The 72,089-nt window shown below is 35.2% G+C and overlaps 3 protein-coding genes, 1 long non-coding RNA gene and 3 pseudogenes across 6 annotated transcripts; 4 read left to right on the top strand and 3 right to left on the bottom strand.

Moving 5' to 3' along the window:
- Positions 1-15,569: 15,569 nt before the first annotated feature.
- Positions 15,570-18,741, top strand: LOC104737079 (uncharacterized). 2 transcript variants are annotated; one of them, XM_087480045.1, is made up of 8 exons: positions 15,570-15,762; positions 16,335-16,569; positions 16,666-16,737; positions 16,905-16,973; positions 17,529-17,597; positions 17,889-17,954; positions 18,063-18,203; positions 18,373-18,741. In XM_087480045.1, exons 1-8 carry the CDS (start codon positions 15,658-15,660, stop codon positions 18,465-18,467), a joined length of 852 nt encoding a protein of 283 aa, XP_087336171.1. In that variant the 5' UTR covers positions 15,570-15,657; the 3' UTR covers positions 18,468-18,741. The 2 variants fall into 2 exon arrangements, with proteins under 2 accessions (XP_087336171.1, XP_010455481.1); XM_010457179.3 differs by having other exon boundaries at positions 15,571-15,762; positions 18,370-18,741.
- An 834-nt stretch (positions 18,742-19,575) lies between these two features.
- Positions 19,576-21,891, top strand: LOC104737077 (putative F-box protein At1g49610; annotated as a pseudogene). Its single transcript, XR_015577343.1, has 3 exons — positions 19,576-20,661; positions 21,104-21,280; positions 21,400-21,891. The product of XR_015577343.1 is annotated as a putative F-box protein At1g49610 (transcript).
- A 72-nt stretch (positions 21,892-21,963) lies between these two features.
- On the bottom strand, positions 21,964-35,987 carry LOC147929819 (disease resistance-like protein CSA1; annotated as a pseudogene).
- A 1,249-nt stretch (positions 35,988-37,236) lies between these two features.
- LOC147929818 (uncharacterized) lies at positions 37,237-38,385 on the top strand. Its single transcript, XR_015577550.1, has 2 exons — positions 37,237-37,351; positions 37,950-38,385. It is a non-coding gene; the product is annotated as an uncharacterized LOC147929818 (long non-coding RNA).
- A 19,235-nt stretch (positions 38,386-57,620) lies between these two features.
- Positions 57,621-59,688, bottom strand: LOC104737076 (bidirectional sugar transporter SWEET7). The gene is made up of 5 exons (XM_010457174.2): positions 59,279-59,688; positions 59,150-59,186; positions 58,475-58,856; positions 58,122-58,241; positions 57,621-57,910 (listed from the first exon to the last, which is right to left on the bottom strand). The coding sequence occupies exons 1-5, from the start codon at positions 59,325-59,327 to the stop codon at positions 57,722-57,724; spliced, it is 777 nt and encodes a 258-aa protein (XP_010455476.1). The 5' UTR covers positions 59,328-59,688; the 3' UTR covers positions 57,621-57,721.
- Positions 59,689-63,153: 3,465 nt separating this feature from the next.
- LOC104737075 (protein KINESIN LIGHT CHAIN-RELATED 1) lies at positions 63,154-66,203 on the bottom strand. The gene is made up of 4 exons (XM_087482058.1): positions 65,276-66,203; positions 64,572-65,185; positions 63,948-64,239; positions 63,154-63,647 (listed from the first exon to the last, which is right to left on the bottom strand). The coding sequence occupies exons 1-4, from the start codon at positions 65,962-65,964 to the stop codon at positions 63,410-63,412; spliced, it is 1,833 nt and encodes a 610-aa protein (XP_087338184.1). The 5' UTR covers positions 65,965-66,203; the 3' UTR covers positions 63,154-63,409.
- A 1,529-nt stretch (positions 66,204-67,732) lies between these two features.
- On the top strand, positions 67,733-69,033 carry LOC104738365 (F-box protein At5g25290 pseudogene; annotated as a pseudogene).
- Positions 69,034-72,089: the final 3,056 nt, after the last annotated feature.

The raw sequence follows: 72,089 nt of genomic DNA, 5'->3' as shown, positions 1-72,089 counted from the left end.
TAGAAATAACAATGAAAGTAATGTACTTTTATAATATTCAAACATTTAGTTTCGCTTCTTAATATATATAAACTCATATTCAAATTCATATTATTTTGTAAGTGACAAACTATATTTGTTTAATTATAAAATGATATGAACTTCAATCTAAAGATTGTTCAAAAAACAAACTTCATTTTACTTTTTAATTTCACTCATCAATTTAAATTCTATTGCTAGATTTCATGATTTAATTAAATTATTTTTGTGTTAATAACATTTTTTTCTATATTTCATTCTATTAATGCAACATATTCTTTCATTTTGTTTCAATCTCAAAGACAACTTTTTGAATTAAGTTCTTTTTGTTTCCAAAAAATACTTAAACCTCAAATATTAAATTAAAATAGATATCATAACAGTATTTAACTATCTATATTGGATCACAAAATGTAACAATACATATATCAAAAATAAAGTTTGAAATCATTATTTCAGATAAGAGAGATGTAAGAAAAATATATCTGATAAAAGGGATATTAAAATAAATATTGCATAATTGAAAATAATACTTGAATATGTTCGAAAATAATCAAACATCCTAAGTAAATAATGTTGATGGATCTTTTGAATTTTATTCACTTGTTGTGTGGTAATTGGAATTGATATTTTTTTAATCACAAACAAACTTGAAAGTTTTATTATAGCCATCAAAACTTTTATTTTTGTATGTGAATTTAAATAAAAATACGAAAACAAAAGAAAAAAGTACAATCTAGTAAGATGTTAGAAATAAAATAAAATTGACAACAAGGTTAGTTAAATGATTATCATACTTAATAAAATAAATTTATTATATAACTCTTACAATGATGTTAGTGTTGATTTTCAACCCATATGACAACATAAGATTTTTTTATTAATGTTATAGATACTTATAAGATGATTATCATATAGTGGAAGAGGATGAGAGAATGATTCTATAGTGTGTTTGAATAAACTGAGTGGAGAAATATTGTTAATGCATAGTTTATATGATTTCAGTTATACTGTACATATTAAAGCGTGAGTTAAATGTATATAATTTGATGTGTTTTATTTGTGGTTTAATAGTAATATTTAAAAAAAAAAAAAATAAGTTGCAATGTCAAATAGACCAATAAAAAGAGAGTGAAACATTATATATATATATATATATATATATATATATATGATTACTTGATTTGTTTGAGAGACTGGTGAGTGGTGAGTAAGAGGAAAATGAAACAACAGAGCGTCAGAAGGATCGAGCTCGAAGCAACTGAATTTGTGAAGATGCTGAAGTTGCTATCAGGTTCAACAAACTCAAAATAACTTTAGGGGGGGAGGGTGGGGGGGGGGGGACGTACATAGAAAGTCATCTGATAGTTAGAGAATTTATGGACATGGCTGCAACACAACTCGAACATGAGCCTGACATTTCCATGAACAATCAAAGCGGGAGTAAGAGATGGTAGCTTAACACAGAGGACCTACTTGTTGACGTTGGTTCAATGGGTGGAAAGAAGATTGATGTAGATGTAAATGTAAATGTAAATGAGAGGATCATGTAGAGCAAACCGGTAGCACTGTATTAGAGGAAGGTACAAACTTTCGAGCTATATTCTGAACTGTCCGAAACCGTAGCTCTCGGTTGTATGGTTTCATGTGTATGTATATAAAAAGGGACTTTGTACTGTTAGCTCTTGTAAAACGTGTAGCACTTATTCCCGTACGTTAACACTTAATTACGTTTTGAATAATGGTTGATGATTTTCTAGTGTGTATATATATAATAACATTGGGTTTATATTAGATAGCCCTCTAGTTTCTTTGTTCCAATCAGTCATAATGGATATTGTGACATGGTATGGCTGGCTATTTTAAGTCTAGGCATCATCAACAAATACAAAAATTACAAATCACAGTCTAGTCTTTTTGGGTAAAAAAGGAATGTGGTTTATCAAACAGGATTAAGGGCCTGTCACCTCACAAATCAGTTCGATTAATACAATAGAACTAATCCTGTACAAGTCAAGTCCTGACCATTGCTCGTTTTGCTCTGTTCTCAATGAGGGATAATCTTGATTCTTGATTCTATGATCTTGAAAACATTTTCATCAACATTTAACAAAGAATATTATTCTCTTAACATATCCACCTAACCTAAGGAATCAAAGCGATTCCTAATCAACACAAAGAGATACTGGTTTCGAACTTCTAGGTTTATGAGGTTTATTGCACCTTTTCCAAGATGATCAATATATATATGACGTGTAACAAAAAAAAAAAAATATATATATATATATATATATGACGTGTAACAAAAAACAAACAAGCCCATATGTGTGAAAATTCCTAACATGGTGGGTGCAAATTTACAATGAACAATTAGAATCGCAGAAGATAATTATTGGGCTGTGTATAGTGGGCCTCGATAATGTATTGTATAAACCGACTTGTGTAATTACTTAGTGGGCACTCCACGTTTAGGGTTCATCGAGTCATCGAGTCATCGAGTCTTGTATATAAACGCCCCAAGGCACACGTTAATAATACACAACATTCATTCAATATTTACAATAATGTTAGCCTAACTTTCCTGGTAACAAAATAATAAATTCAAGATAATGCAAGGACAACCAATGGGTTCATATGGAACTATTGGACATCTCTCTCACGGACATGTAATCGAATAGTTTCTGTTCACTATTTAGACATGCCCAAGTAACAGAACAAAAAAAATTTAGGGGATAAAAAAGGAACCAGGCAGACCGCTATATAGGCTCTTCTTCATAAACAGAACAATAGTAACGGTGGAAGGTCTCTCTAGCATTTTTTGCGTCCGTACGCAAAATAGAACAACATGTTTGAACAAAACAAAGACTGGAGACAAAAGTTTGTTTTCTCTTTGTAAACATAATAACGTGTACTCTTGTCTTTTTCTTGCAGGAAAAAGAAAGAAGAAGTTCTATCACATAGAATAAAAGAAATCTTGAGCCAAAAGTTTTAAGCTGTTTATAGGGGGGTACATAGGCGACACTCAAGAGTTCCCGACAGTGAACTGCCATAATGGACTCTCCCCCTAAAAAAATAGAGTCAATATCGAATGGGCCTATGGCGCCATGTATCAGATATCAAATGTATATAAATATATGTTTTGCTGCTTGAAAAGGTGGGACAATGCGCAACGGTTATGAACCAAAACAATAAAAAAAAAATTAGAAAAAAGGAACCCGTTAAACAAACAAGCATGCGAAAACCCCGGAAAGGAAAAGAATTAGAGAATCCAGCCAATTAACGATCCATCAATCGCGCTCTGATCACACTTTTGTGACTCATCCACTAGGTTTCAGGGCCTGTCTCTTTAGAACTGAAGGACATAGAGGTGCGAGCCTCCGATCCTCTCAAACTCTCCACTAAAAAACCAACATTTCTATAAACTATAATCACGCCATAAATTATTACTACCCATAACTATCATACCTACCTCTCCATTTTTAAATATGCCACTGGCTTATTAATTATTATATATGCTTTCATGAGTATCCGTCACACAACTAAGTTGTTTTACTTTTAAGTTTTGGATTCATGAAAACTGTCATTGCTGCTCTCTTTTTCAAATTTTTTTCTTTTTTTTGATTCATCAACCAAGAACTATGATTTGAGAATCTTTTTTGTTAATTTTATTTTTGTTTGTAATATTGCTAGATTTTTTCCACCGTTGATATTCAAAACTATTTGGACATGCAACCACATTAATTTCAAAAGACACATATATGACCCCGTAAACTCTATCTTTTTTTACACGTTTAAAATCCGTAATAAAAATTTTGCAACGAAACTTTTTTGCCCTTCCATTCCATTCTTCCAAACAACCCGACTACATCACTCTAGCTAACTGCCGTCGCTCATACCAAATCTGAGAAAATCGAAAATTTCAACCAACAACTGAACGGTGTTTTGAGTTTTTTTGGCTCTCTTATGTTATTCACCTTCTTATTATCAGACTCTTTTTTTTTTTATTCATGCAAGGCTTTTAATATGAATAAGATGAGAAAATTCATTACTTTGTTGTAAACTTCAAACATTGTAATGTACGTTATTTCCATGTCCGTTATTTTAGGGGATTAATACTCTTACTCATTTTAGAAGTGTTGAGAAGGGGGGGGGGGTTGTAATGTTACAAATTTTAAAAATTAAGCAGGTTCAAATGATAAACAAATCTTATATGCCGGTTTGGTGAAATCCAAGGCCCAATACGCAAACAATTAGGATTTTCTATTTTTTAAAAATAATAAAATACTAAAAGCTGATATTTGTTTTGCTAACTATATGGGGCCGTCAAAATTTTTTATATATTAACTTCTAAAATGTTGGTATTTTTTGCTAATTATGGGACTTTTTTTGCTAAATTTAAAACCTATTTTATTAATTATGGGATATTTTTCAAATTATGGGACCTTGTAACTAATTTTTGAACTTTTTGGAAGCTTATTATTGGACATTTTTCAAAATAGGAGGCCTTTTTACTAATTTTGGAGAGGTTTAAGAACTTATTAGTTTTAAGAAAACCTCCAAAATGGGCTTCGGAATTTTGAGGCCCAATACGAATGTTTCATTAGAATTGGTGAAGGGTCGAGCCTATACGTGAGGGTGTTTAATACTACGAAATACGTACTATCAGTTAGTTTAGAATGGTCGATTCCACCTCCTCAACACTTGTCACTCGGGATATTCATCGGCCTGATTCTCTACACGACTACACAAAGATTCTGAAAAGGAAGAAACAAAACCCAAAATTCTTTTAAGTATATATATTTCAACCTATAAGTAGCAAAAAGAATATTAGCAAGCCATCACTTTCATTATCAAAAAAATATCTTAGGTTGGCTATATTTCCTTTTCAACCAACCTAATTTATTCTAGGAACACAAAAAATATTAAATTCTTGTTTTCTTCTGTAACATCTGCGAATCGAAAGTGCATCGGTCGATGCATGTTCGGTTTTCTCGGTCGAGTTTTAAGTTAAATCCTGCGTTTTGGGTAAAGGGTAAACCCTTAAACTCGAGTTTTGTTTCATTAGGCGTGTTTAGCTGCTTTTGAGAGAAACGTGAGCCAGAGAAGAGTTTTTGGTGTTCTTGAGTGTTCTTGGGAGATTCTTGGAGTTTGAGGCTGTTCTTGTAAAGATCTGTAGCTGGGATCGTTGTAGGAGCTTCCTAGGGGCGTTTTTTTCCTGTGTTTGGGTCGGATTTCTTCTGTGACAAAGATAAGTGCATGACCATGGCTTATCTAAGCTGGAGATTTCTCTGATCTGCTTGTTGTGTGTTGTTAGGCTTGTTAAAACGTTATTTGGGACATTGGAAAGCTTTTTTTGTGGCTCTGGATCGAGTTTTTATGGTTGTAGGAACGAAGATCCGATGAGAAGCTTCGGGAAAAACGATGCTCGACATGTGCATCGGTCGATCCACTTTGTGCGTTGGTCGATGCAAGTGCGAGGACGGCGCGTGAAACCTTAGGGTTTTCGTGCTATGTCGAGCATGCGTCGGTCGATGCAATGGGAGTATCGGTCGATGCAATGGGAGTATCGGTCGATGCAAGTGACCCTTGGTCGATGCATGTCATGCGTTGGTCGACGCAACCCCCAACTGCTGTCGGTCGATGCAGAGTCCTGGTTTGTTATTGTTGATTGTCGATTGTTGGTTGATGGTTAGAGATGTCTCTATTGCTTGTGTGTATAGCCCAGTAGATGGGAGGATTGCCTTACTGAGTGTTTATAAAATACTAATGCATTGCAATTTGTGTTTGTTGTGCAAGTAAAGGCAAAGTGTGATCGTGGAATCAAGGCAATGAAGAGGAGGATGTTCTAGGGACTCGATTGGTTGTTGTCTGGCATTGATAGTTTGCTAGAGTTCGGTCATTAGAAACATTGCTAGGTTGCTGGTTCTATGTCTCCTGTTGGTTGAATATTGGTTATTATTTATGTTATAATATTAGTATATTATTGGATATTGGTATTGGTTATTTACACTGTTGGTTGTGATTGTGGTTAGGTGGCTAGTGGGATATAAGACCAGTTGTAGTTTATTATTATCATTATTTATTATTTATTTAAAAAAAACGGTCAGATCGTTTATCTTCCTTCGAATTTGATCTTCTTAATTTCATTTATCTTGCAATACTTTCCACCGAAGTAATATACTCAATATAATTTCGATTGAAATGGTACGTAATAGATCAATTTGTCTTATATAGATGGGAAAACATATCTACTAATTCTCTTCAATTTAATATTTATGTTGGTTTAATGTTTTCAAGATTCTAATTAACTATTAATTTTAGTTTATTTGGAAATCCAAATAAAATTATATGTCGTTTGATTAACTGATTTTAAAATTACCGTCAAAATGTATGTTGTTTGCTCTATGATTTTTGACTACTAGTTTAAATATTCTGGTTTTATGTTCAAAAAGTGTTAGGTATTAAGTAGGTGGTAAGCCAACGTCTAACACCTAGGATGCCTAACCGAAATCTATGAGATTTTAGGCTGTTTAGCCATTCACAACATAAATTATTATATATGATATTATAGATAAATACTAAACAAAATATGCATAAGAATAATGAAAATATTAAATCATAAAAAAAATCTAGACAAAAAAATAATTCAAATAACATTTTTATTTAAGCTTTGTTTCCATTTTGTAGATTAAGTGGTTATAGAGCTGAAGAGTTTAGATAACTAAAATTTTAAATCAACAAAGCTAAACGCATTCGAAACAACAACAACAATAAGGAAGGCAAAATTGAGTACTGAGGATGGGATCAAATGGTCTATGAGACAGTAGGTATAGACCAACTTGCCACATATATGCGAGCCAAAGAGAAGTAACACATCCACGAGTACCTTGTGAAGTGAAGAGTTAGTCACTGCCAATTGACTTTCTTACGTTTCAAAGGATTCCATAGCTGCGAATCTCGCAAGCACAACACACCACACAACGTAGTAATATGGCTAGGAGACATGATCGATACCTCAGCTTCCAAGCTTGAGACAAAACAAGGTAGCTAGAGTGATGGGAAGGTTTTCTTCAAAGAGGAAGATGAGATAGTAAGTGATCTCTCCATAAAAGAGGAATGCTGCATCAAACAAATCTACATAAAGGAGGAAGTGCATACATAAAACCTCAAGGTCAAGAGTGTACCGATTTGGGGATCTATAAGATAATCGGAGACATTTCGTTGAAGCTCAATTCTTTTCCATTAAATTGACCATACCAGAATATGCCCAACTCTCAATAATGGTTGTTGGATTGGGACAAGTTAGACATGTTTAAGAAAGTAAATATTGAAGATTTGCACGGTACATAAGATTCAAACACATTGGTACGATGTTTATACCATTTGACGCAGTGAAAGTGTTTATCTAGGCTTTGCTAGAGCGCACCTAGCACCTAAGCGGGGGTGAATGTCTAGAACATTTTTTAGAACACTGGTTTGAACATTTTTTAGAACATTTTTTGGTGATTATTTACGTCATGAGTAAATTTGAATAGATTTTGAAAGACTTCAAGTTAAAAATAGAAAAACAAAATGTTTGTTATTGGTTTATGCTTTTATCGCTCTTAATGATTTAGAAATCTATGTAGGATTCGAAATAATAAATATATACCTTCAGATTTGAGCATTTGTAAAAAAAAAAAAAAAAAAACTTAGTGAGGGTTTAAATTTATTGATTTGGAAATCCAAGTTAATTGGAACATTAATTTAAAAATTTTCTGATCAATATGATATGGTATTATTTTCAGAATTTGTAAATATGAGTCAAAATTATGATTTATGTAAGGATTAATATAATTGGAATAGATTTTTTTTTTTTTGACCGCAATTGGAATAGATTTAAATATATTTTGAAAGACTTTCAAATTTTGAATAAAAATGCTTAAATTCGAGGAAGAATCATGTTATTTTGAACGGATTCACCAAAATAGTTGAAATCCACATATTAAAATGTTTAGATAAGTATATTAAATATTTTCAATCATATACAATTTTTAATGAACTAAAGTACACAAAAGAGTAACGCCCTCTTATATCTTATATAACTTATATAATAAGAGAAGGTTTTTTCTAACTTTGTCTAACAATATGACATTTGACACTCTACTTTTGTGACACATGCTGTAACATCCCAGTTTTATATTGGAATTTGGGCCAGTTTGTTTCTTTTAAGCCCATTAAGAACCAATTATGTGAAACGACAAAGGTCATGTCGTTAGTATATGTGCATCACGTATTTCTTCATTTGCCGTTGTAGAAACTGAGTTTCACACAATGAATTTGTTTGATGGGGAAAACAAATTCAATAAAGCTATCTCTCTAAGAAATCAAATCAAAGCTAACAAGAAAAAAAGGAATTGAAATCTCTTGGAAAACAAGCTAGGGTTTTGCTAAAAAACAATAAAGAATTATGATTTTTGTATTAATTGTTCGATGATTTACAAAGAAGAAGTCTTCCTCTATTTATACTTTGTCTTAGATTACAAAATATATCCACTTTTCTAATCTGATCGACCGTGATTAGGAAAGTATCTACGATATGTTAAAGTCCATTGTGAAAACAAATCCTTAATAAACCCAATGAGAGATCACTAAACACTAACACCGAATTTCTAAATTTTCAACTTCTATATCTAAAATACATGATTTTGACCTGGAATTTTCAATCTAATCCAATAGTAAGTGAGTTTTTCAAATTTTCGAATTTATTAAAATTCAATAATCAATAACTCTCTAAAATATTGAGGGTAAACCTTATTATTCTGAACAATCGTAGGTTTAAAGCAGTAAATTTGTAGATGAGATCCACAAATTACATTTTTAAATCTTATATGGTTGTCAAATCAATAAAAAAATACACAAACAAATAACCCTAATTGTTGATTTGGTTAGAAAAAGTTACATTAATGGTCATTATCATGTACTCACCATGCACTCTTAACATTTCATGTTTGGGTGAAATCTCTTTCTAACCTCGACTTATGAGAGCTTTGAGCAATGTAATCGATTTGCCATCCTCTCATGTCTTTTTGTATAAAGCAAAAAAAAGACTCCAATGCATTAAAATTCCATTGAAATGTTCTCCAAATGCATGTCTTTAAAAACAAGATTTCCTAAGAATATAATTATTATTGTAACTTTGATAACTATTAGAGGTTGTGCGTCATACATCAATTCTACAATAGACTATGTCTTTGAAATAAACAATTAATATATATTTATCATTAAAGTGTTACCTGTGCTAAAATTACTATTATGAATAGATAAAACCAAATGTTCAACAATTTTAAATAAATGAACAGAACTCTTAGGTTGCTTTCATCCATTTGCTCAAACATAGTTTTGCAAGAACTTTCAAAGACAGGTATAACCAAATCCTCAAAACACCACTTGAGACACTCTTTTATTGCTTCTTGCCCTTACCATTCGGTGCAAATGAATCACGAATCTCCCTCGCAACAATGTGATCAAGCTCAGGACGGAAGACTGATATAGATGTTGATGTAGAGGCTAATGTAGAGGCTGATGGAGCACTCACAACTGCTCTTGGTAGTAATTCATAATCAGTCTAAACTCGTCTTAAATCTGGAAGTGTACACTTTTTGACTGACTCTTTATACGAACAATATATCTTCACCAAGGGGTCTTCAGGGGAATCAACTCTCCCAACAAAGCTTAAGACAAGCTCTAGGACGCTAAACTTAGACACATAATCCATCCTTGTCTCATTTGGAGAAGAACCATAATCCAAATGCACAACATAAAAATCCATACTTCTTGCATTTGCCAATATAAGCAGATTCTGATCAAAGAGTGGCATGAACTGGTTGAAGAAAGCATTTTTAACTGATTCCTCAGCGAAACTTGTCAAGACGAGCTTTTGCTTGCAGATCCACGGTTTTTGACTTATGAGCCACCCATATCCATAATCTTGGCCCCATATTCTTATTTCATGGTTCATAAGTACCTATGAGAAAGACATGACAAACACTTTCAAAGATTTCTAAGCAAGAAAAATAAGAAAATCTAAGTTAAAGACCTAAAAGGCTTACCCCTGTGACAATGGTGTTGTATTCAGGTCGCTCTTGATATTTGGCAAAACTCAAGCTATACTCAGTGACTCTAAAGTTAGAGAAATAATTCATCCTTGTATGATTTTGAGAAAAGCAATAGCTCAAATGCACGACATATAAATCCTTACTTCTTGCATTTGTTAGTAATAGCTGGTTTTAAAAAACCTATTGTGGCTCAACCTAGTCGTTCTTGAAACTTTACAAACTTGACAACTCATATTTCACCATCACGAATCTTCCACGATGTGATGGGTTCTTTCCTATTCTCTTGCCATATATTCACCACGCCGCCAAGTGAAGAAGAAGCCAGGTAGGTCATCTACTTATTAGACAATAGGCACACTAACAAATCCATGAATTCTTCTTTTTGCGTAGTCAGAATCTGAACACCATCAATTTTTCATCAAGGCAGCATGAGTGTGATGCCTCAAGTAAAATATATGATTTTAAATAGCTAAGGAATATGTTTCAGATTGAGTGAAAGGAAATTATGAGAATTAAAATACATGAGTTTTGATTCGAATGCATTTGCGGCCGCCAAATTATTAGAGCACACATTGAAGGCCCAATTAGTGTCAGAAGAAGCAGCCCATTAACCCATGTGTTTAGGGCTTCCATCAAGATAGAATCATATATAAACTTGTGTAATGTGGAGAAGAGAGGTATCTTTGAAAGTTGCCTCTTGTGGTAACTCTCCTCTTTAATCATTGTATGAAGTTCAATCAAATCCTAATCTCTTGGTGACAATCTAGTTTATTCATATTCTCTTTTCTTTATGCACTTGAATAAAGCTCTATGAGCTATCTCTTTTTCAGTTTTAGATTTCTCTATCAATAAGCTCTTTAAGAGCATAATCTATCTTGTTTGAGATTGATTTCACAAATGACCACGTCTACCACCTCCTATTGAAGTGTAACCATGATGCATGTTTTCAAGGTTAGGATGCACTCGTGAAGATCTGGATGGATTGTAAGAGATTCATTTGGAAAATTTGCAACTTCATTTAACTTACCCAAGAGTTCTTATGCATTTGAACCAAAAGTTTTCAACATACTTCACGCCTTTTAATCTTTCCAAATCAACGTTTAAAATCCAAAGCAAAAAACCGTGATGGACAAATTGTAGTAGAATCTCGCCCCAAACTATGTTTCTGGCCAAACCAAACAAATCCAAGTGCAAAGAACAATACAAAATACAATGTGAACCATATACATAATTGATGTTGTGAATAGGTGAAGGAACTGTCTTTACCTTCTGCTCTAGAATAAAGTTGTACAAATGACTCTACAACCAGGTAAAAGAATTTTATTATCCATTTCACAAAGCAACTAGTACAAGCAAATGTATGAGAATTATCTGCGGAAAACAAAGGTTTTTTGATGATAGTTAATACTATCAGATTTTTAAAAATGAATAACTAAGACTTAACCTGCTGGATATCACAATTTTTTTTTTTTAATTAACACAATCTTAATTAAATAAATTTGATTTAGCATGTCTTATATAAGTGTTGTTAAAAAATAATAAAATGATTATTTAACATTTATTAAAGTATCGTATTAATAATATTTTAATATTTTATTCAAACCCGTCTACCATACAACCCATTCTGCAAAATTTTTTGTCCCTGCTATTTTAAACTTTCTCCTGGTTCAAATAAAAAAAATAAACCATATACAAACTTTAAATATGGATGCTTATTAGTGAAAATTTTATGCTTATTCAGAGTTGGATTCATTTTGATCTTATTTATTATATGAATCGAAATTATTCTCTAAACATGTTGGTTGATGTGAGATGTTAAACACATACTTTTATATTAATTGAACTATTTATGTCTATTTTAAAAATTTGAATTACAATATATGCAGAAAACTGTTTTTTAGTTCTTTAATTATTAACTTTATGAATCATATGATGATTCAAAAAAATTAAAATATAAAAACAAAAAAAGATGATAGGAGAATCATAATTTTAAATCTTGACAAAAATTTTAGATATCTATGTTATTCATATATAATTTATTAATTATGAACAATATATTGATATTTATAAAACAAGTTAGGACCCTTATATGGATATTTCTAATTTTATAGTTAATGTTTTGAAACTTTTTTTTTTATATAAACGGTAGAGTAATTAATTGTAAAATTGTTTGGTATAGATATATATAATGACATAGATTATAATTCTTTTGAAAATCAAAATTAAGAATTTGTTTTAAAAATGTACTTCAAAAAATATAGTAGTATAGATGACATAGATTATAAGTCTTTTAAAAATAAAAGTTAAGATTTATTTCAAAAATGTACTTCAAAAATAATAATATATATATCTATACTATTAAAAGGGAAACATTTTTAATAAGTAGACATAGAGTTATAGATTATTACAATGAAATGCCACTCAAATAGGAATAAGAATATGTATAATCCTTGAAGCCAAACAGATATCAATTAATAAGGAATTGTGGAGCCAAACAGATATTAGCCATAAAATCGAAAATAAACGCGTATCCAAACAGATACAAAATAAGAAGTTTCCTAATAATGCATCATAAAGAAATCATATCAGTTTGAATAATTAAGGTAATTGACATTTTAATTACTCAATATTTTAAAAAGTTGTTTAAAGTTGCTTCCATAACAATCAAAACTTAAATTCAAAATCATATATATGTAAACTTAATTGATTTGGTTTTATACTGTGAGAAATTACGGAAACAACAAATCAATTTAATACAATTAAATAAAAACAAAATCAAAACAGTCAACAATATGTTTCCTTTATATATAAACACTCATATTGACAGTCTACCAAATATAACAAACATTTTTTTTTTATCGAATTGCATTGATAAAAGCTCTAAATGTATTTTTTAAAATTAGTAATTGTTATCTTATTTACCTAAACTACAAACCAAATCTTTCGGAGTAATTATAAAAACATTTATTCTAATTATCATATATAGTCTCGCAATAATTTAATATTTAAAAACTAGCATATTCCTCCTATAAATTTGGAGTTTAGATTCATTGGTATCTCATTAATCGAATATCATAAATTTTTGAAATTATTAATTCAAAATATATACTAATTCAAAATTTCATAAGTTAAAAATTAAAATATTTATTGTTAAGGATAATTTTAATGGATAAATAGTAACTATTAAGATTCTAATAATTTTATATTGTTATTAATTAATGTTCATAAATTTCAAATGTGCAGGTAAAATTTTCAGTTTTTGGTAAAATTAGGTAAAATGTATAAACCTAATTTTGTATACAATATATATATATATATATATATATATATTTGTCATCGATAAAATGTCCGATTTATAGTCAATCCCTACTATGCGGGATAACGCGACTTATCGAAGTCAAACTTCGGTGAAATCGGTCGCAGAGATGGTGTTGTAACCACTTGGTTAAAAGTACTTCCCACAATATATTTCTTATATGTAAATACTATGCATATGTTTTTGTGGATTATCAATTTTAACATAATATTTGCTGATTACTAACTCTGATCACATTCGATCCGAGTTAGGTATCATGTCGATCTAAATGATAACAACTTGATGAAAGCAAACCAATATAAGTTTATGTTATAAATGCTATATCAAATAAATATATCTACTAATAAAACTCCGTACATACATGCATGTTTGAATCTCTTACATATTTTTTATTCGTTGGTCTAAAATATACAATATCAAATAGTTAAATAAAATCTTAACATATAAGGGACGTGATTATCTTACTGTCCCAAAATAACATACCACATTTCTCTTATTATTTTTTTAATGTGATTATCTTTGTTGATAACAGAAACAAATCTGATCATTCTTTTGTTTAAACCGAATTAAAAACAAATCAAATATAAAATTGGTAGAATACATTTACAAACATAACTTCATATATTATAAATCAAACTTAGTTTTTGAAATCAACCTCGCACATACGTGCGGGTCCGAATATAATATTGGTTTAAACTTCGTACATTAACATATCTACCAAAAAAAGCTTTAAACTTCGTACATTCGTAATGTAATCATATTGTATGTTGATTTTTTACTTTTTTTCCAACTATGGGATAATTTTATTTTTAATACTATACGTATTTCTTCGGTATTTGGGTTTGTAAGGATGAGAATATCAGAAACGATATCACATGACCTTTATTAAGGGGGTGTTATTCAAATAAGGTTTTTAATGGATTTAAAGTATTAGTAGATTTCAGAGTCCAATGGTTTTGTAAATGCATTGAAAGTGGATTTGGATGTCATTAGTGGATTTAAAAAGCATTACTCATGGTTTTGAAAGTCATTACTAGATTTCAAATGAAGCAAACAATTTTTAGAAAAAAAGAAAATAATACAAAAAAAAAACTATGGTTCGTTTGCAGTTATGAACTTATGATATTAATTAGTAGTATCTCTAGTACGTAATTTGTAATTACTAGCTAGTATCATATCGCCTAGGTTTTAATTTTAATGGATTGAGATCTTTTTTTTAGAGATCATCGCCAACCTTGCTATTCTATTTCGAAGAGGCTTTTATCTTTACCAATCTTAGAACTCTGCATCTGCAACAGCGTCAATAGAATCGCCAACCTTGATTCTATTGACTTTGGTCCTTATGCTTCTGCAACAGCGTGTTCCGTTACCCTCAATAGACTAATGGTGAACAGTACCTCCCATCCATGTATAATCCCATACCGTCAATGAACTGAGGATGGTTCTCTTATCCTCAATAGACTAATGGTGAACGGTACCTCCCATCCATGTATAATCCCATACCGTCGATGAACTGAGGATGGCAAGTTCAACTGACGATGACGACGGTGATGATGATGATGACGACGATGACGACAGGGATGACGACGACGATGACTGACGATGATGAGACGAAGACGAAGACGATGACGATGATGACGACAATGACGAAATCACCAGATGTTATCGATGTAAAAGTTATAAATCATATGTTATTCAATCATGAATTTTAAATAGTCTCATGAAATCCACTGTTATTCAACTGATGATTTAAAAATCTACTTTGAAATCCATTATGGAGGATTTTGGAGGATTTGTTTATTTAAAAATACATAAATACAAATCTCATGGTTTTAGGTGGGATTTGAAAGAATTTTACCATAAATCATATCAACTCCCCTAAAATCTATCAAAATTCCAAATTTTCTAAATCCGAACCGGTGACATCTCAATCTGCAGTCGAATGCTCTACCACTGAGCTGTAGGCCCTTTTATTTTTTAATAATAAACAATTATTTATGTTTTTTCAACATCAACTTCGTTTTCTAATATCGTTGTTCTGGATTTCAGGGGAGCAATAGACCCATTTCAAAGTTTTGGGGTGTAATGTTACAATTTTTAAAATTAAGCGATTTTTAAATAATGATAAAATTAAGCAATCGTCGTCGTCACTTTAACTCACACTGCCGGAGTCAAAATTTTTTTTTGAAATTCAAAACAGCGAAAAACGCGATTCTGATATCGGAGATGGCGGAGAAGAAGAGATGGATAGCGATGTATACGAAACACATCAAGGAGAAGCGTAAGGTCTATCACGACGGCTTCCTTGATTTGCATTTCACCAGACGCAAGGTTTTTTTTCTTCTACTCTTTAGTCTTCGTTTGCGATTATTCGTTGGATTTGGTGGAATGAGACTTGCTTGATTTCGCGGAAGTATTCCTCTGAGCTATCTCGAAAATTTTCTCGTTTTCCGAGATTGTTTATGTCGATTTGGCTGTTGAATTGTGATTATTGATTTAGTGAAGAAGATGATACCAAGATTCACTTAAACGCAAATGATGCTTTGATTTGGTTTCCTTGTTTGATTCATTTATTCGAATATGATAGAGCTAATTACTTCTGGATTTTGGATTCTGGAAAGAACAAATTCGGAAATTTTGAGTTGAGTGGTTTTAGCAGATCTGAAGCTTAACTGCTTTTTTGAATAGGATCAGTAACATTTAACACATTTTTATTTGGATTACTTCGTTTCACAAAGGAACTCCTAAACAATATTTGGTAGATTTGTTAAGTGAATATATTGCGCTTTCCAGTTTCATCATAGTTAGATTTGGCATTCATTAAAGGAGAATGTATATTTCTTTTATGCTCATCTGTTTAGTAAAAATGTCAGAGTTAACCTTAGTGTTTTTTTGAAAAACAGGTGATGCTTTATGATGAGGCGGATAATCTACTTGAAAGCAGGATGCTAAAGGCAGGGGAAGTTGTGGACACAGGTGAAACACTCACGTTTCAAGCATACCTTGTGGATATAGGCGATCGTAAGGATGGAAGTAAGGCTTCAATTGATATAAAGGTTGAACCAAGTGATCAAGGCTCTGCGCGCAAATCATTTGCAGTGCTCAGGCCAAATTTCAAGAAAAGTTCCCTTCATGGTGGTATGATGTTTTGTTTTCCCAACTCTTACGATTTTTGTAGGGAAGTTTTGCCTCTTGAAAAGACTGTTCAACTTATCTCTCCTTTTATTCTGGCAGATGAGAAAAAACCTAACCTTGTGAATAAATTTTCTTCGAAAAGTCTCAGCCCATCTCACAATATGATTAGAGGTGAGAATTTACTTGCGTTAGTACTTAGTACCTTTGTATTACTGGAGAACTGTAAATCCCTCTTCTACTCCTACCAAGAACTTTTAATGCCTATTAATCTAATTTCCGTGGAGAATGAAACTTGAACACTGCAGGCTAGTAATAATGTTTTCCTTCTACAATTTCAGTATTCAAAAAGAGAGAACTGCATAAGTATGGGGCACTGACTGCAGACACTATGAAGTCAACAACAAAAGGTCTGATGCTTTCTTTTCCTTTCTTTGAAATGTTTCTGCATTTATCTATTGGAGAACATAATGTGGAACCTTTTCATACCTAAACTTTGGCATTTGCTTCAACCATCTAGGCATCTAGCTGAACTGTATCCATTTAGTCTGGCACACTGTATGATTGTTAGCATATTGAAGTTTGGTGGTAAATATCACACCGATGGATGATACAGCGAAATTCATGCTACGTTTCACTCCTGAATCAGTATACTTAAATCGTTTTAATTGATGTACCTTCTTGTCAGTAAACTTAAATCGTTTGAATTTATGTACCTTCTTGTTGAACAAGATTGACGCTTTTTTTCTGGAGTTCGTAGACACCTTGTATCTGATATCTCCAACAAGATGGAGAAATATGTGCTTTGTCAAAGTTCATGTTAGAGATATAATACTCTTTTCATGTGTGTGTTTTTTTTTTGCCTCTTTCTAGTATTGATAAGTAAACTTTTTGATAGAAACACATTCGTATGTATATACTTGTTGATTTTGTGCACGCTATGACTGACAGCAACAAGTATGCAGGCACTGTACCTCTTCGCTCAGCTGATAAAGAAAACAGTAGCCACCCCTTGATCAACTCTCCTTGTGATGGTAAGATATTGGAAATTTACTTACCACATCTTTTTTTCTTACATAATTGTGGTAATTGAAGCGTTTTCTCAGCTAGTTTACAATATTTGCCGCATGTCTTTCTTTTCTTGTCTAAGATGTTGAGTTTTTTTTTTTTTTTTTTTTTAATTCCAACAACTGATCAGTAGATTAGATTTGAATCGTAGAACTCATGTCTGTAAAACCACATTCCTCCAATCATTCTACTGTTTGATATTGCAATAGGTTAATCTGACATCCTGTCCTTAAAAATGGCACTGTGTGAATGTGCAGGAAGGTCCGCTGTAGATTCAAGGTTGGAGAATGATAAGTTAAGCAAAGACAAGCCTTTACGTGATGGTGGGTCAAAAATGTACATTTAAATGATTGGGTTTTTCTTCAAGTGGTTTCTTTATAATACCAATTCATGAGAACATACGTTAACCAAACGTTTTCTTTTCTGTGTAGTTAATCAGATTCTCTCCATTCTTCAGAGACGGAATGTTACAGAGACATGTTCGGATAATAACCCGCAAACATCAGTGCTTTTAACACCTCCAGAATCTGATACCCGCCAAAGCCACAAGATGGAGTCTGTTTCAACGAAAGGTAACTCTGGAGTTCAAAATTTTTAGACTTGTAGAGCTTAACTGAATCCAAATATAAATAGGTAGCCATTCAGTATACAAAACTGTAGTTACAGTTATTATGGTTATATCTAATTTTATTGTTGAAAGCTAAAAGATTTTGTTTCTTTTGCTTATCTGAGTTGCAGCAGCATCTAGGGAAGAAGTAATGGTGCAAGAAACCTCATCGGCCAGCACAAGAGGTTGCTTACTGAGTGATCCTCCGAGTTTTGACTTCGGAATATAAACAGACCCCTCAAGATATCATTTTACATAAATAGGTAACTCGTTTTTTGTTTCATTTTACCTCAAAATATAGTTTTATAATCTAAGCTGGGTGAAAATCAAAACTGGTAACTAGTAAGTATGTACCGTGTGTATCAAGAAAGATTGAAAATTTGTTGGTGTACGCTTATTAGGGTAAAATTATAATAGTGAAGTCTTCTGTAATTCACCATTGTAATTAGACCTGGATGGTTTATGTTCCAATTTGCGTCCAAGTTAACTACAAAAATAACAAAGGACAAGTAATTCATACATTACAAATTAATCAGTTTCCATGAATTTCTCTTAATTAATGTACGGTGGCGTGAAAGTTGTCCTAAAATAAATTTGGGAATTTCCAAATTTCTTAAGACAGTGACATATTTTATTGTGAAGCTAAATATAGATAGAGCACATGAGCGAGTCTTTAGAATATCCTACGAGTGCGGTTGACCATAATAACCCACATTTTCTCTTCTACAAATATATTCCAAACAACACAAACGTAGTAGAGAAGAAGTTAACTTGCGAGAGGGATAGACACTACTTTTATAGAAAGGCACCAGAATTAACATAGACAAAGAAGGGAAATGGCGGGGCCAGAACAAGCGGCGAGGCAGTCGAGTGAAGTGTTGGGCCAGCGGAAGTCGTTAGGGATATGTCCGGTAAGAGCGGCAGCGGTTGGAGTGGTAATAATCGGTGGACTTGGCTACATGGTTTTATACAGCAAGAAGAAGCCTGAAGCTTCAGCAGGTGATGTCGCTAGAGTTATGTCAGGCGTCGGTGGGAATACTGAGAGCACTCGTCCTCGTAACTGAGCTTCTAAATTAACTTAAAAGTTTTATATATACTTTACTTTCAAACCAAGGGATTTGTTATCTTTGTGATTGATCTATTTAGTTGAATTCTCTAAACATTTATATTGAAATCATTAGGTGACTTAATCTTACTCTAGACTTCGATCGAACATCGTAGGGGAGTTAGTGGTTCCCCATCCTGAATTGGTGGCCAATTGTTTTTAAGAGTTACCAACCCAGCTTTAAAAAACGAGAATTATGGTTTAGATTATATAATTAAACAAGAGTATGTGTTGATTTGGATTTATTAAAGGTAAATTAATACTTTTTCAATTTTAAAAAAATATTTATTTAATTTCATATGACACTAAATTATTTGATTGGCTTAAATAAGATATTAGGCCGAAACAACAAGCCCTAAGAAAATTGCTAGGGAATGGCGGACGACGAGGGAGACGGAGATAGCGCTACGCACGCAGTAAGAAACCCTAGACTCCGAGATGATTCAAGCGAGGGTGTAGATTCAATCAGCGCGCTGCCTGATGAGATCCTCCAAACTATACTCTCCTGTCTTCCGACAAAATTCGCCATCCGTACTTCCATCTTGTCAAAACGATGGAGGCATGTATGGTGCGATACACCATGTCTCAACTTCGAATGGTGTGGGGAAAGGTACCTGTTGGCCGAACATATCAACGAAACCTTAGCTCGCTACAAGGCTCGCAAGATGGTGAGTTTCCACCTCTGTCTCAACGGGTATAAGAATTCTCCTTACATTGAAAGTTGGATCGAATTCGCCAAGTCCCGAAACGTAGAGAATATGACGCTGGATTTAGGTTCACGTGCTCTTGCTGAGTATACTATGCCTGATTCCTCTACATCAATCCCTCTGTCAAGCAACTCACCCTTCGTTTAGCGTTTCGAGATAAGATGATTCCCCGTAGCTCAGTATGTTGGACATCCCTCAAGGAGCTCGTCTTGCGTAACTGCATCCTCTATGACGGATCTACTATGCATAAGATTCTATCTGGTTGTCCCGTGCTCGAAAGCTTAACGCTGCGTCTGTGCCGTTTCTATAAGCTCGAGGTTCTTGATCTCAGCAAATCGCTGTGTTTGACAACATTAGAAATCTATAGCAACGTTTGGGTCTCGGAGCAAGTACATATTGTAGCACCACATATCCATAGTCTCAGTTTGAGCGTCCCTCCCTACTGGCCATGTAATTTAGTCGATGTCTCGTCTCTAACGGAAGCTAGACTAGACATTGTCTATGACTCAGATGAAGCATTTGATGCTGATTTTGATAAACACTTTGCTCAAAACATGATAGAGAAGTTGCAGAATGTCGAGAAGCTTACCTTTGGGGAAAACTTTATCAAGGTAATTTTGTTTGGATACACCAGTATGATATGGTCAAGCTTACAAGTTGCTTAATCATTTACTCTACTTATGTGTAGAATCATTCGGTTGCAAATTCTATGTAGTTTCATTTTCATTAGGCTTTCGTTTTGATTGGTATGTCTAGCTGAGTCCCGAATTGACTACGATTGGTAACACAAAGCTGTACTTTTTTTTGTTTTTTTTAGCCGTAAGCTGTTATGTAAAACTTTGAAGTAAAGAGTGGTACATGAATGTTGAATAAAAGAATGATTTTGTAATTGTTTTATAACGCTTTTGTGATTGGTGCGGTGCGTTTTTAGAGATTTTATCAATGATTCTTGTCTTGCTTGTGTGCTAGTTAGGTCTGTGTTTTGGTGTTTCTTTACATATGTTTATGTTTATGTTTGTGTTTGTTTAATTATTTATTTTTATTTTTTGCTAGATTTTATCTGTTGTCCAGCTTCGTCGTGTTTCTCTTCCGTTGTTCAGATGCAAAGTTTTGACATTCGAGACAATGATTTCTCAATATGCAATTCCTGGTATAGTAAAGTTGCTACAAGTCTCACGTGAGCTAAAGAAGCTAACCGTGCACGTAAAGGATGAGGTCCCCATCTTACCGGTATATTTACCATAATCCTCTATTATTTTCCTTGACAGTTCTAACCATATTCGAGTTTCAGTAATCCAAGATATTGACACTTTGTTTGCATAAATGAAAAAAACTTTTATGCCGTACAGGACGGTTTTTTTGACTACTACTTGCAATGTCATGGCTCGAAAACTGATAAAACTTGGAGTTCGGAAGCGAGGGCCTTTATGAACATTATCCGCAAGAATGTTGAGTCGACGCACATGGCTTCTTTCATGGAACTTGTGCTTAAAAGCACAAAGATTTTAGAGAATATGGTTGTAAGGTTTGGAAGTTGTCTTGACGAACGAAGATTTGAAGAGTTGATTGAGATGGTTCCAGTGCTGCTTTCGCACTATAACAATAACGTCTCCATTGTGCTTGGCTCAACCACCAAGTCGGATCAAAGGTTTTTTCTTTGAATGAAAGTTTAGATCAAAATAAAGGTTGAATTGTTGTAATTTTATTTATATTGGATTGGTGTTTGTGTTTTTTTTTTTTTTGTGATTATGAACATTACTGTATCTTCTTAGTAGTTTGGATTTGTTTGTAATAAGGATTTGGTTTGGGACGAAAAATTCCATTATGCGTTGCTTTGACCATATGAAAGTGGCAACCAGGTTCTTTTTGAAACATTAATTAGCATCTCCACTGGAAGACACATCTCTTGTAGCTCAAAACATATAGAAGCCCAAGATAATGTTGCGGACAAAAAGAAACCTGATAAAGCTCTGAATAAATGGAAAGCATGTTGCATCTCCTTCACCATTGATCCCTTGGTTTCTCTCGTCTCTAAATTTCACTGGAGGCATCACAGGATGTCTTCGAGTTGCTTCAAGCTTTGATTCACTATTGAATCTTTCATCTGCAGCAGGGTCACATTGAGTCTGTATCTCTGTAGAAACTGCTACGAGGGGAAAACGTTGCGTTACTTCATCATCGATATTATGATCCGAATCACTCTTTGTTTCAAGATAAACATTTTCATTGTCTTTAAAAGGTAAGCAAGAGATTTCTTCTTCTTGTTGGCTACCGCCATCGTCATCAGAACTTGGTTCTATGAAGAGTTATTGAATTGAATACAACTTATATACACAGCCAAGGAGTAATTACATAGAATATTGAGGCAATAATGAAGATATCAATTACAGGGATATGACGTGTGAGATGATGCTTCTTTCCTTAGCACTCTACATGTACATCTATGGAAATTTCATCTGGTTCTTGAGTCACTGATGTCCTGAGTTATTCAACATGGTCAGTTCCATCATGTTGATCATCAGAATTCACCTCACAAGAGCCATTATCATGATCAGTTTCATCCGGTTCATACACCATGCGAGCACCTGCTCGCATCTCACAAACTCACATGCACCACCATCTATCACTTCAAATTTGAGGGAAATCTTGTTGTAACTACACACCCTATCCTCTGCTTCGCTCTGTTTCTTAATCTCCAACACGCTTATGTAGCTAACAAAGACATGATCGGAATCAATCTTGTGTGGCTCAATCCCTGGTCTTGCAGAACCTCCTACTATTGAGCTAAAACGCTTAATGAAAGACCCGTTTGCATTCTTGAATTCGCAGGTGCATTTCACTAAGAAGCCACTGGTTTTATCTCGGTAGTCTTGAAACAAGACAACTGCACATATTGTTACCCCAATGATCCTGTTTTCACTCCAATGGTTAGCCAAGTCTATCTCTATCTCTGATCCAAAGGCTCGGTGACTGAACCATTCAGGCACCTCACATCCAGGAAAACAAGCTCCAATATAAGGTTCCATTACAGAACCCTGCAAAAAAAAAGGACATAAGAAACTTACAAAAAGGCTGTAGGTTAAGATTTCTTGAAAAGATGGGAATACCAAATTGTAGCGGTCAAGGGTACTGGACATCAACTGGCTCTTTTTCTGAATGTAGGATATGATACAACTCTTTGCAGATTCATACAAATTGTTGCAGTTGGAGAAAATGAATGTAGAATGGATCTGATCTGTCAGGTTAACAAAGGCTAGTGGACTGGGTACTGTCATCAGCGAGTCACAACCATGTGCATCTAAGCACTCAAGGTTTGGTGGAAGTGTCGCAATAGATGTGAGATTCTTGCAATCCTTCAAGTCAAGAAACTTGAGATGATAAAATTGGCCAATGTGGGCTTCGAGAGTTTGAATCATTGTATTTCCGCTGAAGCAAAGCCGTTGTAATAAGGACAAGCCATTCATACCAGAGGGAGATACTTGCGGAACCTGGCTTATTGCAGTCCCATCAAGCAACAGAATCCGCAGCATTTTCAGTTTCTTTATGGCATCAGGAAAAGTTTGGAGCTTTGAACAACCAGAAAGTATCACTTCTTGAAGAGCTTGCAGCATTCCAAGAGAATCAAGAAGAGTTTGTAGCATTTTGCAGCCCCTCGGGTTCAATAGGACTAATTTCTTGAGAATTTTGGTGGTTTCAGGAAGTTCTTTTAACGCAGTACCATCCAAATGTAGAGCTTCTAGATTTTCTGAAACTTTCTGAAAACTCCCAAGATTGGAGCAATCACTGTGTATAAGTGTTTTCAAAGACTTGATATTAATCTCTGGGAGATATACGAGACCTGTGCAGCTTCTCAAGTTTAAGTAACCGAGGCTTATCAAATTTTTCATTATCTCCTCCAGTAATATAGTCAGCTTTGTGCAGCCTTCAAGGTTCAGTCTTGGAAGATTTTGAGCTCCTAACAGACCTGACAAGTCTTCAAGGTTTACTGAATGACTGAGATCGACCCACTTAAGGTTTGTCGTATCCTGTAGCCAAAAAAAGATATCAGAGGTAACAAAATAAAGACATTTTGACTTTTAAGTTTGTAGTAATCATCACAAACGCACCTTAGGACCGGCCCAAAGACGTTGTATCTGACTGTAAGGAAGCTCGAGGTCAATAAGATTCTTGGGTTCAAAGTCTCTTGGAAGTTCCTTTAAAGGAAATTTCAGCCAGTGGAAATATCGAACCTCTTGTAATGAAAATTTAAGTCAGTTTCGGGTGGTTAATTTGCTGTCTGATTCAAGAACACCGTTACAATAATATCTTGCCCAATTGTCATAAATACCACTAAAATAGTTTTTATTTTAAAAATATCACAATTTAGTTTTTTTTTTTCCAAAAATATCACTAAAATGTAATTTTTTCCCAAAAATACCACATAATTGAACTAAAGTTCTAATTAATACTAAAAACTAATTCTTAAATCCTAAATACTAAACCCTACTCCTAAAAACTATACCCTAAAACTAACTGTGTCAACCTAAACCTAAAACAAAAAAATTCTACATCCTTAAAAATCAATTTTTGTTGTTGTAGTAATTTTGGAAAAAAAACTTTTGTGGTATTTTTGAAAAAAAAACTAAAATGTGATATTTTTGGAAAAAACTTTTTTAGTGGTATTTAATAGAATTTCTCTAATATCTTTAGGTACCGAAGTTTTTTCATGTCAACAAATGCTTCACTTCTCAAAGGTCTCTTCTCGGTTACTCCAGATATGTCCAGGAAGATACCTCTAACACTTTCTACCGAAACCTTGAGTTATATATATACAAGCAGGAAAAAAAAAATGTTAGAAAGAACCTCAAATAAAATTCTAAAACAGTTCATTTGTTACGGATTGTTTTGATTTAGAAGTATTTTATAATCTAAGTTTGGTCTCTCACCAGTTTCTTCTCCAATGCATTGATAACTTCTTGTTGGTTGCAAAGCCTCCAGTACTGGTCTTGTGAAGCCAGGTTCTTCCCTAGCCTATACAACAAACCATACATTTCTACTCGACCGCCTGAGATTTCAATCAAGAACTTGTCAGCAAGAACTTCAATGATGCTTCCATCATCACCAGTGGCGCATGAAGACTCCACCATTGCTTTTACAAACTTGTGATCCTGTGATCTGAAGAAACATGTGTAAAGGTATAGAGACACACAATATACTGATATACACTTGGAACGCGCCAAGCCAATGTTTTTCTCTTCAATATTATTAACAAAATTTATCTCTTACAATGATACAATTTTGTCTCGGCCCTTACTCAACCTATTCTACCCAATAGGATTGATCCCGACTAAGAATGAATCTGAAACTTTCTCTTTTCTATCTAACACAACACCCTGTGTAGATCTAAGAGAAGAAAAACAACCCTCTCTCTTTTTATCTATAAGAGACGAAAACCAATCCTCTCTCTTTTCTATCTAAACTCTCACCAGTATAGATCTAAGAGAAAGAAAAACAATTCTCTGCGCACTTAATCACCTCCATGATTAACGTCACAGAGAACTGGGAACACACCTTTTAAGTCTTATTTTTCTGGCTTCGAAGTTTACAACTGTATCAATATTCTAGAGTGCTCGAATTGGCTCGTGGCCTACTCCTAGAATATATATACACGACTTGAGAAACCCTAGAAGACGAATCTCCAAGTATCAAAGGATAAAGATACTGTTTGCTCTCATCCTTATCTTTTCCTTATTTGTTGTAGAGAATATTCTTCATATCTCCAAGGATAATGAAACTGATTGCTGGTCAAGTTTATCCTTTCCTTAATTTGCTGTGGAAAATATTCTTCATATCTCCAAGAACAATCTCGTCTCTATCTTCAATGCCAAGTCATCAAATTTCCTCGACACATCATCACATCCACTCACAATCTGCCACGTCAGCTCACACATCCACGTCAGCTCACACATCCACGTCAGCAACTCGGGCGTCTTTGATCTGAGGCAGCTTCCTGATTGGCACAACACTTTGTTCGACACAACAACTTGTTCCTCTCAGCGAGTTGTTCCAGAATCTGCATTTACAGTCTCCCCCTTTTTGACTTAGTTTGATACTCAAGCATCTCTCTGGTTCAACCTGAAAAGACACTCCAACAAACACAAGCCAAAAACAGAACAAGCAACAACTAGACAAAACAAAAGTCATTATCTAGCAAAATCAATCAACAGCTTGTTCAAGCAGAACTATGATTAAGAACCTAATAATCATAAACCCCAGCGGGCTGCAGCGGAAACCATGTTCTTAATAGCTCTCTAATCAGACTTAATCAATTGGTAACCTAAGATCAACCAATTAATCAATTAAGTCTCCCCCATAAACAATGATTCTCCCCCTAAACCAAGTAGCTTCAAGGATTCTCCCCCATAAATAAAGAACTCCTTAACATTAGGCGTTGATTAGAATTATATCAAAAAGCAGAACCAGAATCATTCTCCCCCAGCTTGAGTGATTAAATAAGTCAAAAACAGACATATGTATCACAACAGTATATTGAGTTATGAGAATCACTTACCTGCTAACAATGTTTCACATTCTTAAGCACTTTGATTATCAGTCTTTTTGCCTATTGAAACAGCTTCATGTGTGTAGGCATTTTGACTCTTCTTGCAACAACAACTAGATGTTGGGCAATAGGACATTGATAGTTGAGAATTCGAACAACAAGTAGCTCTTTGATCGAATCACAGAGTGGATGTGACCATACAGAAGCTTTGCAGGAAAAAACAGCACTTTGTGTATCATGTTCTACACTTTCAAACCTCTGCTTCACTGTAGATATCCTTCCCTCTTGCATCTAAACCAGTTTCTTTTAACGATTCTACACAGAGTCTTGTTGCCCTTACCTAATCGGATGAGCTAAGCACATATCACTTCTCCAATTTGTCATCTGTAGGGAACTCAAACATATGATCATTTGTTAACTCAACTATCATCAGTCTCACATGTCTAATACCAGCCTAGCCATTTACTCCACCACACTCAAGCAAAGTGTTGATCGTACATGTGAGACTCCAAATGCATAGTTCTTCACGTGAATATTCACTGTCTTTATCAAACCCCTGACAGTTGACAGATTAGCCCACAAAAACTCATACACCTTTGGTTATGTAAGGCTTAATCTCAGACACAGTTTTCAGAAGCCCAGCAGCTTCAAACATCCTCATCCATCATTATTGGAACCAAACACAAGCGATCGTTCTTCAATGGATGTAAGCGACCTAAAACAGAGTATCACACACCTCTGTTTTCAGTGCAGATAACATGTCTCCTCACAATCATATGCACATGTGAATCATCAAGGGTGAGACGATCACCTGTCCCTCTTTTGTTGACTCCACAACACTGAAGTTTCAATACACTTCTGCAGATGCTCTCTTAACTAAAAAAAATGTCTCCTCGGTGATATAGACGATAATGCACATGTCAGCTTGTGGGACTTAGACACTTGCTTCGTAGCAAAATCCATCTTCTGGTAACAGTCCCTTGCATCAAATACGTTGATCAAAGATGGAACTCTAATGAATAACCACCTGTTGTACAAACATCAACTAACAACTTGCAAGCACAATCTTCTGTCTAGGAGCACTCATCAGCCTCCAGTACATGTAACTCCATTCCTTCGTATCATGGAATTGACACTATACTCATTTATCGATACAAAATGAGTATCAGTCTTTCGAATCGTCCTCAGACGCATGATGACTCAACAACAATCCTCAGAAGCCCTTTCACCACTAGTGCCAAGTTGTGAGTTTCAGTAATAGCTACTTCAAATCCTTCAATACTCCTGGTACACCCAAATATTTAGATGAACACGCAGCTCTTTGATTCTACTTGCATGATCCATCCGTTGTTCAAAAAGTCAGACCCTTGATCAATTGCTGCTCTATGGATTTTACCACTTAAAGAATCATGATCATTTTTGTGAGCTGAAACAAATGAGCTTAAACCTGAAAAACTTAACACACACATCAGTGCACACTTGTTGAAAACATACAAACATTTCTCATCAACAATATTTACAATCAGCCTCGTGTTTCAGCAATCAATCATATGAATTTAACTACAAAAAACATAAATTTTACAACACATTTTTTCTTTTCAGCCTTTTATACACAACCTCAGACATTCAAACATCGTTAATCACAGGAAGTGAGGGAACCAGAAAAGCAATAGACCATCAAGAGCACTTTTCTATTAACTTTTACTTCTTAACGTAAGAAGCTTTCATACCTTGAGATCTGTTATGTGATGTGTGCCAACCACTTGTTTAGGACTTCATCAGAAACTACCACAACCTTTTGTGAATCTTCAAAGAACAACTCTATGATCAGTGGCTAGTCTTTCGCTCTGGCATGCCTTTGATTCCCATGGTTCACTATCAACGGGAAGTAGGCAGCTGGAATTTCCTTTGGAGAGTGCATTGACAGGAGTGTATCAAGTCTTCTTTTTTTTTTTTTTTTTTTTTTTTTGTCTTTTCATGACACACTACCTTAGAGCTTAGATTCAACAGACATGAATGATCTTCAATGTTTGATGATATGAACGATCTTCTGTTGAATCTCCTGATTTCTATCAGCGATATCATTTGACTCATCAACCGCAAATATTTGTGCATTCCCTTGTTATTATTCTTCAGGGCTCTGTTGCAAACGTACCAGCCACATTACTTTGTTTTTTTTTTGTAAACTTACAAACCACTGGTACTTCTTTCAGAATGGAATGCATAATAATTTCTCCTCAGCTCTTTGACCTCCTCCTTCACGAAAACGTTTTACGAGATCCCCAATATGAATTGGCATGACAGGCAGCTATTTTCCACTGACTCTTACTTAGGCAGAATGTTGATCTTTTATACATTCTAGGAATTCCATGGTCTGTTATGATGCATGACCCTGTATCTGATCAACACAACTCACCGAACATATTAGATCTCACAAACACCAATGAATTTTCTCAAAATCATGTATTGATCCAAGTCCAATGGTTTTTGTAAACAAATCAGCAATTTGCAAGTCAGTGCTTTAATGTTCTAGTACTATCAGTTTCTCCACAACTACTCTATGAATAAACTGATATTCAGGGTCCTGTAATTTAATTTTAGTATCTAATACATGATCTACAACAATATTAGCAAACAAACAATTATCACACAAAATTGAAGCATGGTCTAAGAATGTACCGTACTCTGTTCTCAATAGTTTGATCCTCATGAGATGACTGAAACAGGTTCCCAAGGCATTAACCTTAGATTCAACAATTGAACAAGATACCTTAACAAGCTTCTGAGTGTAGCAGAAGATCAGATTTGTTCCCAGAAGGCAGTAGCCACCAGATCCTTCACGGTGATTCAGAGAGCGATATCTCTTAAAGTTTCTGCTAGCTCCTTTCGCATGTGATTTTGAAATACTTGACAACCCTTTCAACAGCTTGCATGTTTGATACTAAAACACTCACAGCTTGCAAGTACATAACAGATGTCTGGTTTGTTGGTAAAATACATCTTCATACAACTGATCAGCCCACCGTGTCAGTTACCATTTACACAATCTCTTGAATCATCTTCTAAGATAGAACATTTCCAACTCCCACGGGTGTGGCTTCATCTTCACTTCTTTGTAACTCCCATACACTAATCAAACCTTTGGCATACTCGCATTGTTATATGAATACCTCAAAACCTTGCAGTTGCTCCAAATAATTAGTCTTCTGAAAGAAGCCATTCCTAGCAATCCTCGTGTTGAAGTGAAGGTGTTGCGTCTAGCAAACTCACCTTAGAGCTTTGTACGACCACTCATGCCTTGTTCTCCACAACTTGTCCACGTTTGTCTCTTCTGTTCTTGAAGACCCACAAACAATTTAGTTCGTTAAGTACAAATGATTTTACCAGCCAAAGTCTGACTTGCAACGACATCTATAGACCTAGTAGCCACCTTTGTAGCTTTGCCTGTCTGAGATATATCACATTGTTGCAGGTTGAACACATTTGCAAAGATCTGACTTGCCACACCATAAACTGTACCCGAACAATTCTATGTAGTAGCAGCAAACACAACAACTCTGCCCTCCTGAATCCTTTCAGCAGCGTCTTGATGGATGTGATTCTCACAGTTTCTTGACTGCTCCAGCTTACACTCAACAACAACTACTTAATGCACTCCTTTTGAGATCATGTCTCTAGGCAACATAAACACTGCTGACTGAACTCTTTTACTTGTAGAATGTACGAGTTCCATATATAACGGTCATTATGAGAGCGCTGACCTTCGACTCGAATATGGTTGTGCTCATCAACCGCCTGACATCCTCTCTTGGTGAAGGTAACATCTAAAACGTCATCGCACAACCGATTGCTGCTAATTAGATTGGTTTTTAGACCAACGACAAGGTAGAAAAATTCCAGAGTGGGCTGATCTTTACAACGAGATACACCTTTGCCTCTGATTTTACCTTCTTCATCTCCAAAAGTGACCATGTCAGCTAAGCCTTCTTCAAAGTTGTGTAGCCTTCCTTGATTCACAGTCATGTGACTTGAACACCACGACCAAATAATCAGTGCTTCAACACAACAGTCTGTTGATCATCAATAATGTGCACAACATAACAGTTCATGTCACGCTTCTTGATGTTTACTTGCTTGTATCGTCAAACATCTTCAGATGCGTGAGTGGTACAGTACAATCCAAACACTTGAAAAAGGCAGCTTTGTGAAGGCTCTAACTTGCATAGTAACAACGACACGTTCTTTTGTTCAGATCTTTGACACTCCACAGTCTTTCCCAACTTCTAACACAGTTAACATATCATTCTTCTTAAAGAAGACTCGATTGCCTCTTCTTCCAACCTTGTGGAACTTCTTCTGACGTATGAGTTGACTTACACGATTCTTAAATCTGTAACAATCAACCTTGATATGACATATCACACCACAATACCAGCAACAACATAGTTTCCCTCTCAGGTTGTTCACAACAATCGTCTGTTTAGTCTTCTGCAAGTTGAACTCAGACACCCGTTTGAGAGCATCACCTCCGTTTTGCAGCACTTCTGTTTCATGACCTATGTATGAAATCTTCTGACCATTCAAAGACCCATTAACTGCACTCGTGACACAACTTGAGTTTTCTCCATGGTTCCTTATACCACATTTTGCAATCATAGTACCTTTGTGAGTGATCAGCCCCCTGAACAGATCTTTTGCTCCTTTACTCAGCTTCATGTTATTCCTTAGCTGATCCTCAAGGCGTTGTCTTAACAAAGACGAAATGAATTTTTCCTCAGACAACAATTTCTCAAGAGTGAAGACTCTACAAAGCAGCTCTTCCTACTCAGACACCAGATCATAATTCTCCTTCTGCTGCAGAATCAGATCCTTAGCCAGAGCGGTGACTTATTTCTCAATAGAGAAGCCACCCACATCAACCTTAGGCTTCAAAACATACTTCTGATTCTCATCATCTTCTTTGCTTGAATCAATATTACTCAATGTCAGACAAGGTTTCGTAAAACCACAGCCTTGACGGTTATAACACTTCAACACGCTTCTTCTTTCAAGTGCAGAACATTCTGATTGGAAGTGTCCATAACCTTGATAATCAGAACTCTGAGATTCTTTCTCTGCACCAGATCTGGATGAGGAAGATTGTTATTGACGTTGTACACCCTTAAGCCTTCTGATCTGCGTCTTGCTCAGTACTTCCTCATTACCTTGAACAGACGTCTGAGTTTCTACAGTCTTCAGAGTGAATGATTCCTCAGCCTTCTGATAATTCTTACTCATCTGCAGTTCATCTGTCTGAACTAATTTCGCACACGGATCAACCTTCTGTTCACCAGAACTCTTATCCTTGTATACCTTCTTCACCCTTTTGGTTTCCTTAGAGAAGGGTTCCAAAAGATCCCAAGCTTCTTTCGCCGACATACACTCTTGCACCCTGGCAAACAGATCCATCGGCAAGCAGCTGAAAATAGTAGATAGTGCTTCAGCGTTTTGTTTTCCTTTTAACTTCTCCTCAGCCATCCACAGCTTATAAGGCTTTATTACAGTTTCTCCTCTGATGTTCTTAAATGTTGAAAGTGACCATCCATCTTCAACAGCGAACCAGGCTTTTATATCATGACTCTGTATCATTTGTCTGATTTGTGCTTTCCAATCATCATAATGCTCATCATCAAGCATCAATGGATTGTTCTCATCAACAAACTGTTGTGGATTTTCCATACCTCGTCTCAAGATCTCACCTATTGAAAAGATAAACAATTCTTTTATCAGGCGTCTGCTCTGATACCAATTGTAAAGGTATAGAGACACACAACACACTGATATACACTTGGAACGCGCCAAGCTAACGTTTTTCTCTTCAATCTTATTAAAAAAATTTATCTCTTACAATGATACAATTTTGTCTCGGCCCTTACTCAATCTATTCTACCTAATAGGATTGATCCCGACTAAGAATGAATCTGGAACTTTCTCTTTTCTATCTAACACAACACCCTGTGTAGATCTAAGAGAAGAAAAACAACCCTCTCTCTTTTTATCTATAAGAGAAGAAAACCAACCCTCTTTCTTTTTATCTATAAGAGACGAAAACCAACCATCTCTCTTTTCTATCTAAACTCTCACCAGTGTAGATCTAAGAGAAAGAAAAACAATTCTCTGCGCACTTAATCACCTCCCTGATTAACGTCACAGAGAACTGGGAGCACACCTTCTAAGCCTTATTTTTCTGGCTTCGAAGTTTACAACTGTATCAATATTCTAGAGTGCTCGAATTGGCTTGTGGCCTACTCATAGAATATATATACACAACTTGAGAAACCCTAGAAGGCGAATCTCCAAGTATCAAGGGATAAAGAAACTGTTTGCTCTCATCCTTATCTTTTCCTTATTTGTTGTAGAGAATATTCTTCATATCTCCAAGGATAAAGAAACTGATTGCTGCTCAAGTTTATCCTTTCCTTAATTTGCGGTGGAGAATATTCTTCATATCTCCAAGAACAATCTCGTCTCTATCTTCAATGCCAAGTCATCAACTTTCCTCGAAACATCATCACATCCACTCACGTCCTACCACGTCAGCAACTCGGGCGTCTGTGATCTGAGGCAACTTCCTGATTGGCACAACACTCTGTTCGACACAACAACTTATTCCTCTCAGCGAGTTGTTCTAGAATCTGCATTTACAACATGTTATATCAAGAAACGCGTCTTGTTGCGGCTCAGTAAGACCGTCATAACACGAGTTCAGGAGATCCTGAATGTTCTTGTTGGGACTCTTTTCTAGTGTGGAAAGCATGGACTCCCATTCACCCATGTCTCTTCCCCAAAATTCTTTGCCGAGTAGTATAAGAGCTGATGGGTTTCCTCTAGCGTGATCCACAAACTTTCTTGATAATGTCAAGAGGTTCCCTTCATCAGAGGCAGAACGTGTGGCATCTAAAAAGGCGTGATGACTGAAGCACTATAACCCTTCCTTCTCGTTTAAACCTTGGACCAGTGACTTGTCGCTTGCCACGATAACTATCTTGCTCCCTTGTGTGATTCATCCGCGGTCTCCTAAAAGATGCACTATCTCGTCCTTGACATTCAAATTGTCCAAGACGAGAAGATGTTGGGTTTCAAGTAGCTGCTTCTTCACGTCTTCATCATGTGTAGTCTTATCCGTTATCGACAAAGTCACATACTTTGTCTTCTTCAAAATACTTTCCAAGAAGAGGTTTAATAACAAGCCGAGCTTCTTGTCACTCTTCATTTTTCTGCGGATTTGGTTCCTGAAGAAAACAGGTCTCTCAAACTCACCTTTTATCTCCTCAAACAACATCTCCGCGAGTTTTGTCTTCCCGATACCTTTTATCCCAACAACTCCAACTACGCGAGTCTCCTCATAGCAATCCATTTTAACTTCTCCTTCAATTGCTCCACACGTTTCTTGATTCCAAAGAAAGGCGAAGTAGTATTATTATCAGTAATAATAGTATTGGTAATATTTTTATAATCTCCTGCTTTTTTTGCTTCCCCTTTTGAAAAACCTTAGTCTCTCTCTCATTGGTTTCCAGTTTGGCTAACATATTCACCACATCCTAGACAAACTTGTCCAAAAAATCCGACTCGTTAATACTACAAAAAACGAAAAAAAAAAGAAGGGAGCTCTTTACAGTTTCAACAAAATGATGAAAATTCTCAACTCTATGTTTTTATTTTTTATTTTGATAACTACAACTTTATCTTACTCCATGGATAACTACAAATTACCTAGCATGGGGTAACATAAATTTGTAGTTATCAAAATCTGTTATTTGGATTTAACACCTATAATCATACCACTATCACTTAAAAACTGCAAAACGATCGTTGTATATATGTTACCGTGCAAAGGATTAACGATGTCTAAACAACATACTTATCTAAATATGTATTAACATTTAAAATTTCAAAATAATAAAAAACACATAAATCAAAATATTTTATGCACTTCGAAATATACATAAATTAATTACAATATTCGTTATCCTGTGTTGTAGCACGCGGGGTATCACCTAGTACACAAGTAAAGTTGATAACTACAAATTACGTTTTACTTACGTTTTAGAAAAACCTTTTAAAAACCTTGCAAACGCTTTACAAGGTTGGAAACCTTTTAAGAACTTTATAAAAGCCTTGTAACTTTTTTTTTTGGCGGAAAAATTATTGTGTCGAAATATTTTGTCAACTTTTTTTTGGCGGGAAAATATGTCAAAAAAAATTTTGTGGCGGGAAAATTTGGTTTTCATTTTATTGATTAAACTAATTTTCATGTAAGGGAAAAATGATCATAAAAAATTAAAAGAAAGAAAAAATGAAAATGACCAAAAAAATGGATATTTTTGGAAAGGTATATCAAAAAGGGTATTTCTAACTAATTCTCTTTATTAATTTAGTTTTCTTGTTGAAACTATAATTTATCAAATATAATATGTTTATAAATATTGTCTTTTAAATATACCAGATTTTCAAACTTTTTAAGAATTTAAGTCTAATACTCACATACATCTTTTTCAAAACGTATATTATTATTATAAAGTAACAAACATATAGTCAATTATTCTAGCAAATACAGAAAATTCCTAATACATAGAGATGAGATATTGAGACATTAATATAAAACTAACCATATCTAATCATATCTCTAACATCCCCCTCAAGATATTGGAGGGGTAGCTATCATTCCAATCTTGCTTCTTAGCTCACTGAATTGAGTTTCTGCCTTGTGGTAGTGAATTCATCAGGGCATCTGCAAGTTGATCTTTGGTGTGGACATGGGATATGAGTAGAGCACCTTGTTGTACCTGACCATAAATGAAATGATAATCTATCTCATTGTGCTTCATTTTGGAGTGGAAAACTAGGTTTGCACATAATAACGTAGCTCCCACGTTATCACAATAAAAATTAACTTTTAGTTTTTTTTTTAAATTGTTTTTTAGGTTCAGGTTCTCTTTTTTTTTTCATCTGAAGATTTTCATTATAAAATACGATTTTGAACTACAAGGGTGGAATACATTTTTGAAACACCAAGCTGGACAAAAAACAAAGCTATCCCCAGAAACTAGAGCCCAAAAGAGGGAAACTACACCCAAAAGAGGGAACCTTATACCGAAAAACAAACTACAGAACCTGAAGGAACTATCAATGGAATAATCTCAATTAAGCCCAAACCAGAGAACCATGGAGAAGGCGAGTTGAAGTAGAACGAATCGGGGACCCTGACAGAGATATTGACGAAGGAAGATGAACGCACTAGCTCAAGAAAGACGACCAAACCAACCTTCTAGCAAAACTGGAGGAAACCCAAACAAGTGGGTAAGCTGAACCATCCACGATTTGCAATAAGAGGAACCCAATTGAAAACTCAGCCATGGAAGGGCAATCAGAGACAAACCACAAGCAAAATCCAAGAAAGATTACCGTAGCAGAACAAGTCAACCAGGCTAACAACCAAATCAAAGAAGATAGGCCACAAAAGAGCTGATACCAGATTGCACGAAAAGGTCAACCCGTAGATTAAGGACCTCTAAATCCAAAGACCGAGCCTAAACAACGATTAGACCGTAGTAAAAAAAGAAGGACATAAGCTATCAAACAACATAAAACCAAAGCCAAGTCACTCAACACAACCAAAAGAGGAGGAACCTAAAAAAAATGAGGCCGATGTCGCAAAATCAAAGGGAACTTCAAGCAAATTCAGGGATACGAGAAGCTGACTAAATACAAGCCTCAGCCGAGACAACACCACCACAAAGCAAACAAAATCCAAGAAAAAGCTCTTCATATCCACCTCAAAAGCAACCGGAACATGTGACAAGTCATCACCGACTCACAATCAAACGAGAACAGAGCCAATGAACTAGAGTGTCGAGACATTAAAACCAGATCGACAACCTTGAACCTCCACGACCAGGTCGGAAATACAAAAAGGAGCCACCGGAGAATAAATCCACTTCCGAACATCAAGAATCGGCCACCAATCCTCCGAGATAGTCACCACGCCGAAAGGAACTTACCATCACCGAGAGTAAAGGACAAAGGTTGGAGACAATGAAGCTGAGTATTGAAAAATCTAGGAAGACAAACTAAAACGTGAAGAAACTGGAACCGACGATGGTGCTGTGGAAGCCACCCATCGCCGACCATCGGAGAAAAGCTCTTGGTTGACGGCTAGGGCGAACACTTCCTCGAGAGAGAGAGTAAAGTTTTTTTGAGATTCAGGTTCTCTATTTTACATTTATGGTGTAGTTTTAAAGGAGTATGAGTTAGTATTTGGAGTTTAGGGTTTAAAATTTAGTCATTTTGTATATAGAAAATGTGTATTTTTAAAAATATACAATATGAAAAGGTATTTTAGAAAAATGACACAGAAATTAATGAATACGAAAATGCTCCAACTTTTATTGGTTTTATATAGATTGCAAATCAATCTTATGAGAAAGAGCGAGTCTCATGCCTTTATAGGTGCAATTAATCAAGCAATCTGAATCAAAATTTAAGGTGATAGATATATAGCTTAAAATAGATATGTTGTAATGTGTGGTACATTCAACTTCTAACAAATTTATATATATATATATATATATATATATATATATGCCCTTTTTTCCTTTTCATTTTCATTTTCAAACAAAAAATCAATTTTTGAAAGACAAAATAATTAATTTCTATCACCAAAATGATGAACAAAGCATTCTCATTTATATTTCCAATTCTTCTCGTCATTCCTGTGCTAGGTTAGTATTTTTATTTATAATCATTGTTAAACGTAACATTTAGTTATTTTCATAATTTATTTTTATATATGGCATTTAAAACTATCAATTTAACTATAGTTTTGACATATGTCATATGTGTCATAATTAACTTTCACTACTGAATTTATCATATCTTTTACAAATATTCCATGCTAGACCTAGAAAACTGACACCAAAACAGCATTTTTGTGATAATTTCACCTATTTTTGTAAATTTATTTATTTATAAATATAGATGGTCATAATATATTATGAAGGAATATTGTGATATAATCTGATTTAACCTTTTTTTTGTTCTTCCTTTTTGTTAAATGTGTCAAGATAATCTTCACATAAATGGTAATACTTGATATTCTAAGTAAATTTACATGACATTTCATTTTATTGTATATAATTCACTTTTAGTTACAATGTTATGTGTGTTGTGTCAATAATAATAAATGAATTTGATGAAATAATATATTGTAAACATTTTATTATTACTTTTAGTCTCTTCAAAACATCTATTTTTACAAGACGAATATAATTATTTTTTAAAATTGAAATAATTTATGTTTCATGGTTTATGTACAATTAGTTACAGGATCGACTTCATGGAGCCATACGGGCCAACTGGGCCATATCTTAGGCCTCTACCTGACCAAAAACGCGGGAAATGGATAAGAGAGCGTTGTGGAAAGAGGTGTAGGGGCCATCGTGAATTTCAATTTAAGCCATCGGCATCGGGTTATTGCGAAGAGAGTCTGATACTTGCATGTGCGTTTCTAGGTCATCTCCGTCGGAGAGATGTTAACAAATTTCTTAGGGTATAAAGCAAAAAAAAATAAATCAAAAATGTTAATAAAGTGTAGAATCAATCCTTAGCTAAGGATTTTTTATTTTGATCCTTACGAACATGTGTTGACATCTAATTCAGTAATGAAAAAAAAAACTTGCGTTTATTAGTTTACAAAAAAATTATTTCCTTTTCCTTGGTAAGAGAAATTATTTCCTTTTTCTTTTGACGTCCAAAACTTGATTCACATATATAATGTCACTTATAATAAAATAAACAAATATTTGTTCATTCTATAATATAATATTTTTATTAGTGTTATCCTATAAATTTTGTATCATAAAGCATGATTTTGTAGGATTTTTTCTTGTATCACAAAAATTGATTTTTTTGTAATTTTTTTCAATTAATGCTATAAAATTATAGACATCAAGTTAATTGAGAATTTGTTATTTTGGTAAATTAATATTGGTTAACAGTTACGGAAAACAGGTTATTATAAATAAAATTACATTTATAGTTAAAAAAATAAATGTTTTCTTAATTCATGTAAAAATCTTAAAAAATCATCCTTTCTAATAGAGAGGAAGTAGTAATTTGGTGTGTGTTGTATATTATAAACAATTAAAAATTACTCAAATATCATACAAATTAGGTGAATACAGAATTTTTTTATTATTACTACAACATTTCGAGTATATATTTCATACCTAGCCTATTTTTGTTACACATTATAGAAAAAACGTAATTACAAAAAATGCCATTATTTTTTTAATTTCACATTAAAAAAAACATATCGTCAAGTCAGAAATCGTTGACATGTATTAAATAACTCAGCCGTAAAGCGCTACAGCGGAAATGACGACAGAGTTACGGTATGTTGCGGCTAATTTAAGAAAAATGGCTTAATTTATGAGCAAACGATTGACTTACGAGCATAACCCAGCCTGGAGTTATGACTGACTTAATGAAATTATATGAGTTATGAGAAATGACTGACTTTCGAGCATAACCCAACTGTAATTACGGCTGAGTTATTATCCGATGGTTGATTTGTCAAAATTTTGACTGACTTAATACTTCGACACGACTGAATTAACTTTCTCTGATTGGCTAAGTTATTAACGACGACTTACTTATGGATGTCGTTAAGGCTGATTTATGTTTAAGTGTCATAAATCATGAGCTGGATTAACGAAAAAATCGCCCATTTTACGGTTGACTTAGTAAGGAAAGATTAATTACCAGAATAGCATGCAATTACGACCGATTTATTAAACGATACGGTTGAGTTAAAGATTTTTAGTTGAGTGACAGCATTAAACGGCTATATTTGGCAGCCGTTTTTTCGTTCGTTAGCTAACATAATAGAATTCATGGAGCGACTAACTTAAAGTTTTGTTTGATAGCTGGTTTATTTAGACTGATTTACATGTTCGTTTGGTAGCTTACTTGCCACTTCATCAATTAAAAAATCACGTCGGATGTATCATTCCATGTCATCATTTCATGTCATCATCATTATAAGAAATACGAAACGTCTTTTTCTACTCGTCTTGTTCTTCACCTTGTTCAAAATTATTTACATGTTCTTCACCTTATTCTTCACATCAATAGAGATATTCATCACTTAATTTTTCAACATCCAATTCATCATCGTCTTCCTCATTCTTCTTCATTTTCTTTCATCCTACTATGATATATGATAGATCTTGTTCCGGTAATTGTTGTTTCCGGTAATTGGGAAAGATAAATATGTATTTAACACCGACGATAGAGTGTATGGAGTTCTACAGATAGATGCGGAAACAACGCACGACAAGCTTGTGTAGATGGTTCTCGATGACTAGGGATTGAACCTGTTGAGACATCAGCTAAAGTTGAGCTACATGTTCTTGAGAAATGCTTGAAACATATGTCACAAGATACTCCACCAGTCGATGCAGTTAGGAATTTGATGGAGACGATGGACGTTGCATAGGTCGATGCAAGGAGTGCATCGGTTGACGCAGCTACAGATTTGGAGGTTGAATCGGTCGACGCAATGATGTTGCAACGGTCGATGCAAGGTTGCGTCGGTCGACGCAAAGTTGCATAATCATAGATGTGTTCATAATTGCCTGGTTTGCTTGTTTTGTGTATTGTCTGTGTTTGTCTTTTTTGCTTGTGTGTATAGTCCAGTGTATTTGTGATAATACTCACGCATCTCAATTGTTGTTTGTGGTGTGCATGTATGAGACGTGTAATCAAGGCGATGAGGAGGAGGATGATCTAGGGTCTCGTTTATTGTGTTATGGTTATGTTATTGATGTTGGAACCTTGTATAGAATCATGCTACGTTGTTGGATAGAATGGTTAGGAATGATATTGTCTAGATGATTATGGTTATATGTATTCCGCTGTTCATGTTATTCGTTATATGGTTGGTTAGTAATGTTCATGTTGTTGGTTAATTAAGTAGTATAGGATGCTTAATTATATATTTGAAAAAAACGGGTTGGGTTGTTTCAACTCAGAGGCTTTAAGATTGGCGATGTCTTTGCTAGACCTCGTTGTAGGACAATGATATGGAAGCAAAGACGAGTTGGAGAAACGACTGAAATATCTTTCGGTAAGAGATGGATTTCATTTTGATGTACCATTATAAAATTCGAGTACAGTGATTATTAAGTTCTGGGTTGATGGATGTCGTTGGAGACTCCGTGCATCAAAACAAGGGAATAAGCCGCATTTTTATGTTGGTAAAAACGATTCGGAACACACAGGTTCTGTGATGGAACGTTCTAATCGACCTCGACAAGCAACACCTGATATTTTGGGAGTTCTTTACAAGGACTTTCTTGGTGATGTTCGTCAGTCAGTTAAACCACAAAGTGTCAAACTAATTATCAATAAGCATTTTAGTATAAAGGTAATTACTAATTTCAGCTGACTTATTAGTACATTCAGGTTGACTTATCATTACGTTATGGCTATGTTGTTTACATTCCGGCTGATTTATTAATACATTTTGGCTGACTTACAGCTTTTTCTCGGCTGAGTTATATATATATATATATATTATGGCTGACTTATCATTACGATATGACTGGTTTATTCTCATTCCGGCTGATTTATTAATATCTTGGTGTTGACAGATGGATTATTGGAAGTCACATCGAACACTAAGGTTTGCAAGGCAGATCGATCAGGGAACTTCTGAGAGTAGTTTTAAAGAATTACCTTCTTACATATACATGATAAGACAGGTGAATCCGAATACAGTCACGCTTCTTCAAATAGATGGGTGTGGAAAATTCAAATATGTTTTAATTGCTTTTGGTGCAAGTGTTGCTGGGTTTCCTTTCATGCGCAAAGTTGTTGTTGTCAACGGTACGTTTCTCCATGGTAGTTACAAATGGACCCTTCTACAGCCCTAACTCAGGATGGTAATTTTCAAATTTTCCCAATAGCTTTCGGTATTGTTGACACTGAAAATGATGATTCTTGGCATTGGTTTTTTATGCAACTCAAAGTTGTTATTCCTGACATAAGGATCTTGCCATAATCACGAACAAACATTAGTCAATAGGGACAAAAATTGGTGATGTGTATCTGTTGGCTTCTCCTGGAATTTACACTTACCATTTGTATAAGAATATTTTGGTAAAATTCAAAGGAAAACATTTGTTCCCTCTAGTGAAAAAAGCAGCAAGGTGTTTTAGGCTTGCTGATTTTACAGAGGCTTTCAATGAGATTGAAGTTGTGACACCCCGGTTTCAGGGACATGCAGAGGTTTAAAAGAATTGATTTGGTCACCTATGTCACCAAAGTGCACTTATGTTTTCAGTCAAGGGTCTTGAGAGAACTATAGAGTTAAGCATGCAATTCTCATGATGGGTAACCTTTGGAAAGTGACTGTCGGAACTGTGCGAGTTAGGACAAAACATAGGAAAAGATCATGTGGTGATTTGTAGGGACGGTAACAATTCTTTAAAATCTCTCGGACGTAACACACCGGTCGTCGGATAGAGATGAGCTCACGGGCCTAGTGAGAGGATGTGAGGCCCATTAAGGAAGGTTGACCCATGGACTGGGATTGGACATGGAGCCCACTAAGAAGTGGCGGTCGAGATGTTACAAGTGGTATCAGAGCCAAACCCAGACGAGTGTGGAGTCAGTGGTCTCACACCGTCCAGGGTGACGGTCTTGTTACGCAACGAGGACATTATGATCTATTAGTGGGGGTGAATTATGACACCCCGGTATCAAAGATATGCAGAGAGGTTTTAAAAAATTTATTTGGCAACCTATGTCACCAAAGTGCATTTATTTTTTTCGGTCAAGGGTCCTAAGAGAACTCTGGATTTAAGCATGCTTGAGCTGAAGTAGTCTCAGGATGGCTAACCTTTTGGGAAGTGACTGTCAGAGTTGTGCGAGTGAACACAGGAAAAAATCATTTGGTGATTTTTCGGGGTAGGTAACAAGTCTTTAAATATCTCGGGCGTAGCAAATCGGCCGTCGGGTAGAGATGGACTCACGGACCTAGTGAGAGGACGTGAGGCCCATTAAGGAAGGTGGGCCCATGGAATGGGATTGGACATGGGCCCACTAAGAGGTGGCGGAGAACAGATAGAGGATGCGAAATCGTAGCGAACAACGCTCTCACAAGGTGTTGCAAAACTGTTACAGGTAATTCATGTGTAATTGTTACATAAGTTGGTCGTTAAATGCTTATAAACCAGACATGTTTTCATAAATCAGCCTTTCTGTTTTTTTTGTTCTTCTCTCTAATCGATCCTTGTCACCGCAACAAGACTTATGGATGTGAAAACGATTCACCATCGTTGATGGGTGACAAGGGCCGATTAGAGAGAAGAAATAAAAACCGCCCTTGTAACCGCAACAAGACTTATGGATGTTTGTTGCATGGGATCTGCAGCTGGGATTACATATACATCTTTTCATGTTGTAAATGTGGATGCAAAAAAATGCACATGCCATCGTTTTGACCACGAGAAATTACCATGCGTCAATGCAATCCCATCTGCAGATCATATGGGTGTGTCTCGTATATCCTTATGAAATCCTAACTATAAGGGCGATTAATTGGTTAACGCATACGCTGATTCAATCATGCCTCCAGATACGGCACTCCCTGTTCCTCAAAATGTAACTAACCAACCGTCTTGCCTCCAATTGTTGTAAACCAGCCAGTAAGGCCCATGAAAATTAGGATTCAATTATCTTTGCAAGTTGCCTTGGAAATAAAGGCATAATGCGAAAACTTGTTCGATGTAGTAATGTTTACTTTCAGTTTGTTTTCATCAAACATTTGTTTACTTTCAGTTTTTTTTCTTGTAATAAGTCAGCCGTGAAGAAGGTATTGCTCGACACCATATTGTTTAAAGGTTTTCGGTTTGGTTCTTTCTTCGGTTTTGTGCGGTTTAGCGGTTTGGGATGGACGGGAAAAGAAAGGAGGTATTGGCATGGGAGGGTAGGAGAGATCAAGCAGTGGCTGGAAGGTAGCTTCTCCTTCGTCGTTCGGCAAGGATGTTGAAGGGAGAGTCCTTGTGCTTTGGGCATAGGAGATGGAGAAGGGAGATCCATCATCTATATATCTGTGGGGAAGGATGTGATTACTTTATGGTGGATTGGAAGAGTCAAGCAAACTCTCTCCTAGGTGTTATCAGGTAAGTTGTGTTGTTTTAGTGTTAGATCGATTAGAGAATTAATGGTTGTGGTGGATTAGGGTTTTGCGGCTAATACAATCGGTTTTTTCTTTTGCTGGTTGTCTCCAAGTAATACAATCGGTTCTCACAAGCCTCACAAGTTTTTGGCTACCGACTTTCAGGTTACCTAGAAAGTGTTTAACTAAGATTGAAAGTTTATGCTATGTTTTCCTATGCTCAGGTCCGGAGTTGAACACGAGGAAAGCTAAGGTAGCTTGGGCTAAGGTCTGTAAGCCAAAGCGGGAAGGTGGTCTTGGTATCCAGTTGTTCTCTGAAACAAACACAGTAAGTCTCCTAAAGTTTATATGGAGGCTGGTCTCAGCAAATGACTCAATGTGGGTTAGCTGGTCTCGCACTACTTTGCTTCGGGGAAAAGCGTTGTGGTTAGTTAGTGCAAGGTCGAACTTAGGTTCATGGATGTGGAGGAAAATTTTGAAGTATAGAGACAAGGCAATGTCTTTCACAAAAAGGAGGTGTGATACGGGAGTAATACTTTCTTCTGGATATAGTTGATTGCGTTCAACATAGACATACAATAGAAGAAGATCATCCTCCTTCTTTAGTTTTCGCCGGTACTATAACACCCTCTACCATAGTTTTTCTCTGATCTTGTATGGCTATGATACCAAATCTAGTTTATAAAGAAAGATCAAAAACACAAAGATTTTATAAAGAATTCCTCTCTTTATTAGACTTTAGAAAAATAACTCAAAAACTAAAGTCTCCCTCAATCTCTCAATCTCTTAATCTCTCATAAGCTCATAAGTTATGAAACACCCTTGTATCTCCTTATATATGAAACTCTCAAACATATTTCCTAATCTTTAAAGAAAAACTTCTTATTTCCTAAACTTCCTTTTATAGTTATATTTGGATAACTCCCAAAAACAACCTCCAATTTCCATATCTCTGTTAACTCATTCTTCAGGCTTACTCCAAACAAGTTTTGCTAACCTAGTTACCTATAAGAGGTTTTATCGATAAATTTCTGTCACTATAGGGTTTTAGCATTGAAAGTAAATTTCCAGTTGTGAATTTCACCTTGTTTAAGAACAGAGGTTTCAGCTTTATAACAACGGTAAATTATAGGAAAAAAACCTAAAAAGAAACCTAAAATTAAGAATTTAGGCCATATGTTTGATAATTAAAAATATACACCAAGGAAAGACAAAATTAACCTTATGTTTATCTAACTATTTATTAAATACTAATAAAAAACAAAATTGAACCCATGATGTTATTTTTAAGTACATGGGATTTTTGTTGATTTTTTTAAGTTTGATTTTGATAAAATATAATATACTAATCTTGGCAGATTTTATTCATAAAATCCAGTATTTTCTAATACCTACATTATTAGGTTCTTATATATATATATATATATATATATATATATATATATGCGGTTATCAAATCAAAGTATTAAGAAGCAATTTGTAAAGTTCTTATATATAATTCTTCTGTAAATCTATTTTTGTTATAGTAATTCTGCAAAGTTGTTAGCTAAATTTAGTTTCTTTCAGTTATTGTACAGAATTTCATATAGTTGTTACTTGTTATTAGACTTTTTTGTATAAAATTATTTCTGCAAAGTTGTCACCAGGCAGTGCTTTCCCTATTCCTTGAATAATCAACAGCAGCATACACGTAAACAACACTACGAGATTCTCACCAAAAAAAAAAAAAAGAACACTACGAGATTTACTGATTCCGCGTCATACTGTTTTATGAGGAACGAATTTCTTTCACCAAAGATTTTACACTGATTCATTTACCAACAAGAGACTCACGCAAAACTTGGCCTCAGTTTGGCACTTGTGAACGTTCACCTATTGTAACCTTGCTTTCTAGTAGAGTACTGTTAAACTTGCAACAGCAATGTCAATCAGTTTCTCAGCCCAGTTTGTGTGGTCTGCAATTCGTTTCTCGACCAAGCTAGTGTGGTCTCCAAAGCCTCTCTGGTAGCATTCATCCATCATATTTTTGCAAGAATTCTCAAAGTGTGGTATAATCAAATCCTCGAAATACAACTTGAGACACTCGTTTACTGCTTATTCTGCCTTCTCTTCAATGAAGATGGTTATCTCCCAAAAAAATGATATCGGTGATTAAGTCAACAAAGTGTGATATTTACATAAATTTAGATGAATAACATTTAGAAATGTCTATCATTTTCAAGAATCTCTTTGATTTTGAGCCCGTATTAGATCAGCGAATTGCTCTGAACATGATCTACTTATGGTACACATTGAGAGGAGAAATCATTGAAGTTCTGAGTATGTTTGCGGACAAACCATTCTCGGAGTTTTTCATCTCTTACGCCTAGTGAAAAATTTTATTCTTCTAAATGTCTTCCTTTGATCCAGAGAAGGAGTGCATAATGAGTAATACATGATTATGGTTCTTAAAGTATTCATTTTATCAACCAAATTAACTATTAGGGTTATTTTTGTGTATTTTAATTGATTTGACATCTATATAGGAATTAAAAATACAATTTCAACTACAAATCTACTAATTAAAAATAGAATTTGTAAATTTCAACTAGTTTTACATTTTTTCAAAATAGTAAGGTCTACCCTAGTTTGTTCAAAAATAAAATAAGGTGTAAAATTTAGGTGGTCACTGGTTATTGGATTTTAAGAAATTTGAAAATTCAACAAAGTCATTTTTCATTCGATTATTGATTTAAAATTTGTTACAAAATTATTTGTTATTCATTTTATAAGTCTGGTGTTATTTGTTTAATAATTTGGATAAATTAGTTAAAAACTTTTAAAATCTGGTATTAATCGTTTAATGAGATCTCTTTGGATTTAATAAGGATTTTATTTCACATTGGCTTTTAACATATTCGAAAATATAAGAGGGTGTTACATTTTTGTCTATTTTATTTCATTTAAAAAAATTTCTATGATTAAGAAATACTTAAAATACTGACTCAACATTTCAATATGTGAATTTCATCCAGTATGATGAATCCGTTCAAAATAACATGATTCTCAAATGTTTAAATTGATTTTTTTATCGATTAAAATTTAGTGCGTAATTAACTAATCCTTGAATCATAGTTTTAAATAACACCTGATTTTAACTTATATTTATATTTTACGGAAAGAGTACCATATAATTTTGATAAGAAAATAAAAATTAATGTTCCAATAACATGTTATTCACTTGGATTTTCAAATCAATTAAAATTCATTCACCAATAATCCTCACTAAAGTTCTTTTATTTTATTTTAAAATGCTCAAATCTGAAGGTAATCTCGTTATTTCAAAATCCTACATATATTTTTATTAAGATTTTAAGAACAATAAATCAATAAGGAACCTTTTGACTTGAAATTTTTTAAAATCAGTTAAAATTAAATCATGCATGCATCCCACCTAATTGGCTCACATGAGCTGATCTTTTGTTGTACAAAAAATAGATATATATTTGAAGTAAATAATACTTTACATTAGTAATCAGAAACCATAGAGCGAATGACATAAATTTTGTTGATAGTGTTAAAATCAATGATCAAACGAGATATGATTTTGCTTGGATTTCAAGACAAACGGAAACTAGAAAACAAAAACCAACATTAATATTAATAAAAAAAATAGTACATATGTTTCCCATTCATATGATGTACCATTCCAATGGTTTTACGTATTGGACAGACCATAAGACAAATTTATCTATTAGGTACCATTTCGATTCACTGTCACACCGAGTAATTCGGTCGAACGTATTGGAAGATAAATGAAAGGATGATCAAATTCCAAAGAAAAATAATAATAATTTAAGAGAGGTTGAAAAGGAAATATAGCCAACCTAAGTTTTTTTTTTTTGTGCTCATGAAAGTCGGTGCCAGCCCAGCAGGGCTTGAACCATACACCAAGAAGACATGTTCGCAGGACTTCACCGTTGTACTATGCAAGGTTTTCGAAAATCGATGCCTTCCAATACAATCTATACTTTGGCACATAAAGCAAGGGCTGCACCTGATGGATCTACCATCTTCGATCACTTAACTTGATGGATTTTGTAGCATGGATGCTATTTGTTGAATTTTTTTCGTATAAGCTTCTTGACCTAGTTCCACACTCTGACTCACTGTTGGCATGAGCTTGGTCACGGTTTTCCCCTGTTAAGGGATCATATATCGAGTGAAAAGATGTCCAAAGTCAAGCTTAATCTTCCCGCCTCAAGTTTAAAGGGAGATGCACACCAACACCCTCAAACCGTCTCGGAGAATCTGCCACGATATGTTGAATGTAATCCTTTCTCAAGTTCCTTTAATTCGGAAAATATTTGTGTTGCCTCGAATGGACGAGGATTTCAATCTAGGCTCGCTTTAGTGATTATCTTTGGCCAACCCCGGAAACCTACTCCGTTAAGGAGAAACCATTCTCACAAACCGCCTCTAACCCGTGTACTCTCCCCATAATTCCCAATTATCACCAATCGCCTAATGGAATGAAGTTCGCGTCTGTCTTCTTTCTTCATTGTCAAACCGACTAAAAGTTTTGTGTGGAATTCCTTAACTTCCATGGCTGATAGCTTCATGTAAGGAAGAACCTACCTACTCTGTTACGGTTTTGCATTTATCATTTGTTCCATGAGTATAGCTTCATCAAGAATCTTGAGATATTTCCAAAAGCTTGAATGATTTTGATCAATTGCTTTTGAACCTTCTCATGATGGAAAGAAACCCAACTTGTATCCCCTTTGTAGAGCACTCTATCACAAGCTCGTATGTGTTATTCGCGCGAGCTGTCTATGACCATCCGTTGGTCGAGGATTTCGTGAAACCCGTCTTCATAGTCGAATCTGCTATGGTACCAGAAGATTTTTCAATCATTGCAAGCTTCTTAAAGTTGAGCACCCCCTTGGAAAACTCATGGAACAATTATCCTTATTTTCATTGTATTAATTGTAATATCCGCGAACAAAATTTTGAGTTTTCGGAATGGGTGTCGATAAACACCAAGGGGAGTGTCGATCGACACCATCAATTTTTTGTTCGACCGGGTTGATTTAAATTGTCATGTTGGTTTGGTTTGGTTTATTTGAGAATCGCTAACCGATGTATATAAGGGAAAACTTGACCTAGGTCGTGGAAAAGAAGTTGTTTTGCCATTTTAGAGAGAGAAGAGAGAGTGTTTTTGAGGGATTTTGGAGATTCTAAGCTAGTTTGGTGATATTTGTTTCGGTAGAGTGGAGATCTGGTGCTAGGAACGAAAGAGAAGCCTTCTAAGATGTTGGATTCGTCAGTTTGGGTCAGAAACTTTCTACAAAAAAAGATGAGTGCATGACCATGACTGATCTAAGCCTGAAAATCCTTTGTTTTGCTTGATTTTTTGTGGTTTGATTCTTCTAACTTTGTGGTGTTTTATTGTATGCTTGTGGTTGGTTGTTGGTTCCAATGAGTTTCCAGGACTTTTGGGTGAGTTTCAGACGATTTGGAGGATTTGGGAAGCGGTTCTTTGACTTTCGGTTTCGTGTAGAACGTGTTGTAGAGTCGGTGTCGATCAACACCAGGTAGGTGTCAGTCGACACCAATCTTGTCAGCAGCGGTTGATTCTTGTTTTTCCTGGTTTGTTTGTGCATATTGTTGTTGTTGGTTTATTGATGAGTTGTGGTTTGGTTGGTTTAATGAGATGCTTAATTATATATTGTTATTATTAAAAAAACCAGGTCAGGTTGTTTCTCTTGTTTCATTACCTTAGCTTTATGTTGCATGAACTTTCCTCTTTTGAGATTTTAGTTTAAATGAAAATGCTTGCTTTTCCAAACAAACAAAAAAAAAAAGCAAGGACTTCACCAGCTTTAGTTCAAGGCCGACTCTGTTGAAAGTGAGTGTAGCTTGCTATTCATTTTCCTACTTAGGTTGATTTTTATTTTATTTTTTGGACAAAGGGGGTAAATTAATTAAAATCAAAGAGCATTACAACTAAAGAGGAGAGCCTCCTTTGCCAAAGCGTCAGCTTGTTCATTTTGATTGCAAGGAATGAAAGTAAAAGAGCATGAATTAAAGGTAGTCGAGAGTACAAGGACATCGTGTAGAGTCCCATGAAGTTCCTTTGGGTGGATCTTCTAGTTAAGAGATTGGACCAGCAGTTGCTAGTCGGAAGCGAAAATGATATTGGTGATGTTCGATTCAATTGCTACTTCCACCGCAATGAGAGTTGTCAGTGCTTCGGCCATCAGCAGGGAGCCTAAATCGGTCACCGACTTAGAGTCTTGCAAGACGGTGAGATAGAATCGATCCTTAATGACCCACCCTAACCCCGCCTTTTCAGTATCCTTCCAGGCGGCATCGGTGTAGAAGGTCAGGAGAGGGATGATTGGTGGGATTTGGATTTGGTTCGTGGTGATTTGCTAGATCTGGGTAGGGAGGATTGGGCAGATTGTCATTCTTTTGCTCTAGAAACAGCTAAGAGAAACACATCCTCCACTGATAGGCGGAGATTACTGAAAATTAGCCGATTACGAGCAGTCCAGAGCGTCCAAATGATCCAAGGGGCAACGGGTCCCAGCCCTATACCCGAAGGAGGTAAGCAGATGAGGTTGGAAGATTTGACTATACCCTCCTTTACTAAGGTTAGGTTACCAAGGGAGAAAGGGTCTTTTGATAGGACCATGGACCATAGCTTCAGGGCGTACGGGCAGTGAAAGAAAAGATGCAGTGTTGACTCCTCCTCTCCGTAGTGTGGACAAAGAGCAGAGTCAGAGATGTTCCAGAACTTAAGGTTCTCTCCCACAGGTAAGGCATTTTGGGCTGCTTTCCATAGTAGTAACTTGGTTTTTTGAGATGTCTTGAGGGAGCAGATATTGGAATACCAATTGAAGGGTCAGGGTTAGGTAGTTGTGGTGAATGTGGTGAAGACTTAGTGTCCAGTTCTTCAGTTAGCTTTGAGGCTTCAAAGTACCCTGATTTAGCAGAGTAAATTCCATCATTAGTAGGTAGCCAAGCCCAGACATCTGGTGCTCCAGTAGCACCGGGTTTAATCTTCAGAATATCCTTTTCATGGTTAGGGAGGATGAGTATAATCAGATCAATGTTCCATTCTCGAGAGTCTGGGAGAAGGATATCTGCGACTTTAAGATGTTGGGTGGCTTCCGTGGGTGGTCCCATTGGTGCTATGAGGAAAAGGTAGAAAGCCAAGGAGTTCTCCAGAGAGGAATTGATGATCCAGATCCTACCAACATCCCCAAGTTTGATTTGAGAAGGTCTCTGCCCATGCAAATACTTCTCCACCCGTGGGAAGCAGAGGTAGGTACAATGCAATCCAGTAAATAAATCAATTTACAATACTTCCCTAGCAGAACTTTTGCAAGATGACAGTTAGGTTTTGTGAGTAATCTCCAACTGATTTTTGCAAGTAATGCCTTATTGAAAAGTTGCAGATCTCTTAGCCCCAGACCGCCAATTTTAAAAGGTTTGGTGATTTTCTTCCATGTTATCCAAGACATCTTTTTATTTTCAATGTTAGTATCCCACAAAAAAACGTGTAAGGGCGGATTTAATGTGTTTGCAAAGGGAGGCTGGGAGATGGAAACATGACATGGTGTAAGTTGGCACTGCAGTAAGGATTGCTTTTAACATGGTGAGTTCTGCGCAGAGGATAGGAAAATGGAGGACCAACTGAGGACTTTTTGCTTTATACGATCCAGAAAAGAAGTGAACAGGTCCTTCTTTTTTCTACCAAACAGCTCAGGTAAACCGAGATATTTTCCTTGTCCTCCTTCTTTCTGAATTCCAAGTAACCTTTTAGCTTGTTCCTTTATTTCTGGAGGTGTTTTACTGGAGAAAGTAAGGGAGGATTTTTGTTGATTGATTTTTTGACTCGAAGCATTTTCATATTTTTGTAGGATACTACGAATTTTTGAGCAGCTGTGTTTATCAGACCGGATGAAGAATATGGTGTCATCGGCAAAGAGGAGATGATTTACTCAAGGACTGCCTTTTGCCACCCGTAAGCCAGGTAGACAACATTGATTTTGAGCGTTTAGACAAAGCCTGGAAAGAACTTCACTGCAGAGGATAAAGATGTATGGGGATAGGGGGTCTCCTTGTCTGATACCGCGTTGAGGTTTGACTAGGCCTTTAGCTTGACCATTTAGTAGGAAAGAATATGAAACTGTAGACATGCATGCATGATCCAATGGATCCAGGTTTGATGAAAACCCATTCTTTCCAGTACAGCTTTTATGAAATCCCACTCTAATCTATCGTATGCCTTACTTATGTCTGTTTTGACAGCCATGAAGCATCATTTCTTTGCACTCGTTGAGGCACAAAAGCAGATTGATTCTCTGAAATGCAGGAGTCCAAGACAGGTTGGAGTCTCTTTGATAGCAGCTTTGCAATGATTTTATAGTAAACAGAGCATAGAGCAATTGGTCTATAATATGATACTTATTGAGCTGTAGTTATCTTTGCAATGAGTCTCACATGGGTGTGGTTTGCCTTTTGTGGTAGGTCTCCGGTGATAAAGAAGGATTGGACTTTCGCTGTGATTGCATCCCCGACTGTATGCCAGTTTGATTGGAAAAAGCTAGCAGAGAAACCGTCGGGTCCTGGAGCCTTACCCGCATGAATTGAAAAACAGGCTTGTTTGATCTCCAGGGTGGATGGCATACAAGGGGAGAGAGCCTCGTTTACTACATTGATTCTTGCTCTTTCTTGTGAGGTAAAGATATCTTCAAAATAGCCAGAAATTGCCTTAACAATATATTTTTCTTCATACACTTTTGTTCCTGAGGTGTCTTCTATAACAGATATGTTATTTTGAGCTCTTCTAGCTTTTGTAGCTGCATGAAACAATCTGGTGTTCTTGTCACCAAGGGTAAGCCAGAGTTGGCGGCTACGTTGTTTCCAGAACTCCTCCTCTTTTTTATACGCAAATGCTAATTTCTGGTTTAGTTCATCAATATCTGACTCGGAGAAAGAATGTTCAGACATGGCTTCTTCAAGTTGATCTCTGATGGTGGAGATCTCTTGTTGACTATTTAGGCATTGTTCCTTGTTCCAGCGGATGATGGCAAGTCGACAGAAATGTAGACGTTGATCTATGGGAGCTGTGGGGTTTGAGTTCCAAGATTGAGCCACTATGTCAGTAATGTCAGGGTTGTCTTTGAATCTTCGATTATACCTGAATAGACTTCTATGTTTTCTCAAAACAGGATCAAAGGATGTTACTACGGGGCGATGATCAGAGCCCTCAAAACGATATTCCCACCTGGTAAGCCATAACCCATTCACTATTTGCCATTGCTCTGTCAAGACGACATCTTACCAGGTGGGAATATCGTTTACCTCTCCAGGAAAGGAAATTTCTAGAGTGTTTTAGATTGTAAAGGTCATAGATGGACATGAAGGTGTGCAGGTCAGAGAAAGATCCCTAGGCACTCACAGGTCCTCCAACTTTCTCCTCATTACAGATAATATCGTTGAAGTCCCCCGTGATAAACCACAGACCCGATTTACTTTGTGCATACCCTTGGAGGAGAGTCCAGACCTGGAGTCTTTTTCTTCGATCTGGTTCAGCATACAGAAAGGTGGCGAAAAACGATCTCCCTTTTGCTTTTATTTTTGTGTCAATACAATGTTGATTAGAGGTAATGATTTCGAGTTCAATGTTTGACTTCTAGAATAAAGCAACAGTTTGACTCCTTAAGTCGTTGGACTGTTATGGGGTTCTCCAACCCACAACAGTTTCAGCTCACCATCCTTAAGGAGGACGGGTTGACGGTTTCTGATAATCTGTCTTCTGTTTTTTTGTTGCATGAATTATGTTAACTCTTGGGGGAACCTTTGCTGGGGGCAAAAGTGAGGGTGATCTTGAAATTTCTTGTTCCCTACTTTGAGTGGTATTTTGATGTCCAAGGGGAGGAGCTTGTGATCGGGAGCTTGGATTACTGGATCCTTTCGAGGTTCCTTTTTGATTAGATTTGGAGGAAGCCACTCTGGTGGTGCCTTTTGGGGCGGTAGATTTTCTCGGGGAGCCTTTTGCAAAATTTCTTTTCTGAGATTTCGCCCCCGGGAGACTGATATTTTGCTTACTTTGTTGTTTTTGCAGAGGGGGACGTCCTCGTCCTCTCTTACTGGAGCTACCAATCTCTCTGGTTTGAAAGTTGTGTTCAGTTAAGTGGGGACTCAAAGGAGGATTATCCAAGTGGATTCCGGAACCAAGACCTGTTTGAAGTGAAGCAGTGAGAAGGTTGGAAGCCAAAATAGTGTCTGCAGTATGATCCATAAGATTTTATGTGTCACTCTGCATGACACGCAACTGTCGAGCGGCCTTTTCGGTGGGGTCAGTGTAAGAGAGGTATTGAATTGTAACTTCCTGTAGATCAGACATAATTTGTTCTCTATAAGGGGGCTTTGGGAGAGATTCAGTACATTGTAGTTCTCTCTGATTTTCCTTAAGAGCAAGGTTTGGAGAAGAGGGAGGAGTGTGAAGGTCCTCAACTGGATTAGTTCTTTCTAGAGGTGGGCGCCTGGCTCTAGAGGACATGGATGGTTCTCCATAGTGATCAGCAGAAGAAACAGATTTTTCTCTCCATTGCAGGATTCGAGTTCTAGGAGTGGGGTTTCGTTTTCTGACTACTCGAGAGGGGTGAGTCGTTTCCCTGCTGTGGAAGGAAGTTGGTGGGGATCGGGACTTGTGGGATTCCCCATATCGGCGAACAGGGGAGTGAGGGAAGCGTTTTGCTTCAGAGAAAGATCGAGGATTATCTCTTAAGTAGTCAAAAGGACGCTTTCTCGCATTGCCTATTGGGTATTGAGAAAAACTTTTTCCAGAGCCTTGATGTTTGTCACGGGGGGTAGGAAATTGTCTTGAGGGGTGTAGTAGTTTCTTGAGGAAACTCTTTGCTCGGGATTAGGTTGCATTTGATTATCATGTCTAACTAGTTCTCTGTTTGAATCAGGTAGTTCCGGGCATTGTGGCTTGTCATGTGTCAGCCTCAGACAGTGGGAACAATGGTTTTTGAGATTTTTGTAGTCTAAACAGATTAGGGCTTCGCTACCATCAGCAAATTCGATGATAGTTTCTTTAGTGATGGGTTCTAGACCGTTGAGTAGGATTTTGAGTTCAACTGAGGAGGAGGTGATGTCCCAGTCAAGGATTTCTCTGGGGGCTTCCCCAATGGAGTGTACCATCTCTTTCTTCCAATAGTGTTTGGGGAGGCCTTGGATCTCTAACCAGAAAGGCAACTGGGAGGGGAAGGAGGGGGAGATTACAGGTTCCCATCGTTGAATGATTACCATCCACTGGTCGAAATGGTATGGTCTATTAGCTAGCACCTGCGAGATATCTTCCTCTGAGTCGAATTTGAATTGGAAAACACCTTGACCTAAATCAGCTCCTATTGCTTTTCCTAGCAGGTTCCAGCGATTAAGGAGGAAAGGAAAGAGAGCCCACATCCACTGTCCCGCAGGATTCGTAAGTCTCCCTATAAGGGTGAGGGAGTTTTCCTATATCAGGTCTGTTGTGTCGATTTCCGGGGCTCGTATTCTCTTGCGTGGTGGTGGGGAGAAGCCTCTTAGGGGGCCTTTACCTTCCAGGTGATAAGGGATGCGATTTGACATGATTATGAAGGTTGAAAGGGGAAACAGTATGGTAGGTTTTGTGGTGGAAAGAGCGGGAGAAGGTTTTTGAAAAACAGATAAACGCAGGAACTGAAAAAACAAACTTGATAACCACGGTTTCTAGGAGTAAATGCAATGGTGGGATTCAGCGATATCGTTTTGGTAGTTTGGCGTTAATGCTTTGGTGTAGATCTGGTTGGAAGCAATCTGGATCTGGGCAGCAAGCATGAAGAACAGCCTCATGGATGCGAAATATCCAGCAGGTACATGTTTAGAAGGTTCCTATTGGTGGAGGGGAGTGGTTAAGATCCGGTTAATAGACTGCTTCATGCTTCCTCGGGAAAGGTGCCTGGGAGAGAAAAACCCTTAATTCCCTGAGAAATATTTAATTTTGGAATTTCCTACTTAGGTTGATATGTATACTTAATTTTGTGTTTTATCTCTTTCTTTTCTTCTTTAAGTAAAATTATTTTGAACAGAAAGTTATTTACAAGTTACAACACATTTAATTTTCATACAAACTTAAATTTCCAAATCAATTAAAATTCATAAGGCAATAACCCTCGCTAAGTTAATTTTCTTTTACAAATGCTCAAATCTGAACGTAAATCTTATTATTTCAAAATCCTACAAAGATTTCTGAATTAATTAGGAGACATAAACCAATAAGGACCCTCTTTTGTAATTTAACTTGAAATATTTCAAAATCAATTAATATCAAATCATGCAAGCAGTAAATCGTTAAAATGAAATAGTACTATATATAAACTAATATTAAAAATCCTAAAGTGAACAAAATAAATTTTGATTATAAATTCAAAATTGATGATCAAAGGACGTATAATTTTGCTTGGATTTCTAATTAAACTAAAACTAGAATCGCCAAAATATAAACCAACATAAATATTAAATTAAAAAGAAATAGTATATGTTTTCTCATCTATATGATGTACCATTCCAACGATTTACGGTCTTGGACAGACGTACGAGTAGTTCGGTCGAAAGTATTGCAATATGAATGAAAGGGTGATCAAATAAATTCCACGAAAAAAATTAATTTAATATTTTAATTTTGTGGTCTTATACAGTATTCATTTTGCCACTTAGGTTGAACTTTATACTTAGGAATTTTGTGTTTCTGTTTCTTCTTAAAGAAGTAAAAATATTTAAAAGAAAGTTACGCTCATGAAGTTAAATGCAACACATGATTTTTATACAAACATAGTAGCGGGATGGACATGAGATCATAACTTTACTGTGGAGATGGAGAACGGTGGGATTAATTGAAAGTACATAAGCCAGTTGTACAAAAAAGTAGTGTCACCAATTGGTACTCGTGGTCTTTGGTGTCGAGAATCACGATGGTCGAGTCCCGCGAGTTTGCACCTGATGATGAGTAGAATATCGTGAGTGACAATGGATTAGAAGATGGTAATGAATCGGCTAGAAGTTCTCCGTTTCTATCTCACTGTTTAGTTTTCATTATCTCTATATATAATACGAACTTTGCTAAGAACATATTTGCAAGAATTATTTATCTTCATCCTAATAGAATTTTTTATATAGAAGCTGTCTACTAACTCCAAAAGCTCCTTCAAAATAAAGTGTCAATCTAATTCGACAAGAAGGTACATAAATTAAAACGATTTGAAAATGATTTTTCACTGTTCCATCAAAGTGATTTACAAATGTTGATGACCAGTAAATTAACCACCTTACAATGTGCCAGATTATATGGTGACAGCTTAGCATTGAATAGCTATGGTTCGACATTCTATTGTGACTTTCTCCAATAGATGGGATAACAAGATGAGAACTTTTCTTGAAATTTGGATTGAGCAGCGTTAATGGCCTTTGCATCAGATGAAGGCTTAGTTACTTCGTTCGATAATCATTCAAACTTGGAATAAAATCAAAGCAATCTAATCCACAAAATGACCTCAAGTGAATCTCGGAACTATTATAAATTACGAAAACTGAAACAATTGATAGTATGTATACTTCGTAAATATTAACACGCTCACGTCTATTTTAGTATTTTAAAATCATTTGCACCCGCTTAACAGTTGTAACATTAATTACACCCGCAATACTTCTAAATAGAGTCCATTGTCGCCCTCAAGTAACGGACATGTAAATTACATATCAAAGTTTTAAGTTTAAAACAAAAGTAATGAAGTTTAACCTCTTATTCATATTAAAGTCTAGGATGGGAAAAAGAAAAAAGAGTCTGATAATAAGAAGGTGAATAACATAAGAAAGCCAAAAAAACTCAAACACTATTAAGTTGTTGGTTGAAATTTTCGATTTTCTCAGATTGGGTATGAGCGACGGCTGTTGATAACCCGATGTAACTGGGTTGTTTCTCTCTTTCCGCCATTATCTTTTTGGTGGATTTATAGTATGCACCATATAATATTAACTGCGCCAATCCAAATAGACATCCAATCCCATTTGGTATCTACAAATGTCCATTATTAAAAGAACAAAAATTAGTAAAATTATCTATATTCTTCATTTAAAAAACAGAGAACCAATTTAAAATTTACAGTCCTACATAAATCTTTATTTCATCTTCATTTTATGAAAATTCTTTCTTTTTCACAAAAATATTATCAATTTTATAGTTGAAACATGAGATTTTTGAAGAAAGAGAAGAAGGGAAAACTCACAGCCATGAATGGGTCGAAAGGCATGACTGCATAGATTGTCCAAATGCTTGCATTGAGAAATCCAGCTACCGATAGCCAAAACGGCATGAACTCCACACTTTTTGTCTTTATTACCATTTTCTTTTTGTATAATTATTTTGCCAACAAAAAAAAAAAAAAAAAAAAAAGAGAGATCAGCTTGTAGTTTATTAGTTTAGGATTTTACCATAGTTTAGTCAAAAACAAATTTTAATAAATCCAATCAACAAATATAATAGATATAATTAATTAGAGACAAAAACATTTATTAATTCCCAAAAGCAATTAAATGAGTCATTTAATTTTGTGGAGAAGATGATAGAAATGTAACGTACCATGACAGATAATGGAGAAGCGTACATCATAACGTTGAAAACGCAACACACGATTCCAACACTCATCGTTCGTTTCTCGGTAGTGTGTTGGAGTGTAAAGACCAAAACAGATAGAATAGCTATAAACGCGGTTTCAGCCGCTAAAACAGCAGATATTACCAACCGTTGTTTTTGGCGACCGCAATAAACAAAAAAGATGGTAAGGAAAACAATTTCGATCACGATCCCCGTGCCGTTGATTGTAACGACCAACATACTGTCGGGATGCACCGCAGGGAGCCCATAAAGAACCCAAACCAGACAGTTTATGAGAGTCGCTAAATATGGTATTGGTGAATATGCCTCCACTGACTTCTTTTTCACTATCCGGACAAATGTTGGCCTGATGATATAATGAGAGATTAATTATTTTAGTTAATTGTTAATTAATGTAGTTTATAATTAGTCACTATTAATTATAAATACTTTAACTTCTCTATTGTTTTGGAAGAAAATTTTAACTTTAGACTACAAAATATTGTGATTACTCAGAAAAAAAAAAAGGCTTTATAGTGATGAAAGAAAAACAAATCTTAGATCTTTCAAGAGGACCATGCCTTAAAATTTATGGAAACAATTTTGGTTTTATTTAAGGAACCCAATTATACTTATTTAAATCATATAGCAAATACTTACGTTGGTGACAAGAACAGACATAAAGCAATGGCGTTTCCTGCAAACAAGATGATCACAAGTTAAGAAGGAAAAAAAAAATATTTGATGTATTCGTGAAATAAGTTGTAGATGTGGAAGAACTGGACTAACCTATGATTCCGACAATCTTCCGAAGAAGGTTAAGATGTGCAAGCACCATAATTTTTAATGTAATTGGTGGTGATGGAAGAAGAAACAAAAAAAAAAAAAATTGATTAAATGATTTGAGAAACCATATCTTAGGTTTGATAAATCAGAGAAGAGAGTTGGTCGATTGGGTGGTGTTTAAATAGAGATGGAACATAAAGATACAATCATACAAATGTTATATGATATGATGACATTACAAATGATATGCATATAGGTGTGATTCTGTGTGCGAATACAATGCATGCACCGTGTGAAGGGGAAAAAAAAAGTTAAGTAAGTCACTGGATCTCGTCTTTTAGTTTTAAGAGGGTATTGAATTAAACACACACACTTATGAGACTTGTATATATAGGACAAATATCTTGGTAAGTAGTCATTTGTTTCACTCTGTAAAAGATATTTAAAGTATTTACATATAGATTAGGAAATTATTTATATTTTATTTTGCGGTTTTTAATTAAAACATTATTTCATTGTCTATGTAAGAAAATTTCAACTAACAATTAAAAATTTGTAGAACATAAATGGTCAGAAAATATAAAATAATAATAACAATTTCACATTATAAATTAGAAATATCATAAAATAAATATTTTTTTAAAAAAACATCACTTAATATATTCCCTCAGTTTCCCAAAAAAATATTATTTTGGTTTCATGCTGAGTATCGTTTGTATTTAACGCAGATTTTTAAACATATCCAACTTAGAAAGAGGAAAAGTTATTTAGTGTATTAATATATGATAGAACATAAATTTATTTAAAAGAACATAAAAATTTGTGTGAAATAAAGTTAGAATGATACTCTTCGTTCAAAAAAAAAAAAAAAGTTAGAATGATACTCTATGTGAAATAGTGGAAATGGTATGAAGGGAGTATATAATATTTTAACCATCATATAATAGACTAGCAGTGAAAGAGTTGTTATGTACTTAAGACACTTGAAATAAATAATTAGACTTTTTGCTACAACGTCAATGATAGTAGATTGGCTGATACTATCAATCTTTATTATATAGATGTACAATTATTATTCAACGTTAGTTTTGTATATTATAAGTATTATAAGACCAATAAAAAATTATAGCATGTTAAAAAATTATATTAAATTTTATTTGGCTTTATCTCATTGAGTAATTTTGTTGTGAGTTCATTATAAATGCATTTATTTGGCACATATCAAATTTAATTTTAATTTTGAGATGTTAAAAGAATAATGGAACTTTAATTTGGTGAGATTTTTTTCTTTCTTTTTTAAAGAAAAAAAAACTGACTTTACTCGACTGTTTTTTAGATCTTACCATTGTAAACGAAAAAATTATTTGTGAACTTATAGGCAATTTTTAAGCACTACACGACGAGCTGTGTTAGGTTTGATCATATTTATGTCATCAGTTTTGCATTTGATACGAAACACTCATTTAGAAAAACCACTCAGATTGCTATAGATTCCGACTAGTTACGTAAATGTAGTAATACAATATGAGCGTGAGATATTTCTATGGAGAACACTATGAAAGAGATAAGAGAAGATATTGAGCATAGATATTTTGGATTTTATCTCCTCTAAATTTCACATTGAAAACTTCATCTTCAATATCTTATTACTAAATTATCAAGTCAAAATCGAATAATTTGTGGAAGCTTAATTCAAATAGAGAGAATAACAAGTGATTTGTAACTTTTTTTTTTCTAAACATAATCTAAAATCCTACTTTCAATACATCCCCTTAATTTGGTTCTCTTCGTCATGCCCACTTAATTTGGTACAATTCACAGGTAAAATTAGGGGTTTTGGCATAGAAGAATATTACTTACCCAAGAATGTTAGTAATATATGCTCGCTCTATCTGATCATCCGGACAACAACCCCAAATTCAACCCATAACACAAGTTACTTCTCATCCTAAAACAAGTCTAAGTGTCAATAAAATTTGACATAATCGGTTGATTTACCAAGAATAAATGTGGTGAAAATTTTCTTCAAAAAATAATTAAATATGTTCAAATATTTTTTTTTATCAACAAAAACATAAGAACCTCACGTTGAAGAAAGAGTAGGCCATTAGGACGTGATGGTTAAGTGGACTCCAACGTTTATACTAGGAAATGTGATTGGATGTACGTCTATATCCATGCAACAAACAAAAAAGCCATCTATATGTGTTTAGATGTGTATGAAATTGTATATGATCTCTGTTTATTTCCTTGCAAGAAAACACAAGACATCTACATTTATATACGCAACTAAATTTTTGATAGAATAAACCTCTAAGAATGATGTAAAAGGACATCTACCAACACACATTTTAACGTTCAGAGCATCTATTCATCTATTATCTATATATACATAATAAAACAAACAGAAATATCTAAATTCAAAAAAAAAAAAAAACAGAAATATCTAAAGGCTATGTACATAATATCGTTTCCTAGTCTAGTAACCTAGTTTGAGTAAACAATAATTACAATGCTAATTAGAGTTAGGGTTAGAGTAGGTTTGAATTAACCTGTTTTTTGTTTTCGAATTAACACAAAAAAAAAAAGTTGAAAAAGAACCTTTCAAAACATCCTTCACCATTTTATTAAGTTAGAAACAATATGTTTTGGCCAAGTCACTTGAGAGTACTTATGTTTTGTTTGAGACAATTGCCTTGCACGCAAATGTACCGGGGTGAAAATTGTTATCTAAAGGATTTATCTTCAAAAGGTTTTTTTGTTTACTTTTTATCTTCGAGAGGATTGTATCCATCTTCATTGTTCCTTACACGTGCAAAAGAGAACAGATCACCATGACAAAAAAATCAAATGTGAACAAGTCTGATACGTAGGATCCTTGTATCCTTTATGAGTACTCTTTGTTCGAATCCTGATGAGGGGTCGAGTAATAAAATAGAATGCGTCTAAAATCTTTACACTTTTTAGCCACAATACCTAATGTTTAGGAACCAAAGTAGAAGGTGGACTTACGTATTGCTCGGGCTTTCATAAGATCAAACTTAAACGCCTATAAAGAGATTGCACCTAGACTTTTATTAGAAGTCTACTACTTAGATGAAACTTTATGTGCAAATCCTAATTTAAAGGGACAATTATTTGGAATTTGTTAGAAAGTCGTACTCACTCTGTTCCTAATTAATCTATTTTTTAGACCTTTTACACATATTAAAAAAGTATTTTAAATGCATTACTCTTTTGTGTTTTAATATTTTCTATAACTCTATCTAAACCAATAACATATGATACTCCTTTGTCTCTGATAAATTGATGTTTTGTAATTTTTTTTTGTCCCACAAATATTGATTTTCTATAATTTTGAATTAACTAAAGTTAATATTTTGTAAATTTCAAGAAATAATCATTTAAATTTCTAAACTATTATTGGTCTTCAATTAAACAATATATATTTAGTGAGAGAAAATAATTTATTTAAAATCAATAATCATTGTTTTTTTAAAATGTGTAAAATCTTCTAAACATCAATCTTTCGGGGACAAACTGAATAGTTATTTTTCTTAAAATTTACAATTCATCTTCGATAACTATTAAAAAAGTGCATAGATAACTTTATCTAAACCAATGCATGGTAATTGGTGATTGTGATTGTGATTGGTAATTTACTATGCATAGTAATTACCATGCATTGGTTTTTGGATATAAAAGCTTGTTTGATGTATGTGGGCTTTGGACCTTTCGGTGAAGCGTCCTGATCTAATTACGGTATTAAGTTTCAATTGGCATGGATGACAAATCAAATTTGGACAAGTGAAAAGGAAAAGACTTGCAAGTATAATATAAGTTTGCACAAACATTCATGTAAAAATATAATTATCAAATAACAAAAAGTGATTGAATTAAAGAAATTCTCAAACTTGAACAAACAGGCTCACCACCACCTTGGCAGTAGAGTATTTCACCAAACTCAAATAATAAACACTATACATGAAATTAATTCATCAACCTCAGATTTATGATACAGAAAGCAAAAAAAAAAGATCAGATAAAAAAATAACAATTATAATAAAATATAATATTGAATATATATGTGGATTGATTTATTATTATATATGAATTATTACTCTCTTTTTTTTCTCAGAACTTGAAACCGAGGCTGGGCCATTTCTTAGCAGAAGACTCTTTCTTGGCAGGTCTTGCGTTTGGATCAATCAGATTCTGGAGAGACTTGGCTTTGTAGTTTCGTGACCGCCCAGCTTCCTTCAAAAGCTCGGCCAAACGCTTCTTCTCATCCTCGAAATCCGGATTCGCAGTCCCGAGCTTCTCCTCTCTCAGCTTCAGAACCTGCTCTAATATCTCAATCGCATCCTCTATTCTGCAAATTACATAACCATCAAAGGATGTCTAATCTAGTTTAACCAAATCAAATGCAACTGTATAAAGTCAGATACTGTTTTCTAATTTTATATCCGTAAGAACCATAGCCATAATAGAAATGCAAATCAATTGATGAAAAAACCTAGTTAGGCACTCCTAGTTTTCATATCGTATCGACCGGTTATATATTCCAGTTTAGGTAAGTTCACACATTTTGACCCAAACCAGTTATGATTATGGTTTTGGTAAACCAGCAGATCATCAATGCTATCTCAGATAGATTTCAATAATAAATTACCTTCCCATGGCGTCATAGGTAGCAGCCAGATTGCTGTAAACACCGAGCGTGTCCTGATCGCAAGGTCCACGTTCTAGTTCAAGAATTCCTCTTGCTTCTTCAAACAGCTCACCAGCCTCATCAATCTTGAAAAGCTGAACGCAGGCAAGTCCCATCTGGTTTAATACAACTCCGAAGAAGGCAGATTTCTCACCCGCTGCCCGTAGCTTCGTCACAGCGCTCTCAAACGCGTTTCTTGCATCCTCGTACCTCCCCAACGTGTAATACATAACTCCCATCCGTGCCTCTAACCCTGCAAGAATTTTACATACAAAGCCAAACTAATGTAAAGAAAGGTTGGAGTGAAGATGAAAATCTAATGCTCATATTGCTAAACACTCCCATCTAAATTCCGTTTTCTTGTCTGAATACAATCTACATTCCAAATACAACAGCTTCGATAAGCATTTAGATCCATTATACCTATGATTCTTCAACAATAACCTTACTCTTCAGTAAGCCTAAAACAAGTGGATCACTACTTATATGCTTGACAACACAAAGATCACTACTTAACATTCAATTTCAGACAGATGTGCATAGCAATCCAGCATAAAGAACATTCACTAATTTGATAAAACTTACCTGCAATGGCGCTCTGTTGTCCTGGTTTATCCTCGAGCAACTTCATCGACTTCTGAAGTAGTTTCAACGCTTCTTCAGGTTCATCCACAGACTCATAAATCGCAGAAATCTCAGTTAATCCACCAGCAATCTCCTCCACAGTTGTCCCAGGCACAGGCTTGTTGTATATCCTCAAAGCATTCTCACAGTATGACTTAGACTCCCGGAGTTTCCCTGTCCTATGGTAAAGCTCAGCCAACCTAACAAACACTGATGCAACCGTCGGATGACTCTCTCCTTTAGACGACTTGAACACAGTGAGAGCCTTCTGATACGAGAACACAGCTTCATCAAACCGACACAGCGACATGTAAATATTCCCAATACTAACATCAATCGACGCAACCTCAGATTCTTGCCCACTCGCAATCATAGCCATACTAGCAAGAACAAGATGCTCTAGCGCGTTTTCGTAATCCCCTTTAGCCTCATAGATAATTGCCATCAGTCTCCTATCAGCTGCCTCCTCCAGTGAGGCTGGTTCACTATGAGCTCGGTGGATTTCTAGAGTCTTCTTGCATAGCTCTTCAGCTTTATTGAACTGCATTGCTTGAACATAAGCTTCTGCCAAGTACCTGAAACAGTTATTGAAATCTATAAAACTTAGATCTAACTCAAAAAATAGAAACTTTTAAGTAACCAGTAAATGCTTTTTAATTAAGAACCTGCAAGTTTCTCCAACTCGTGGATCCGTATCGCCCAGAGTCTGGATCTGGATCTTGAGACCTTCTTCATAACAAGCAATAGATCTATCGATCTGACCAAGCATAGAGAACGTATCACCAAGCTGCATATGACCAGAGAAGGCAGCGAGAGAGTGGTCAGGGCCACGAGTTGGATCAGGGACTTGAATAGCTCGCTCAAGTGGTGGTACAGCTTCATCGAACCGACCGAGACTACAGTAAATAGCAGCGAGAACGTGAAGACTCATGGCTAGGTCAAGAACAGGTCCACCATCGCTACCGCCGGGGATAGGCGGAGCAACGGCGGCGCAACATCTCTCAAACGATTTGGTTGCTCGGATCGCGTAGTCCAACGCTTTGTTAGGACCTTCGCCTGAAGCAATGGCGTCGCGAGCTAATTTGAGAAGGAAAGGACCGAGATCTGGATTGTCTAGAGATGGATCGTCGACGTCGACTACGGCTGCTGCGGCGGAGGAGGATAGGTTTGGGGAATCTTTTTTGCCGCTGGATCTGCCTGGTGATGGTTTGGATCGAGATGATGTAGAGGAAGGGGTCTTCTTCATCGGAGTTCGCGGCGGGTTTGAGAGAGGTTGCGTGTCTGGCACGGACACACGTAGCGGTGGCGCGTCGGCTGGCGTTTTGACTGAGACGAGACCTGGCATTGCTGGCATGAATGTGTGTGTGAGAGAGAGAAGATAGAGAGGAAGAGAGAGTAATGGCGGATTTCGTTTTGGATCGAATTGAGATCTCTTCCAAGTGGGGAAGGAGACGACGAGTCAGTCAGTGAAAGAGGTAAGGGCAGTTTCGTAATAATGGTTTTGATTGGAGGATATAACGGTCATATATGCTGTTGGAAAATAAATACTGGTAATACTATTTTTATTATTTTCCTTAATCAAAAACAAATAATAGATTTTTGTACTTAATGAAGACAAGTCTTTTATAATGGTCTGAAAAGCATCATCGGCTTGGTCAGCCTTTACTTAACGTTGGATACCCACAGTCAGAAGACCGAATTCAGATATAGATGGTAAAGGAAGATCAAGTTACTCAGCTTGACCTACTTGACTCAGCGGTTAGAGTATGACTGGGGTTGAAGTGGACCGCTGCAAATCAATTTTATTTGTATACAAAAATAGTATGTAGATCGTCTATAGCGGTTTTCTTTATGTATTTTTTGAACTGTATCAATGCGGACTAAACTTATAAATAATAAATAGAAAGTGTTTTAATCCACTGATGAATTTATCCGTTATGACCGTTGTAACCATTCACACAATATTTTGTAAGTTCGGCAATCACAATTTGACAAACATAACAAATTAATAAATATATTGATCAATAAAAATAGTAAATTTAACATATTGAGTTTTGATGTCTTAAAAATAAATAAGAATACCCAAAAAAAACTTAGAAAACACAGTTATAGATATTATAATTAAAAAAAAAAAAAAAAAAAAAAACTTAATGAGGACAGACAAAGAGAATAAAGCAAAATTTTCCAATTGGATATTATTTTGGTTGATACATGGCTTCATCATCATCATCTTTGGTTGTACTCACATACACTACTAAACTAGTAGTTGCAGTGGTAGGTAAAATCACCGTCAACAACCAAGTTCTACGTCTCTCAAAACAAGACTATTCCCAACCATTATGATACTACCAAGTGGAAATTGACAGAGAAGATAGACTCGTGCCAGCTATTAAACAAATACAACTTTTTAAAAAACAAAAAATGTCAGCTTGGTTTTTTGGTAATGATGGACCAACAAATTAATTAAGACTTTTTTTAATCATTTTTTTAGGTAGATAAAGGTAATATAAAGTGAACTAAAACCAGCTCGGTTTGTGTTGTGTTAATCCATAATCTATCATGTGATAAGATACGCTTGACGGTCTATGTCACCAAAATTACAAACAAACTTCTATATCATTCTAATTTTTTATTCTTGAGATTTTTAGTTAATTTGATTTTATGTCAGAGTTTCTTCGATGATTGAATTTGTTAGTCGATCAAATATTAAAATACTTAGATAATCAAATAAAAAAGTCTGTTCCGTTTTTTAGAATCCTTCGTATAAACTCTATATTGAAAATTTCCAATATTTATTTTAACTCAATAACACTCCAAAAATAATTATGTATCAAATTAATAATATATGTCACAAAGAGTTTATACGAAGGAAAAAATTATGTATCAAATTAATAATATGCCACAAAGAGGAGCACTATTTTCAATAGGTCCAACTGTTGGGTGTAAGTTCACATCTCGGCCCACTATTCTTCTTTCACCCTTTTGTTGCGTTTCACTACTTGGGCTTGTATTTTGGCCCATTCTGTGATTCTTGCTTGCTTGATATCTCTGTTTCTACTCAATTTAGACGATACCTACACGCTTGCTAGTTGTTTCCCCAACTCGGGTACTTCATTGATTCCATGGAGACTCCTAATTCTTGCCACTGGTCGTTGCTTCCTGTCGATATCTTGATATCTCTTTTCGAACGGTTGAGTTTTGTAGATTTCCACCGAGCTAAGATCGTGTGTAGGAATTGGTATATGTGCTCGAAACAAACGTTGCACAAGAAAACTGGATCTCCATGGCTGATACTGTTTCCAGAAGATGGTTGCGTGCTATACAACCCAGACGAAGATAGGGTTTACAAGACAAAGAGAGACTTTTCAGGGACTCGATTCCTATCAAACTCAGGTAACTTGTTCCTCACGCTAGATTCTGTATCCAACCTCTTTATCATAGACGTGTTTAGCGAGAAGAGGATCGACCTTACACCTCTAGACTCAATCAATGGCGGTGGTATTTTTACTCTTAAGCGAGTAGGAGATAAAAATTTCAGAGAGATATTAACTAGTACTGGTGGCTTAAGTTGCATTCGAAGTGTGGTAAATCTGAGAGGTATTTTGTGGGTAGACGAGAAGAAGAAGGAAGAATACACACAGTTGCATGGCTATTCGATGGTGTTCGTGATGGTGCCTGTTATATAGCCTTTTGCAAGAACGGGGAAGATCATTACCGTACCATTCCAACGCTGGCCGATGTTCCCAGATGGTCACGAGGCATATGTGAATCTGATATGGTACTCCGGGGGGATATGCTTTACGTCTTCACGTATGGTCGATACTATCGAGTCCTGGATTTGCAAGAAGGATTCAGTGATGTTGAGTCCAACATTGAGAATTTATCCCAAACTTTTCCGAGTAGTGATAATGAAATCTATAATGGAGCATATTTTAAGCAAACCATTGCTGTTACAACATCTGGAGAGGTTTTGTTGGTGAAGAGGATCGTTTATGTCTTTATGAGGTAACCTCTGGAGTAGCTATGATCTGCTTCCACATCTACAAGAAAGTTCCTAATCCAGATCCGGACGAGCTTGTCTACAAACCAAACGTGTATGTTGAGGTATATTCTCTAGGTGATGAGGCCCTCTTTATGGATACGGGTATCACTGTGCCTGCTGACCATAGTCTTGGTATTGAACCAAACTCCATCTATTTCACGCGTCTTGCCCGTTTACGTAATGGTATAGTGGAACCTTCACACTTGTCCCAAGACATATGTGTGTTCAATCTTGAAACAAAGAAACTCACACGCTTTCCTAACCTCTCTTACTTAAAGCCCAAGGATGCTCGATGGTTTCTCACGTCTTAATTAGCTTTCTTTCTGACTTTATTTTAAGGTTATGTTCTGTTATATTAGATCCTTGTGTGGTTTATCTCTTGCAAACAAAAACGCTTCTCCATGGTGTCTCCTTGGCTCTTGATTTGTTTCATATGGTTCTTTTTGTGTTTGACTATAATCTATATGAATTAAAAACATGATCTGAATGTACTATATTCTAGCAGTATATTACCTAGTTTAATATAATGTTTATACTATACTTAATGGTAAAAACTATCAGTTTTCATTCCTTACTCATAAAGATTGAGATCGAAAATCTTTTTATGAGCATAACAAAGTGAGTTGAGAACATGCAGTTTAACAAACAAAACAAAAAGAAAGCGTAAGGATAGTGCAACGTTCATAATGTGTGGTCTTCCAACGTAAAAAAACGCTGATATAAAATTTCATGGAGGCAATATAGCTAGGTTATGAGATATTAAGTCAAAATCGGTGTCCTTCTGAACCATAGAGACTTGTATCTAAAACTGTCGTTTAACCATGATGTGAAAATTTTGTAAAAAAATAGGAGACTTCACTCTTTGATTTTCATTAAAAACAAGAATATTGCTCCAGAAGAGATAACCAACAATTTATTGTACCGGAACATGATGTACTATTGTTGTGTTATGTTTAACTAGATAAACACCTGCGCTAGGCTATGGGACTTTTTTTTTTTAAAATTAAATTTATTTTAATATTAGTATATTACTATGATTAGTTAAAAAATTTAAAAGCATCTAAGATTTGGTATTTTACAATTTCTAAAAGTTTAATAGTTTTTATTGATATTTATAGACATTAATAAAAATACATGTTATATATTAGTTTTACAAAATAATAAGTGTAATGTATAGTTAATCTTATTATTTTTATTTTATTCTCTCTTCTTATGTAAATAGCTTTTAACAAATTTTTGATATATCCTATTATATAAATTTTGGTTTTTAAAGTTAGTAACTCATAAGATTGTGACATGTGTCAATTTTAAACTTAGTTTTAACAATTTTTAAACTTTATATAATAAGATATTTTAGCCAATACGGGTTTTCTAAATAACTAGATGAGGATCCGCCCGATGTGCGGGTTTAAAGTTTTATAAATGAAATTAAATTTATTAAAATTTGTTGTATGTTGTATATAAATTTTATTTTTGTTATAATACACTGATTTATATCCATTTACAAATCTTTTATGTATGTTACAAAGTATATTTTTTTACACCTAAATGTACTCTTGTATGTTACAAAAATATTCTTTATCACCATCTAGAAACTGTCTATACAAACACATTAAGCCAAGTATATTACTTTCACATCTGCATAGTTTTTTAATTACTAAAATTGTTGGCTCAAAAATTTTTAAATAAAAAATATATTATATAATATACTAATCAATGATGTATCATCACAATAATGTATGACCACCATGGAGAAAAAATCGGCTCCGCCTTCATCCCTTATGGAGAGAACCTTGCGTCCAACCAGCTACACCATGGAGAGAACTTTGGCTCCGCCTTTCTCCCTTGGAGAGATAACCTTGCTTCCAATCTCCTCCACCTTCCGCTCTTGCGGAGATAACTTTGTGTCCAACCTTCTCTACTATAGGGAGAACCTCGGCTCTGCTCTCCTCCTATGTGGAGAAAATATGTTCACGTCTTTTTGCTATCTCAAAATGGCTTGTTCCGACAACCAATTAAAGTAAAAACAATTTTCTAACTTCACAAAAAAATCTTTTGATAGTAACTAATGTTAAATTTCCCAATGTATTCGTGATAGTAACTATGCCAAAGTGAAAGTAAAATAGTTGGCTTAATGTGTTTATAGATAACATAATATACTAATCAATAATGTATCATCACAATAATGTATGACCGCCATGGAAAAAACCTCGGCTCTGCCTTCATCCCTTATGGAGAGAACCTTGGCTCCATCTTCCTCCCTTGCAGAGATAACCTTGCGTCCAACCTCCTCCACCTTCCTCTGTTGGGTAGATAACCTTGTGTCCAACCTTTTCCACCAAAGAGAGAACCTAGGCTCTGCCCTCATCCTATTTGGAGAGAAAATGTTCACGTCTTTTTGCTATCTCAAAATAGCTTGCTCCGACGACCAATAAACGTCAAAACCTTTTTCAATCGTCACAAAATCTTTTGATAGTAACTAATGCTAAATTTCTCAATGTATTCGTGGAAGTGTCTTTGACACACCGTGATGTAGCCTCTATCTCTGTAACGCTTCAACCGCCACATTGTTTAGTGAGCCCATGTCTACTCTCAGTCCATAGGCCCACCTTCCCAAGTGGGCCCTACATCTATTCCCGGCTTGTGGACCAACCCATATTCGATGGCCGGTTTGTTACGTCTGGGAGTATTTAAAAACTTGATTACCGACCTTACAAATCAACAAAAGATATTTTCTTGTGTTTTGTCCTCACTCGCACAATTTCGACAATCACTTCCAGAAAGGTCATCCATCATGAAGTCCTCTCAAGACCCTTGACTGAAAAAATAAGTGCATTTTGGTAACGTGTGTGACTAAATCAATTCTTTTAAACATTTCTGCAAACCAGGGTGTCAGAGTCTTTGAGCTCCTATGGATCTATCAACTTTTTTTTTTCCAATCTATTTATCTATGTTTGTTGTACGCTTGTGTTTGATTAGCCTATTTTATCAATTCATTAGGTTGATGAGCTTTTATTCATTATCTTCCTTTGGGATTGAATGAATAATGGTAACAATTATGTTTGCAAATAAAAAAGAAGGGTTTATGACTAACCAATCAAGGTTGAGAAATTGAAAGAAAATTAATTTGGCATAATTAAAGAAACAATAGAAAAATATAAGCATGTTAATATATGAATCCCAAATCATTCAAAGATTAAAATATAAATTAAAACAATCTAAAAATACTACAATAAAATTTAAAATACAGTATTAGAAAAAGAAGACTCATATTAATCTTTTTTTTTGTCAACATATTAATCTTACCTATTTCCAACTGAAAAAGGAGAAAGTAGTAGAAAATTTTGATTTAAGAAAATAAGAAAATTTACCTTCCCATTAAAATATATTCCCAATTAAACAAAGTTGAAAGCAATGTTTTTGAATAAATTATTTAA

The sequence above is a fragment of the Camelina sativa genome, chromosome 13 (assembly GCF_030686135.1).
Source record: "Camelina sativa cultivar CO46 ecotype springtype chromosome 13, ASM3068613v1".
Lineage (NCBI taxonomy): Eukaryota > Viridiplantae > Streptophyta > Magnoliopsida > Brassicales > Brassicaceae > Camelina > Camelina sativa.
Note: the sequence above shows the minus strand (reverse complement) of the source record. Positions and strands in the feature narration are given on the sequence as shown.

Bases quoted from the DNA above. Each gene is read 5' to 3' on its own strand.
- LOC104737075 (XM_087482058.1), bottom strand. From the start codon at position 65,964: ATGCCAGCAATGCCAGGTCTCGTCTCAGTCAAAACGCCAGCCGACGCG. The intron at 64,240-64,571 runs GTAAGTTTTATC...AAATTCTTGCAG, and splicing joins ACAACAGAGCGCCATTGCAG to GGTTAGAGGCACGGATGGGA. The intron at 63,648-63,947 runs GTAATTTATTAT...TGTAATTTGCAG, and splicing joins ACCTATGACGCCATGGGAAG to AATAGAGGATGCGATTGAGA.
- LOC104737079 (XM_010457179.3), top strand. From the start codon at position 15,658: ATGGCGGAGAAGAAGAGATGGATAGCGATGTATACGAAACACATCAAG. The intron at 16,738-16,904 runs GTGAGAATTTAC...CTACAATTTCAG, and splicing joins ATCTCACAATATGATTAGAG to TATTCAAAAAGAGAGAACTG. The intron at 17,598-17,888 runs GTAAGATATTGG...GTGAATGTGCAG, and splicing joins GATCAACTCTCCTTGTGATG to GAAGGTCCGCTGTAGATTCA.
- LOC104737076 (XM_010457174.2), bottom strand. From the start codon at position 59,327: ATGGTGCTTGCACATCTTAACCTTCTTCGGAAGATTGTCGGAATCATA. The intron at 59,187-59,278 runs GTTAGTCCAGTT...TCTTGTTTGCAG, and splicing joins GAAGATTGTCGGAATCATAG to GAAACGCCATTGCTTTATGT. The intron at 58,242-58,474 runs GTACGTTACATT...TTATACAAAAAG, and splicing joins CTTCTCCATTATCTGTCATG to AAAATGGTAATAAAGACAAA.